At 37.4% G+C, this 68,061-nt stretch overlaps 3 protein-coding genes and 4 pseudogenes across 3 annotated transcripts; all 7 read left to right on the top strand.

The window, feature by feature from the left end:
* Positions 1-6,879: 6,879 nt before the first annotated feature.
* Positions 6,880-8,237, top strand: LOC120586526 (elongation factor 1-alpha 1-like; annotated as a pseudogene).
* Positions 8,238-12,332: 4,095 nt separating this feature from the next.
* On the top strand, positions 12,333-13,301 carry LOC120586527 (olfactory receptor 7D4-like). The gene has a single exon (XM_039842905.1). The coding sequence runs from the start codon at positions 12,363-12,365 to the stop codon at positions 13,299-13,301; it is 939 nt and encodes a 312-aa protein (XP_039698839.1). The 5' UTR covers positions 12,333-12,362.
* A 17,335-nt stretch (positions 13,302-30,636) lies between these two features.
* LOC120586537 (olfactory receptor 7D2-like) lies at positions 30,637-31,802 on the top strand (annotated as a pseudogene).
* A 2,720-nt stretch (positions 31,803-34,522) lies between these two features.
* On the top strand, positions 34,523-40,050 carry LOC120586536 (elongation factor 1-alpha 1-like; annotated as a pseudogene).
* Positions 40,051-44,196: 4,146 nt separating this feature from the next.
* Positions 44,197-45,135, top strand: LOC120586538 (olfactory receptor 7D4-like). Its single transcript, XM_039842913.1, has one exon. The coding sequence runs from the start codon at positions 44,197-44,199 to the stop codon at positions 45,133-45,135; it is 939 nt and encodes a 312-aa protein (XP_039698847.1).
* Positions 45,136-54,908: 9,773 nt separating this feature from the next.
* On the top strand, positions 54,909-55,983 carry LOC120586528 (olfactory receptor 7D2-like). The gene is given in 2 exon segments (XM_039842907.1): positions 54,909-55,337; positions 55,340-55,983. Coding segments are annotated over 2 exon segments (1,035 nt in total). The 5' UTR covers positions 54,909-54,946.
* A 6,730-nt stretch (positions 55,984-62,713) lies between these two features.
* Positions 62,714-63,949, top strand: LOC120586539 (elongation factor 1-alpha 1-like; annotated as a pseudogene).
* The last annotated feature ends 4,112 nt before the right edge of the window (positions 63,950-68,061 follow it).

The raw sequence follows: 68,061 nt of genomic DNA on the forward strand, positions 1-68,061 counted from the left end.
AATTTTGTGGGTGCCAGTGGTAAACCCTTTTGTTCTGAAGTTTTTACTCTTGAACCTCTCAAACTATCTTGTTCTTTCAGCCAGTCCTAAAGGATCTATCACTTTGCTCTCTCCTGTTTCATAACACACATTTAAACAACTAATGTCCCAGTAATTTCTTTGATGATCTTTCTACCCTATCTGCTGTCCAAAAATTTTGTCATTGGTCTTCTTTCTTACCTCTACACTAATGAGTTCTAAATTTAGATTTGAAGTATTTACTATATCTTTGTTATCATGAGTGCTGGCCTAGAATGTGTAAATTATTGATTGTTCACCTTAATTTAATTCTATATGTTTGATTGTGGATTCGTATTGTTTGTGTGTGTGTGTGTGTGTGTGTGACCAACAGTGTTTTTTTTTTACTGTATAAAGTATGATTTAAATATATCAAAACATAATTGATGTTTTAGTGCACATTATATGGTAAGCATATGCTAACTGTTCTCTATTATCTTATGTAATCTTCCCAATAGGAAAGATTCCTGTCCCCATTTTAGAGGTGAGGAAATTGAGACTCCAGGAGAGCTAAAACAAAACAAAGCAAAACAAAACAAAAGCCTTCCTCAATGTTACAGAAAGAAGCAGAACCAAGTGGTAAAAGCAGGATTCAAACTCAGAACTCTGACACTGAGTTTATATTTTTATCTAACAGTCTGCACAGTTTTTCCCATGGATTCCGATATTGTTTACATTTCTATGGTAGATTTTCCTGCTGACTGACAATATTTCTGGTTATCCTTTCCTATTGCATACCCCAGAGAATTCCATTTCCTTTCTCTCTTGAAGGTAAATGTGGTAATACATTCTTATCTGTCCAATAAAATATGAGTGGCAGTGATGTTTCCCTTCTAAGCTAAAACAACTTAAGAGCTGGTACATTATTCTTTATACTCACTCTTCCCTTAATATGACCATTTCGAATAAAGCTATTAGAAGATTGAAATAGTGTAGAAAGCTGACCAGTACATGGAAGACCCCCATGAATATTTGCCCAAGTCTGTATATAAATGATTTTTCAAATGTAAAATCTCATAAATTCTGTTAGGGCCATAATTAATAATCTCCTTCCAGTGTGACATGTGATATCTGTGATGTAACGTGATAATCATGATCGGAATGAGAGGAGAGGAGTATTTTCGGTACAAGCAATTGCTACTTTATGTACCCAGAATAATGTTAGGTTTTTCTTGGAAGGTCTTCTCCTATCTTTTCTTTGTAGTTTTCAGCGTCTATACATCTTTGTCCCTCTTCCATGTTCAACTTTAAAATTCAAATAGCCAAGTGGTAAGGTTTTACAGAAATGGTGATATATTCAGTGTTTGAGATCAGATAATCCCCAGGTCACATTTTTAAAGAAAAAATTAATATTCAAGAAAGAATTTTCAAATGGCTTAGTGCTAGTACATCTAGCTTATGTATATATTTCTGTCTGGATATCTATCATCTATCTATCTATCTATCTATCTATCTATCTATCTATCTATCTATCTATCATCTATCTATCTATTTATCTATCTATCTATCTATCATCATCTATCTATCATCTATCTATCTATCATCTATCTACATGTTTCATAAAATTTCCCATGGCCAAGAGACCAGAGAAAAAGGCTGACAACTCTATCATTACATTGTTTATTATGAGAACTTGCATATGAAACTCACCTTGGGCAAGAGCTATATGACGTGGATATCCTCCATGCCTTGTGATAGTTGCTGAGCCATTATATAGGGCAGGGCGAGATGGATGGAGATACTGGGGTGTGACCTGCCTCAGATATGGGGGGAAAAACTTACATACTTGACTTGGGAAGGGCAATGGCCTATTCTGGAGACAACACACCTGGGTCTGAGGGGATTTATGGGGAGCAATCTCTGCTCTAGCCTGAATCTCACTGGATTTAGATTGAGGGTCTGGCTGTAGTCATGTTATTGAATAGTTTGCTACCCTGTATAAGTCATCTATCTATCCATTCATCCATCCGTACTAGATTTTAGCCTAAGGCACCAATGTGTCTCTAGGCTCTTTTCTCTCAGAGTCTTAGTGAATGAGGAGATTTCAGTGGAGTTTTGTGGAGAAATGGAGATGAAGACAGGTATTTCTGAATATGGGTGAGCCAGTGGACACAATGGAACATTTTCAGGGACTAAAATTGGCTCAATGATAAGAGAAGAATTACAAGGACATATATGGGTGAGAGAAGTGGAAATGTTAGAAGAGTAGAAAGTCTTCTGTTGGCACGTGTATTTAATATCATTTACTATAATAACAACTACCATAACTATATTGACTTTGTAACTACCTATAGTTAATAATATAATCTCTATGAATATTTTTTATTTTTAAAATTTACTTGATTTATACTTTCATTTTTAATATTAACTAGCTGAATTTTTCATTAGATTAATTTTCTTAATATTTTGCAGAATTTTTAAGCGTTTGATGATAAAAAAGTAATATATAGTGATGTTAGAACAATTGGAAAATGCAAATAAGGGATATGGTAAGAAAGCCAAAGGATAATCACAACTTACATTTCGATGCATTTACTTGTGGCCACATATCCATCCATGTGCACTTACATGTTTACGTACATAACGTTATTTCCTGATTTGACTCTTCCAGGCTGTAACCGGTTTAACAAGTGTTCTATCAAAAATGAGTTCTAACCGAACTCAGTTTCAGCTGCTTGCTGCTTGGGAGCCAATAATTGAGAGAAAAGGGTTGGTGTCGGGAAAGTAGGTTTATTCAAAAGCCAGAATCCTGAAAAGATGGTAGATGGCTGGCATAAAGACCATCTTCCTTTTTCAGTGCCCACAGGGGTTATTATAGGAAGGGGGCTGAGTAAAGGACAAGGGAGAAATTCTAAGCCTCATCCTGGAGGGGAGCGAGAATGTCTCTGGGCCAGCTCTCTTGTCTTCTTAGCCTTGGCTTGTTTCTCAAGCCACCTGGAGAGGAGGTAAATGGAACAAAGGAATTAGCAAGGAGTGGGTGAGGAGTTCCTCTTTCAGGTGTGAGCCTGTTAAACTATCCTTCACTGCTTGCTCCAATAAGCAATGTGGAGCTGGTTCAGCAGAGGTCTGGTTTGTTTTATTTATTAGTAGGGCCTTTTGCAGTCCGTCTTCTGGCCCAGAAATGTCTGGGAATCGTCAGCTTCCTTTGAAGTCTGTTCCTGGGGTTCTCAAGCAAGCGAGCTCTTTACCTACAAGTTACACATTAGTTAAAAGGCATTTTTATGTACATTAAAATGAGAATAAAATTGTAAGGACAAAAAGGGGGGAAATGGTTACAATCATAAAACTACAATAAAACTACAACAATCATAGATACAATTTAAAGGAGAAAATGGTTACAATGTTACATTATGAGATTATAATCATAAAGCTACAATAATCACAGTTACAGTTTGACAAATTTGCTTATTATTATATTTAAAATACTTGTACTTTTAGAGATGACAAAGGGATCTTTGATTTTGTGTCCTTTCCCTGTTATTTTTAATGAAATTACACAATGTTTAATACTAGTTGAAGTATGGAAAGTCTACTTAAAGTAGGCACAAGCCACAATGCTGGGGATTAAATCTCCACTTTGCATCTTACTGGTTATGTGACTTTAGGGAAGGCATCTCACCTCCCTGGACCTCAAAACCCTCAGAGATGAAGGTCACGATCACCCCAACAGTTAATCCATCTGGACTAGCTGATATATTATTCAAAGGTGAGGGGAATTGAGAATGGATAGTAGAGGAAAAAGCCACTGAGTATCCGTTCTGACCGTGAGACCACCTACAGCGGCAGAAGCTCTAGTTCTTCCCACAGACCCTCCTCTTTTTAGTGCCTCTCACTCATCCTCTCCTCTGAAAAAGACCCATTGAAACCACAGAAAAGCTTTGCCCCAAAATTAGGCAAAATAGTTGATCCAAGTAAAGGCAAACCATATAATATAAAATAAACAAGCGAGATCATATTCTACTAAGAAACTTCTGCACAGCAAAGGAAATCATCAACAAAATAAAAAGACAATCTACCAAATGGGAGAAAATATTCGTAAATCATATATCTGCCAAGGGGTTAATATCTAAAATATATAAAGAACATATGTAATTCAATAGCAAAAAGATAACCGATCCATTTAAAAAATAGGCAGAGAATCTGAATAGACATTTTTGCAAACAAGACATACAGATGGCCGCCAAGCACATGAGTAAGTGTCAACACCATTAATCTTCAAAGAAATGGAAATCAAAAGCACAGTGAGATATCAACTTACACCTGTTAGAATAGTTACAATCAAAAGACAAGAAATAGCAAATGTTGGCCAGGATGTGGAGATCAAGGAACCCTAATGCACCATTAATGGGAATGTAAATTCGTAGAGCCACTATGGAAAACAGTGTGGATGGTCCTCAAAAACTTGAATAGAGAACTACCATATGATCTAATAATTTCACTTCTGGATATTTATCCAGAGGAAATGGAAACATTAACTTGAGAATATATCTGCAGTCCCTTGTTCATTGCAGCTTTATTTACAATAGCGAAGCATATATGGAATGGAAAGAAGGTAAGTGTTACCTATGAATAAATGGATAAAGAGTATGTGATAGATAGAGGATAGATAGATAGATAGATTGATGATAGATAGAGATACAAATAATGGAATATTATTCATCCATAAGAAATTCTGTCATTCATCACAACGTAGATAAAACTTGAGGACATTCTACTAATGTGTAGTAAGTCTGAAATAAGAACCAATACCGTATAATCTCACTTATATGGGAATTCTCATAAACAACAAAAACAACAACAACAACAACAACTGAACTCATAGATACAGAGAACAAAATGAGAGTTTCCAGAAGTGAGAGGGTAGATGAAATGGCTGATGGTGGTCAAAAGGCACAAGCTTTCAGTTACAAAATGCTCAAGTCCTGGGTATTTAATGTACAGCATGGTGACTATAGTTTTAAGACTGTATTGTATATTTGAAAGTTGCTAAGGAAGTAAATCTTTTTTTCTGTAATTTAAATGGAGACATTGGTTAACAAAATCTAATAAGTTTCAGCTGTACACTTTAACAGTAAGATATATATATATATATGTATATATATATATATATGTATGTATATATACATATAATTTTTTAAACTGTATGTTCACCTCCCATAGTTAGATTTCTTTCTGTCACCACATAGTTGACCCTCTTTACCCTGTCAACTTTCCCCCTTTCCCCTCCCCTCTGGTAACCACTAGTTTATTGTCCATGTCCATGAGTCTCTGTTTGTTTGTCCTGTTCATTTGTTGCTTTTAGGTTGATATCCCACATATAAGTGGCATTATGTGATTTTCAACTATTTCTGTCTGACTTATTTCGCTTAGCATGGTTATCTCTAGGTCCATCCAAGTTGTTGCAAATGGCAGTAGTTCATCTCTTCTTATGGATGAGTAATATTCTATTGTATATATGTACCGCAGCTTATTTAGCCCATCATCTATGGTAGGACACTTCGGTTGCCTCCACGTCCTGGGCATTGTGAATAATGCTGCTATGAACATCGATGTGCAAATATCTTTTTGGATATGAGTTTTCAAGTCTTTGGGGGTAAATATCCTGTAGAAGAATTGCTAGATCATAGGCTAGATCAATTCTTAGCCTTTTGAGGAACCTCCATGTAAGAGAGTAAATCTCAAAAGTTCTTATCACAAGAAAAACAAGTTGTAACTATAGGTGATGATGGATGTTAACTTATTGAGGTGATCACTTCACACAATTATACAAATATCAAACCATTATGCTGTGTAGCTGAAACTATGTAAGGTCATATGTCAATTATATCTCCAAATTTAAAAGTTCATCCAAATGTCCCAAGAGATGGACTACAGTGAATGCTGTGCTGGATTGCAGGATTAGGGGCCATTTTTCCAGGTGCAGAGAGTGCAGCCATCTGACAGCCCTCAGCCCTCTTTGAGAATAACCCTCAGCTAAAGGAAGTTGGCTCCCCCAGGGTCCCACCACTTAGATCTTTTGCAGTGGGGAGCATAACTAGCCCAAATCCATCTGCATCTACCACTGTGTTTGTATTAAGCTGCTCCCAGTGAGTTACTGAAAATAGTGATGTGCCAGTCCATGCCCATTGCCATAGTCACACAATGACACTGATGACCAGGATCAGTTACTCCTGCTGGGATGGTGACTTCTCTATTGGGTACGAGGGACCTGAAGTATCAGGCAGCAGCACAGCAGGAAGTTTAATAGGGCCTTGCCATGTCTCTGGAAGTATATCCTGCAAAGGCCTGTGGAGACATGAAGTATAAACTTACCAAGTGACCATTTCTGCTTCCAACCCTTGATTTATGGACCCATGTATTCTACTAAAGATACAGTATACTATGATTGTTATTGATTTAGAATGTATATTGCATCCTGTCGATTATGTAGTCAACACTTCCTGTGTGTCAAATTCCTTTGTCAACATGATCATTCTTTTTTAAACTAATTTTTTCCTCTATTTTCTCTTACATTTTTAAAATTTCTCCCATGTTTCATACTCCCTTTACACCATGCTTTGCTCTCTCCTCCCCTTCCCTGACAAACGTTATAAGTGGTTTATATTTGTCACCTATATTTCCCAATACTCACTCTTCAGCTACTCTACATGGATTATTTCTTCCCTATACTTAGATGTAATAATAAATAGAGCCCTCACTAATGTCAATAAAGTGTCCATGTCAACAGCAAATGTCAAGAATATTTTTGTCTTTTTTTATTTCACATTGGGTTTGTCTCCAGAACATGGGGGTTGTGAAAATTACCAGTAAATCTAAGCCAAAATGCAAGAGGAGAAGACACATATCAACATCGCTGTCATTGGACATGTAGATTCCGGCAAGTCTACCACAACTTTTCATCTGACCTACAACTGCATTGAGATTGACAAAAAAATAAATAAATAAAATAAAATTAAAAAAATATGAGAAGAAGGCTGCTGAGATGGGGAAGGGCTCCTTCAAGTATGCCTGGATATTGGATAAACTTAGGGCTGAACATGAAAATGGCATCACCTTTGATATCAAGGCCAGCAAGTATCATGTAACCATCATTGATGCCCCAGGACACACTTTACCAAAAGCATGATTACAGGCACATCTCGGGCTAACCGATTACTGTTGCTGGTGTTGGTGAATTTGAAGCAGGTATCTCCAAGGGTTTGCAGGCCGAAGAGCATGCCCTTCTGGCTTACACACTGATATCAAACAACTAATTATGGGCATTGTCAAGATGGATTCCACTGAACCAGCTACCGTCAGAAGACACATGAGGAAATCAATAAGGAAGTCAGCACCTACACTGAGAAAACTGGCGACAACCCTGACAGGGTAGCATTTGTGCCAATTTCTGGTTGGAATGGTGACAACATACTGAAGTCAAGGGCTAACATCCCTCGGTTCAGGGGATGGAATGTCACCCATAAAGATGGCAATGCTACTGGCACTGCACTTCTTGAAGCTCTGGATTACATCCTGCCACCGACTCGTCCAACTGACAAGTCTTTGCATCTGCTCCTCCAGGTCATCTACAAAATTGGTGGTATTCGTACTATCCCTATGTGCCAAGGAGAGACTGGTGTTCTCAAACCTGGCATGGTGGTCAGCTTTGCTTCACTCACCATAACAACTCAAGTAAAGTCTGTTGAAATGCACCATGAAGCTTTGAGTGAAGCTCTTCCTGGAAATAATGTGGGCTTCAATGTCAAGAAGGTGTCTGTCAAAGATATTCTATGTGGCAATGTGGCTGGTGATGGCAAAAATGATCCGCCAATAATAGCAGTTGTCCGTATGACTCAGGTGATTATCTGGAACCATCCAAGCCAAATCAGTGCCAGATACACACCTGTGATGGATTGTCACACAGTTCACATTGCTTGCAAATTTGCTGAGCTGAAGAACATTAATCATTGTTCTGGGAAAAAACTATAAGATGGCCTGAAGTTTTGAAACCTGGTGATGCCTCCATCATTGATATGGTATGTGGCAAGCCCACGTGTGTTGAGAGCTTCTCCCATGGGCACTTTTGCTGTTTGTGCCATGAGACAGTTGCTGTGGGTGTCATCGAAGCAGTGGACAAGAAGGGAGCTGGAGCTGGCAAAGTCACCACGTCTGTTCAGAAAACTCAGAAGCTAAATAAATAGAATCCCCAATATCTGTCATCCAGTCTTAATCAGTGGTGGAAGAATGGTCACAGAATTGTTTGCTCGGTCATTTAACTGTGAAAGACTTGTTAATGATTATAATGCATCGTAAAAGATTCAGAAGGCAAGGAGAATGATTGTGAACCATTTAGTTTTTTATATGTGTAGTAGTTTTTAAGTTATTAGTTTTAAAATCAGTAATTTTTAATGGAAACAGCTTGACCAAAAATCATCACAGAATTTCAGACCCACTAAAAGAATTTAATGAGAAACTTTGTTCTTTTAGTAAACACTGCAACTTCCTCCAGTACTACCTAGGTAAAAGACTGCTGAAACTTTAGAATTTTCTAATTCTGGGTTAACATTTATTTTCTGGATGGGAACTTAGGATTTTTTCACCTTGTCTTAAAGGGAGGAATCATGTTTACATAGTGAAAAGCTATGGGAGGAATCTGTTGGTTCAACACTTCATAGGTCAGGACAGATAAGCAAAGAGTAACTTTGTTTATGTATAAGCTAGTGTACACAGGCCAAATTCTGTAATAGTAAAGTCCATGTGTTGCATATAAAAGTTTGCATAGTCACATCAATTTTAAGTAAATTTGCTGGTATGTCACATTTTAGTTTTCCAGTTACTGAAATGTGAATTCTCAAATTTACAAATTGTGAGATACTTTATAAAGAACCTAAAATGAGGTTTAAATAGTTTTGCGCACAGTTAATTGTATTCAGATTTTCAGAAAAAAAAAATGATCCTGAAAGTTGAAAAACATTTTTTCAGTCTTCATTTTGTCAGTCTTTTCAACAGAACCCAAACTCTTAATTGATGTGTTTGTTTTAGAAAAAACATCTTTGCCTCCTTGACACTGTGGACCTGAAGAGATACATAAAATCTCTGAAGATTAATCAAGGGAAGAACATCACAGAAAGTTGGTTCCTGAGTTTGACTCCTGTAGAAATTAAACTTACTTTAGGGACACTTTGTAATTTTAAGTTAAACCAAAGAAAGAAGAGTTTCTCCTTGGAGGAAATTAATATATCTCCCTCACTTCACAGACACAACATCGATGAAAACTTTTCATTTTTAATTTTTTACTCCAAGGGAGCTGAATTGTTTGGACAGTGGAAAGACAATAGAACAATTACATAATGAGGAGCTCTGAGAATTCAACCCATGAGATGCTGGAAACTTTAAGCGTGTTCTTGTTGCCTTTTGCCAATATTCATCTGCTCCCAGTCAAATAAAAATGCAATTGGGCTTTAAAGGTCAGACCTTGGAGAACAGAAAGCTTCAGTGATAACCTTCAGAGAGGGTCACGGTGTCCCAGTGAGGGCTGGTGGAATAAAAAGGAAGAGAGAGAAAGCAGGTACTGGGCTTTATCTCTACAATAGTGAGATTAAGACAATCTCATGCTTGTTTAGTCCAACGATGAAGTCTCCCTATTTTCAAGGTACATTAGTGTCCCCTGAACCAGTCTTTTCTGGCCTTTGATCTGTTTTCTTTTGTCTCTTCTTGGAATCTAGAGCCTCTCTCCAATAAGAGTTATTTTCTAGAGAGCCTCCTTCTCTTATCTACTCTTTTCCATAATTGTAGGGTCCTCTCAATTTCCTGTGTTCAGTTATTTGTTCATTAACCACTAACTGGAGATCCACTATGCATGAGGAATTATGTATTTTGTTTCTCGTGTGATTGGGTTTTTCTATTACATTTCCTAACTCTTTTTGAAGTAGATTTGACTCACCAATAGCACTTAATAGTTCCATATTGTTATTGTTGTTTCACCTTACTGTCCACAAAGTTATCTACAAATAATATAATTATTTCAGACATTTGGTACTCAGGTTAATTTTCTTTCATCATCTTAGTAATCTCTTTAAGTGTTCAGGAGAATATCAAATGACTAATTTGAGTGGTCTGCCTTGGTCTGTTTGTGAATTTAACACAAACATTTTAGTGAGTGTTGTAATGTCAATATCCTGTTGTCTGCAGCTTTAAGTAACGATTCTTTATTGGGTTAAGAAATTGACATTGGTTTCCTCATTTAGTGAGAAAAAAACAGTTTCATGATGAGCTTGAAGATTTCCTTTTTGTGTCATAGTTGATGTTTTTAGTCTCAATTTTTAATATACATCTAAGATTTGTATATGTTGAGTGCCTACTCTGTGCCAGACACCAGATAAATACCTTGAATGACGATGGTGAGACAAAACACTCATGACCACTAGTCCACAAATAGACATAAAATTACCAGTATGAGAGGCACAACAAGAAATAGTACAGGAAACTCATATTGTGCGTTTCATACACTCTGTCTCCTCCTGACCTTAACGATATGTTCTCTATGTCACTGACCTCCAATTTATTCTATTTCCAATCTCAGCTACACACAGGACAACTGGCAACTCTGTTCCCTGAGCCCTGATTCTTACCTTTTTTAACTGTCTCCTGATTAATCTTTACCCATCCTTCTCACAGCTTAAATATTCATATTCTGAAAAGCCATTTCTAACCACTTCCCCAGACTAAATTGATCCTCAGTGATTTTTTTCTCCTCTCAACTAATTAGCATTGTATAAACATTTAAACTTTATCATGGGGAATGTAAAATTTTATTTTTAGATCTTAAATTTGACACTGATTTATTAAACGAGATGGTTTATCGAAGCTTTGAATTTTGTTTATCAAATTTAACAATCTATTTTTGCAATTAACTCCACCGATTTTAATACAACACATCCCCACTCGAGAGCATGTACGCATGAGCACATGCTTTCATACATGCTTTGTCTTTTACTTTAATGATTCTGTGCTTTTGTTCCCCCCTCTTAGCTATGTTGCCCACATGCTTTTCCTTCTCCTTGGAAGAATTCACTTGGCAGGCTGTCTCTGAAAGAGGAGCCACAGGGATCTTCATTAATTACAAGTGCTGCATGGTAGTCAAAGAGGTAACAGACATGTTGTGTTTATAATGACCAGAAGTGCTTCATAATTGATGGCTTCCCCAGTTAAAGGGGAGTATTGATCAATGATGGCCATGCAAGACTGATTCATTTTCACATTAAGCACAGAAGCTCACTTTTATCGAGTGTCCCCTGCATTTCACAGCAACCACACCAGAATAATTATATGCATCATTTCATTTAATTCACTCATCAGTCTTACAATGTAAAAAATATTTACTGCTCCCATTGCAGAGGGGAGGTATCTGTAGCTGAGATAGATTAAAGAACTTCGTCAAGGTTACACAGATAGGAAGTTGGTGGACCAAAATTCTATTCCAGGAGCTCTAACTCAGGATCCAATTTTCTAAATCACATCTATATACTACACTTTAGAAGAGTTATACCAAAAATAAATGTCATTTAAAAATATTAATAATGATAGCTATCATTTGTTGAGGTCCTACTGTGCATAGACATTTTTAAATCTCACAAAGAAGATAATAACAATAACCACATTCTTTGAAGGAAAAAAAATAAGACACATTACGGCTAATTGTCACATCAGTAGGAAGCATGGGATCACAAATTCAGGTGGTTTGAGTTAAAAACCCATGTCTTTATTACTATTATGGAGCTATTAGAATGAAAGAAGTATAGAGATTATCAGAAAATAGACCTTAAATGTCTTCAATTATTTTTGAAGTGTCATATCAAAAAATAATCGGCTTATGTCCATAGATTTGAATAGAGAATTAGAACCAGTGAGTGGGAGATAAAAAGAGAGGAAAGTTTCTTTTAAATTAACAAAAATCTGAATAATCACACACATTTAAATAAAAATGGGCTACCATCCAAATGATAATCTCTATACTACTTTCATTCCAATAGCTCCATAATAGTAATAAAGACATGGGTTTTTAACTCAAACCACCTTAATTTGTGATCCCATGCTTCCTAAGGAATCTAAATCTAATGTGTCTAAATCTAATGTGCTTTATTATTTTCCTAAGACTGTGGTTACTGCTATTATTTTCTTTGTGAAGTTTAAAAATCATGGGCATCAGTATGATGGCTAGAGCATAAAAGATGTAAAGGTAGAATCAAAAGGTGATGATTAGCGAGGTGCCATTTGGCTGTTCATTGAATGTTGCTTTTGACTCCTTTAGCACACACACCAGCTACATGGAAGCCGGAAACCACACTGAAGTATCAGAATTCCTCCTCCTGGGTCTCTCAGATGATCCTGCATTGCAGCCCCTCCTCTTTGGAGTGTTTCTGTCCATATACCTGGTCACCATGCTTGGAAACCTGCTCATCATCCTGGCCATTAGCTCAGACTCCAACCTCCACACCACCATGTACTTCTTCCTCTCCAACCTATCCTTCGTTGACATCTGTTTCATCTCCACCACTATCCCAAAGATGCTGGTGAACATCCAGGCAGAGAGCAAAAACATCTCCTACATCGGATGCCTTGTTCAGACATGTTTTTTTACAATTTTTGCTGGAATGGATGATTTCCTTCTGACCGTGATGGCCTATGATCGGTATGTGGCCATCTGCCAGCCCCTACACTATGCGGTCACCATGAACCCTCGCTTCTGTGGTTTTCTGGTTCTGATATCTTGGTTCATCATTTTCTGGGTCGCCCTGCTTCATATTCTACTGATAATGCGGCTGACCTTCTGTATGGGCACTGAAATTCCACACTTCTTCTGTGAACTGGCTCAGATTTTCGAGGTAGCCTGCTCTGACACCCTCGCTAATAAAATCTTCTTGTATGTAGCCACTGTCCTCCTTGGAGTTTTTCCTCTCAGTGGAATTCTGTTTTCTTACTATCGGATTATCTCCTCACTAAGGAGGATGGCCTCCACTAAGGGCAGGTATAAAGCATTTTCTACCTGTGTGTCGCACCTCTCTGTGGTCTCCTTGTTCTATGGGACAGGCCTGGGGTTCTATGTCAATTCTGCTCTAACTCGTTCTTCCCAGAGAAGTTTGATTGCCTCAGTAATATACACCGTGGTCACCCCCATGCTGAACCCCTTCATCTACAGTCTGAGGAACAGGGATGTAAAGGGGGCCCTGAGAAGTCTCTTTGGCCGAGCAGCCTCTTGTCCGTGATGGGTCATTGGCCTGAGAGCTAAGTGGACATTGTGGTCCCCAGAGGCAATAGCTGCACATTCAAATATCCTGGTTCTGTTTTTCTATTAAAAGACATGCTTGATTTCTTCTATTCCCAAAGCACTTGTGACCTTATTTTTATTTTTTTGTGTTAGTTTCTTCTCAACAATTCTATCCAAGTTTTCAAAAATTATTCTTCCCTACATGCTGTCCATAGTTCTGCATGTTTGGTCAGCTTTCTTAAAGACATTCTTAAGATTGCCAACATTAGATTTAAAATACTTTTTACATCAAGTGCTTCCTTGGTTTCTACAAAACTGATACTCTCAAATATTGTTGTTCTTCACCTTAATTTGACTGTGCTTGTCCTTTGAAAATCATACAGTAGTCATAACAAAGTGCTTAAAGCCATATCAGAATGGTGTTGTTTCTTCTCATGTATGACTTTTGATCATTTTGAAAATATTTCTTTGAGATATTTTCTCTAATTCACTCCATTTTTTCAAAAGAAGAGACTAAGACTGAGTTGGACTATAAGCTGCCAAGCTAACACTTATTTTCCTATCTTACTTTCGATAGGAACTGTGATGAGATTTTCAGCTTCAAAGTAAAAATCTAGACTTGAAAGTTGGTTTGTTCTGATGATTCATAGTAATATGTTGTCTAGAATAATTTTGAAAAATGAATTATTGTTTATGATCTTTCTTTTCTTTAATCTTTCTTTACTTCCTTTCTTTCCTTTTTTTATTTGACTTTTATTTCCCATTATTGCAGCTTTAAAATACACCCTCTAAAATTCTAAAATGGATAGTAATTAATACAATAGAAGAAGAGTTGTTTTCTTACAGGGTTTACTTTATTTCTGAGATTCTCTCATGGTGCCATTAAGAATGAGTTACACACTTGTACAAATTTTCAGAACGTTGTTCACTTTTGAGAAGAGTGTGAGAGAATTGAATCAAGTAGGGATGAGGTAGTACATGCCCTCAACACTCCTGCCACGTTCTCTGGGATCCTCTCACCATCTCCATTGCACGACTGTCAACATCCAGCACCAGCTCAAACCTACTTTGCCGCATATGCGGTGGCGGAAGTGACAGGGAATTATGCTTCATCAGAGACAGCTCTTGATGGAGAGATGTGAGGCGTATCATGCCTCTCACCTGTTAGCTGGGATAATGCTGAAGTTTGGATTTTGTACCAGTTACTAGAATTTCCCCACAGGATAAAACTGCTTATTCACTGTTGTAGTTGATTTAGTGCAAGCTTTATTGGATGTGTGTTCTTCCCTTATTTGCTCTCCTCTCTCCAACTTCTGTTCCTTGCTCCTTTCAATAAAGTGTTTGCACATGAATACTGGCTGAACAACTTCTGCAGGAACCAAAATAACACAGGTGATAAAGATTGAAGAGGTATTAAGACAATACCTAAAAGGAAGTGGGAACTTTTGAGAAGAAAAGGAATCAATTGCTGGGGACATAGTAAAAACTGCAAAGTTACTAAAAAAATTGTTAGAGGAAAGTCTTACTTCATGTCACTTTAATTCACTTTGATTTTATTAAGTTGAATCCAATGGGCATTTCTTGCGTACTGCATACATTGGGGAGTGTATCTTGCAGATAAAATTATTGCATTGTAGAGTAATAAGCATAACAATATTTGTGTGTAGTAAATCCTGTTGAAAACTAAAGGAAAAGTCTTTAACTTATCTCAAATAATATCAGAAAAATCTTCAAATTTTTATTTTTTAAACATTTTTATTGGGGTATAATTTACATACACTGATTAATTCATGCACTGATATTGAAAATTCTCTGATTTTAGTAAATTTATAGTTATGGAATTATTACCAACATGCAGTTATATAATATTTCTGTAACCTCAAAAATTACCCTAGTGCCCATTTGCAGTTAATTCCCATTCCCACCTCAGTCTTAGAAACCCACTTAGCATTTTCTTTCTTTAGAAATTTGCCTTTTCTAGTTTTTTTTAATAAATGGAATCTTGCAATATGTTGTCTCTTGTGTCTAGCTTCTTTCACTTAACATATGTTTTGAGTGTCACCTGAAGTATGTATCAACATTTTGTTCTTTTTAATTGCTAAAAAGTGTTATGTTGTCTTTATATACCACAACTTGCCTACTCATTTACCATTTAATGGGTACTTGGATATTTCTAGTTCAGGATTATTATAAATAATGCTGCTATGAACATCTGTGTACTTGTTTTTGTATTGATGTGTTTTCATTTCTCTTTACTGCCTTGAAGTAGTATTACTGAGCTGTATAATAAATTTATTTTTGATTCTTTGAAAAACTGCTAAACTTTCATCATTATGTATTTGACTTTGATTGGTGAACATACAATGCAATATAAAGATAATGTATTATTAAATCGTACACTTATATAAATTTATTAATCAATATGACACCCAATAAATTTAATAATAAATAAAAATAAAAAAACCTGCTGAATTATTTTTTCAAAGTGGCTGCACCACTTTATATTTCCACAAGAAAAGCATGAAGTTTCCAGTTTTTTTCACATCACTACCAACACTTGGTATCAAGGAAAACCTTCGAATAGGAGAATATGTCTGAGTGTTGAATAACAGATAATGACTAGAAATTTAATGGAGAATGGATTCAGGTGATATTCAAGAGACATTAAAGAGTGAGGCTTATCAGAAAAATATATAGAACATATGACTGAGTTATTAAAATAAGATTGGATACCTAGGTGGAAACAAACCATTGAGAATCTAATTTGACCTATTAAAGATTTTATAAGCAAATGAGCACTGGGGACCTGCATTCATCATAGGGATAATATGAGGACTTTAGGATTTCCCTGAGTGAGAGAAATTTGAAGCACAGAGAATAGTTAGGAAGCTGTCACAGTGCTCCTAGAAATATCTGATGGGGACCTGATATAAGTCCATGGCAATGAGATGAATATATTTTGAGAGAGATGTAGTAGCTTCCTATTGCTGCTGTGACAAATTACCATAAGTCTTGTGGCTTTAAATGACACACATTTATTATCTTACAACTCTGGAGGTCAGAAGCCTACCATGTATCAGGAAGGCTGCTTTCTTTCTCAAAGATCTAGAGGAGAGTCTGTGTCTTTGCCTTTCCAAATTCTAGGGGCTCCTGCATTTATTAGATTTTGTGGTGCCTTCCTCCATCCTCAGTGTCAGCAGTATAGCATCTTCAAATTTCTCTCTAGCTCTCCTGACTTTGTCTTATAAGAGAACTTGTTTTTACATTGAGCCCACACAGATAAGTCAGGATAATCTCCTCATCTGATCCTTAACTTAATTATACCTTCAAAGTGCCTTTTACCATCTAAAGTACACATTCAGAGATTCTGGAAAACTTTGCAGAGATGTCTTTGGGCGGTTATTATTCATCTCACCATGGGAGATGTGTGTGAGTTAGAATTTGCCAACAATCAATTAATAAGGCCTTGAGCTGAGCAGGTAGTGGATCTCTCATGGCACTCCTTGCTGATTTTCATTGATCATGATCATCTCATGGTACTGATTTACATAAAGGTGAGGCTGCACTAGACAGTTGTGCTTTGGTGGCAAGTGGCATAAAAGAGAATGTCCTTATCCGTCTGAATGTAGCTGAGCAGAGGCTCAGCTGTACATGGGTACAACTGTACATAGGGGCTCAAACACCGTGAGGGTTTCCTTTAAGATAATTGGCTTTACATTCTCATACCCTTTATCTACATAAAGAGACATGGGAAACAGCAGCTGTCACTACACACACCTGGTAGTTTTACTATGTAATAGGAACTAGATAATTTAAGCTCCTATGTGCAAAATGAAATCTCAGAAAGAATTCTGATTGGCATAACCATGTCCTCTTTCCACATTGGCCAATCAACTATGATCAGCAGACAATGATCCTGGCAGCCCCTTCAGAGCCACATTTGTTTATTCTATTTATTAAATCCATTTTACTGATTATTTGCTATGTGTCAGTCATTATTTTAGGCTCAGCTCCCACAGGATTTAGAGGACCAGGGGCATGAGAAGGAGCAGGTTGTCATATTACAAATGATGGTCTTAATAAACCTCTTTGAGAAAGTTACACTTGTAAAGATGGCGAATGACTTAGGTGAGTGCACGTCTGGGGAAGAGTGCCCCAGGCAGAGGGTAAGGTTAATACAAAGTCCCTGAGGTGGGAAGTTGCCTAGGGGCAAGGTGGCTGGAGCAGAGTGAGTGAAGGGGAGCAGAGAGTGTCAGGTATCAGGGGCTGATCATGTGAGGCTTTTTCTGCCTCTGAAGGACTTTTGCATTCATTTAGTCTGAGTGACTGGGGAGTCACTGCAGGGTTTTGAGCAGACACCTGAGAGATTCTGATCTCAGATTTTAAAACATCATTCTGGCTGCTGGTTTGAATATGGATTGTAATGTGTAAGGCAGCCTGCTTGGAGCTGACTTAAGCAAGCAGGGTATGAGCTAGGTGTTAGGACCAGGGCGGGGATAGTAGTGAGTGGTTGACAAGTGGCCAGGTGGGCTATATTTTGAAGGTAGAGCCACCAGAAGTTGTTGCCAGGCAGGATATGCGTGAGAGATAAAGAGAGGGGTCAGAAATGACTCTAGGGTTTGAAGCCTGAACAACTGGAAAAATGGAATTGCCTCCGCTGAGACAGGTAGAATTTTGAGTGGAGCCTAATTGTGGGGGGTAGGAGGTGGGGGAGGAATATCAGAAGTTTACTTTTTCAAATGTCCAAATTTAAGATTCTAAATAGAGAAATATTATGTTATTCTACTTATATCAGGTACCAAGAGCAGTCAATTTAACAGAAAGAGAAAGAATGGAGTTTGCTGGGGGCTGGGAGAATAGAGGAATAGGGACTTAGTGTTTAACATGTGCAGAGTTCCAGTTGGGGCAGATGGAAAAGTTCCTGAGACAGATGGTGATGGTTACCCAGCCACATAAATGTACTTAATGCCAAGTGTACAAAATTGTACATTTAAAAATTGTTTAAATGGTACATTTTATGATATATAAATTTAACCACAAGAAAATATATTACGTAGCATGCAATAATGGAGAAATTTGAGATTTATTTCAGATAATGTTTTTAATATCATTGTAAGATAATAGAGAATGATTGAGATTTTTTAGATAAAACATTTAATATTATTCCTCAACAGCCTAGAGCAGGTTTCTCAACCTTCACATTATTGACATTTTTTGGTCCGTATAATTTGTCGCAGGGAACTGTGCTATGTACTGTAAGATGTTTAACAGATCCCTGTCCTCTGCCCACTGGAAGCCAACACCGAGTTGTGATAACCAGAAATTTCTTCAGACATTGCTAATTTCACTACGAGTGGGTAAAATCAACCTGATTGAGAACTCCTGGAGTAAAACAATTCCAGAGTTGGTGGTGTTAGCTTCAAGGAGTTGGAACAGTAGGAGAAACAGCACTCAAGGAGGATAAAACATCAGTTTAATCTTGGAAAGGTTGAGTTGAAGGGCCTATAGAACACCCTGATGGTGCTATTATCTCAGAAGACAAAGATATTGGTGTGGCATTCATTGGTCTGCACTGGTGGTAGTATAAATAAAGGAATTGTACAGAAAGAGGGAGAAGTTCCTGTTGAGAGAGTTGGGAGTTAGAAAGACAGGGTGATGCTTGGCTGAATCCTACCCATGATCCTTCAGTTTTCAGTTATAGGGCCCCCGCAGCCTGTATGGACATGATACCATCCATCATGTTAAGCACCTATAAAGGAAAAGGGCTGTGTGATAAATCAGTGACCAAGGGTATCCTTAGAGACTAATTGGATCATAAATTCCTAACTAGGCAGTTCCTGGCAGTTTGTCACACCCTAGGCCTATAACTTCTTTAGGAAGTGGATTGTCTTTGCTTTAAGTGAGCCCTGTTCATTTTTCTGGCTCCATCCTCTCATTATTACATTTTTTTTTGTGGCGAGAACACTGAAGGTACAGTTTCTTAATAACTTTCAAGTATACAGTACAGTACGGAATTATTAACTATTGTCTCCATGCTGTACAATAGATCCCCAGAACTTATCCGTCTTAATAAGTTTGTGCCCTTCAGCAATATTCCCTAAGTTCCCTGCCCCCCAGCCCCTGGTAACCACCATTCTACTGTCTGTTTCTATGAGTATTTTAAGGTTCCATACATAAAGGAGATCAGACAATACTTGTCTTTCTCTGACTTGTTTCATTTACCATAATGCCCTCAAGGTTCGTCTGTGTTGCTGCAAATGGCAGGATTTCCTTTTTTCTTATGGTTGAATAATATAGAAAAGTTGAAATTATAGAACTGTCTCACTACAGAAATTTATTTAAGCATGCTTTTTAAAGCAATGTTGTACTTTCTTCCTATATTATTAATTCATTCCTAACTCCTTGCTCATTTACAAAAATTTACAATTTCTAAGAGGAAAGAACGTCAGATTTCCTGGATATTTTCACATTTTAACTTAGATATTATTATTTATGTAAGAAGGCTTTGATGATTAAATGAGATTGTTATACGCATCTTTTTAAAATTCATCTATTTGTATTTTCTTTCTATTTTTTTCTAAATTAAAATGTGCTAGGCCTTTATGTTTCACTAGCTGTTAGTTTTTAAATGGGCATATAATTCAATTGAATAATATATTGACTGTGGTTTTTAATTAATTGATTTCTATTTTACCTTGATTATTTTTCTTGTGTTTCTTAATATTAGACTTATAACTTTTTACAAATTAAATATTTTTCTGGTGATTAAAATTATTCATTGGTGAAAGTTAGAAAGGAAAAAAAACCTGTTTAGAATAAAAGTAAAAATCAGTTAGTCTTAATCATTCTATTAAAAAATAACCATCATTATTAATTTATGTGTTTTCTTCTAACTTTTTTCCTGTATATATATAGTTAATAAATACTTTATATCCCAAAGTTTTATTCTAGTCATATTCCAAACAGTAGAGTAAGAGTGTGTATTTATTCTTTTATGGCCAGAAAGGGAGATATTATGTTTCAATATTCTTACTGATTTCATATATGGAAATTGCATCTTTTTATATTCTGTTTTAAACCTCTTTGATTATTAGTCAGTCTGAACACTTTCCCTATGTCTTTTATGAACTAGATGTTCATAAACTTTGCCCAGTTTAATATCGATATTTTCAACATTAGTTATTAGAGACCTTAACACCTTAACTTATAGAAAAATGTAAACAATTATCAAATCTCAAACTTGCCTTTTTATTATGATACTTTGACACATGAGCATTTTGTACTTTTTACAGTTCAATCTATCAATCTTTTTGGAAATTAATTTCATTAATTTTTAAATAATTAATTTTTCAATTTATTGAAAACATTCAATTGATTTGATTTTTCAATTGTAGTTGGCAGACAAAATTATATTAGTTTTGGGTGTACAACATAGTGATTAGACACAAAGTGATCACCCCAATAATTCTAGTGCCCTTCTGACACTATACATAGTTATTGCAATATTATTGACTATATTCCTTATACTCTACTTCATATCTCCATGACTATTTTGTAACTACCAATTTGTACTTTTTAATCCCTTCCTCCTTTTTCACCAGGCTCCCTCCATCTCCCTCCCAACTGATAACCCTCAAAATATTCTCTGTGTCTGTAAGTTTGTTTTTCTTTTGTTGTTTTGTTGTTGTTTATTTTGTTCTTTAGATTTCACATGAACATAAAGTCATATAGCATTTGTCTTTATCTTAGTCCACTCAGCATAATACTTTCTAGGTCCACTATGAGATATTTTTCCATCCCTTTACTTTCCATCTGTGTATGACTTTTATTCTAAAATAAGTCCCTCTTAGTCAGCATATGTAAGGATGGTCTTGTTTTCTTATCTATTCAGCCACCGTATCTTTTGATTGGAGCATTTCATTCTTTTTCATTTGAAGTACTTGTTGATAGATACATAGTTACTGCCATTGTTTATTCATAGTTTCGATATATTTTTCTTTTTTTAAATTAAAAAATTTTTTCATTTAGTTTCAAGTATACAGTACATTGGTTAGACATCTACATAGTTCATAGAACAGTTCCTCCAATTGCACCTTCCCTCCCCTGACCCTCCACCTAGCCACTGTATTACTGCTAACTGCATTCCCTATGCCGTGCTCCCCATCCCCGTGACCAACTATCAGCTAATAATTTGTATTTCTTTAGCCCTTTACCCCATTTTCCCAGATCCCAAAACCCCTACCCTCTGTCTGACACCAAATGGTCCACTATATTTGTGAGTCTGTTTTTGATTAGTTTGTTCTTTTTATTCCTTAGATTCCTCATATAAGTGAAATCATATAGTCTTTATCTCTCTCTGTCTGACTTAAACACTTTCTAGGTCTCTCAAAACAATATCTTTTTACATCCCCTTCCTTTTCATATGTAGGAGTCTTGTTTTCTTTTCCTTTCAGCCACTCTATCTTTTGGTTGGTGCACTTAATTCTTTTCCATTTAAGATACTTATGTGTAGGAATGTAGTTGTTATTATTCTTTATTCCTGTTTTTGATACATGTTTTTTCTTCTTAAAGAAGTCTCTCCAACATTTCCTGTAATACTAGCTTTGTGGTGATAAACTCTTTTAGCTTATTTTTGTCTGAGAAGTTCTTTCTTTATCTGTCCTTCAACTCTAAATGACAGCTTTGCAGGATAAATTATTCTTGGTTGTAGATCCTTGGTCTTTATCATGTCGCATATTTTGTGCCCATCCCCTCTGTCTTGGATAGTTTCTTTTGAGAAACCAGCTGCCAGTCTTATGGATATTCCCTTGTAGGTTACTATCTGTTTTTTCTCTTGCTGCTTTTAACATTCTTTCTTTGTATTTAATCTTTGGCATTTTAATTAGACTGTGTCTTGCTGTGGGCCTCTTTGGATCCCAGAGTTTGGGAATTCTCTGAGCTTCCTGGGATTTTATGTCCATTTCCTTCAGCAGATTAGGGAAGTTTTCCATCATTATTTCTTCAAACAGCTGTTCAACATTTTGATTTTCTTCAGATATGCCGATCAGACAGATATTTGGACCCTTAATAATGTCTCATATGCTCCTTAAATTATTTTTATAGTCTTGGTATCTTATCTCTAGCCATTCCGATTGAGTGTCCTTGACTTTCTTGTCCTCCAGAGAGTTCATTTTATCCTTTTCTTTATTCAAGTTTTAAAATTCCGTTTAATATATTTCTCATCTAAAATAATGTGTTCTTTATTTCAGCCTGGTTCCCTTTGATAATTTCCACTTCCATTTGTATGTTTTTTTAATCTCTGTGTTGAAGTTCTCACTGAATTTATCTACACTTACCAAAAGTTCATTGAGCATCTTTATAACCAGTGCTTTGAACTCTGCATCTGTTAGATTACTTTGATCTCTGTTCTGTTCTCTCATTTGGTTTCTGCTTCTTTGTCTTCCCTTTTGGCTGCCTTTCAATGACTGTTTCTATGAACTAAATAAAATTCCTAAGTCTCCCGGTCTTATTAGTGTGGATTTGTGAGGTAGGTGTCCAGTGGCACAGTCCTGAGAGGGGTTCAGCTGCAAGCCAAATTTAGTCCCAGACTCTGCCACTCCGGAGCCACCTGTTAAGATTCAGGAAGCAATCCACAGATGCTGTGCTTATAGTTGCCTCAAAAGGCCACACCGGGAAACGAGGCCAGCTGGCTCTAGCGTGAGTCTAGGTGCGCTCAGCAAGGAGCACCTGATTCGCTGAGGATATACCTGGATGTGGCTTCGGTGGCACGAGTAGTATGGGTAGGTGGGGTTTCAGGGAATGTTCTGGGTGGAGCGACCTCTGTTATCCAGGTTGTTGAGGTCTTCGCTATGGCGGTGCTGTATTCACCCACTGGGAGAGGGGAGGACTCAACAAGGAACACTGAATACCGCTGGCACTTCTGTACAGAGCAGTCTGGCCTTGCCCCTCCGATAATGTCTCCTTGTAAGTTTCTGGTGCCCCCTGCATGCATCCAAATTGGCACTGGTGCTCAGAGCGAGCAGGTCTGTCACCGTGAAAATCTGCTTCCGGATATAGCTCCTTTAAGCGGTGTCTATCGCTGCCACTCCCTTGGTCTCACTCAGCTGTCCTACCTTCTGCCGTTGCAGGGTGCTTTCTTGGATTTTTCCCTAGTTGTTTGGCTTCTTCTTCTAGATCTCAGGGGAGTTTTCCTCGCTGCTTGCTCCTTGATTCTGTCACAACTTTGATTTGGTCACCAGAGGGAAGAACCAGAGCTTCTATCATCTACGCCATTTTTTTTTCCTCCTCCAAAAGATTAGTGTTCTTGATTATAGACTCTTCCAAATGAAAATGACTGCATTTTTGACTTTTTGGAATAAAATTTTAAAAATTTATGAAGTTGATATCTAGAGTGGAGAACCAATACTTTCATTACTAATATTACTTGTGACTTCTGATTAAGACAGAAGCTGTTTGCTCTAGGATTTTATTTTTCTAATGGCTGAGTAATATTCCATTATATACATGAACCATAACTTCTTTATCAATCATATGTTGATGGACATTTAGGTTGCTTCCATTTCTTGGCTATGTTAATTGTGCTGCCATGAACATAAGGGTACACGTATCTTTACGAATTATTGTTTTGGTTTTCTTTGGATAAATACCCAGAAGTGCAATTGCTGGGTCAACAGGTCTACTCAGTTTTAATTTTTTGAGAAACCTCCAGACTGTTTTCCATAGTGGCTGTACCAACATGCAATCCCACCAACAGTATATGAGGGTTCCCTTTTCTCCATGTCCTTGCCAACATTTGTTGTTTTTTGATGTATTGATGATAGCTATTCTGACAGGTGTGAGGTGATAGCTCATTGTGGTTTTAATTTGCATTTGTCTGATGGTTAGTGACCTTGAGGATCTTTTTGTATGTCTATTTTTGAATCTTGCCATAAGAGAGTTGTTGCTTCCTAAGTCTATCTACTAAAAGGGATGAAGAAATTGCCTATGTAATATTCAAAGTCTTGTATTTATAGTTGCAATGACTGTTGAATTATACCTCAATGTTGGATTATCACTGAGGGTTTAAGTGATATACATGTGGTAGAAAGCTGTTCAATTAATGATATTATAATTGGTGATGAGAAACTGCTTTTACTTACTCACCTTGTATGAATACATCCAACTTTGATTTTACTGCTCTAATGCTAATTTACTCAGCCAATGAAAGAATGATACATTTCACTTAGAATTAAGAATAAATATTTTATAAAATAAATAATTCATTGATTTAAAAATGTATCGCAGAACCCAATTTTTGTGGTAAATCATAGACTTTATCTTTAATTTCCTACCATCTACTAGAGCATTTCTTTTAGCCATTTAAATATTTTCTCATGAGCGAAATGAAAAAAAAATCTTATAGTACTTCCTCTCGTTTTTCTCTTCACAAGCAAAGTTCTTGATAGTGTTCGACACTTATGAGGTCAATTTCCTCATGGTTAAGTCACTCCCAAGCCCCCTATAAATAGACTGCTTCTATCTCTCTACCATAATTCATCTACTGTCTTCTATGTCTCTAAATCCAAGACTTATTATTCAGCCTGTATTATATTTGACCCACGTACTATCATTTTACGTGGTTGACTCTCCCTATCTTGAAACATGACTTTATCTTCACAGCGTGTTCAGCACCACATTGCCTATCCACTTCTGACACAGTCACAAGGGATTCACTGAGACAGATGCATTTCTATTTTCTTCTGTGTTACTTTGAGAATCTAAGTACTATGGCTATAGGGAAATGGGTTTTTGGAGCACAGACACATTCCTGAGGAGGAACTTCTTTTTCTCAAAGCCAAATCGATAGTGATGAAAACTCTTCCAAGAAGGAAGTGTCCATGGGGAGCAGAGAGATCCGTCTGGCTCCAAAGCTGCCTTCCTGGAAACAGAATTAGCAAACACGTTCAGTTCTGCCATTCGCTCCTTTCCTCAAAGGAGCTGAATGACTTCAAGAGTAGAACAGCAGAGGAACAATTTATTTAATGAGAAATGATGATAAATTATTCCACTGGGGCTTGAGAAACCATAATACTTCTCTAGCATCCCTGCCCATAGTTCAGCGACACCTGACCAAGAGGAGACTACACCTATGCCTCTCACAGACATGGCTTTGTGACAGGTTTTATCTCCCCACCATTCTCTGGGAAAGTCTGTCTTCAGCATCCGACACTCAGAGGAGAAAGAGTTTGTGCAAACATTCCTTTAAGCAAAGCCAGTGGAGTGACTCGCAGTTCTACTGAGTATTGTTTATGAAACAAAAGATTAAAAAGGTGGCGAGGGAAGGAGGTAATGCAGTTGATAATGTTTCATAACAATTTATTTTTTTAATCTCTAGAATTTATTTCTCTGGTTATTTATGTCTTCTTAGATTCCATTACAGTGGTTTTCTGTCGCCGCCAGCTCTGATAGAATCTAGTATCATGCTAGAACCAGTATTTTGCTCAATGTCAGTAGGAATTGGTCCTCCCTCCTGGGTGAAGAGTTTCCAACACATCTGCTAATAGCTTCCTTATCCTTCCTGAGTATAGAAGTTCTCAAAGTGTCGTTCCTGGAGCAGCAGCATCAGTACCCCTGAGAAGCTTGATAGAAATGCAGATTCTCAGTCCCCACTCAAGACTTGCTGATAGAAACTCTAGCAATAGGACTCAACAAGGGTATTATGAAGCCCTCCAGGTGATTCTGATGCATGCTATAGCAGAGAACCTCTGCTCCAGCAAAGTACCTACTTCTCCACCCAGCCTGATCATCAGTTGGTTTCTATGAGGTTATACATACTCTTCAATTTAAGAAATATGTACTAACGCTCACTATGTGCCAGGTGTTATCTGTGATGTCATTGCAATTGCGAATAGACCTTTTTCCCTTTTGCCTTTCGGAATGATTCTTTGCAAAGTCATAAAAAAACTGATTAGTTCTAATTGCGTTTAAACGGACTTTTTTTTAGTGTTGCAAGGAGGTAATCATATTGTTAGCTGATAGTGACCAATTTTGTTCTTGGCTTTTGAGTATTATTACCTTATTTACTTTACTTGTCTTACAGCATTTATTAGGAATTATTAGAAACAATGTTAAATAATTATAACAGCAGGAATAATTTCCCCTTTCTACTTTTTGTGAGTTGATTTTGCTTTTTAGGGATTAATGATGGATCTTGCATCAAACACTAGGTTCAACCTAGCAATTCTTTATTACATGTGGGCAGTACCCTATGTGACTGAAAATTTACTCAGTTCCCTTCCCATCAATGACTGTTAAATTTTATTACATGTGTTTATATTAAAACTATTATTATTTTCTGCATTGCAATTACGTTGTTATCTGACTTTCTAATATTCAATATTTTTATACCTTTCAGATGAACATTTATTCATAAAGAAGTATGTTATTTATCATCTTCTCCTTTTTCCGGTTGCTGCATCTATAGTTAATGTAGGATTAACTTGTACATTTCTTGTTTGTGTTATATATGATTATTTTTTGTTTCATTCAATTCAATTTTCCATGCATTTTGAGAACAAAACGCTGAGAATATCAGGACAACTAAATTTTATAACATGTGGTCGGAACTTGTGTAATTTATTATTCAGTCATGAAAGGGACAGATTTTAATCAAATAATTTCATAAGTAAATGCAGAAATAGAGCTATACAAGCACAGGCTACGGGTACTGAACTAAGTGGGCAGGGAGAGTTCAGGAAGGCTTCTTTGAGGAAGTGATGTTCTATCTGAGATATAATAACAGGAGTTATCACAGGAGAAAAGGGCATGGAGGAGTAGCCCAGCAGGGAATGAGGGCAGTACTTGTTGCACAGGCATGGCTTGGGGAAGACATAGCATTTCTAGGATTCCTAAGAAGGCAAAAGTTTTGGAACTTAGAGAGTAAAAAGCTGGTGTTGTTCTTAATAAGACTGGGAGGTGGAAGAAATGAACATGTCTGGAAAACGTGGAAAGAGTGTTAAAAGAAAGAAATATCACAGACCAGTTTCTGTAATGGACACTGAGGCAAAAATCCTCAGAGCATATATGTGGTTGCTTCTGCCTGGGCCTTATGGTATAATTTATATAGGACCACTTTAGACTAAATTCCTCTTGCTGAGGTTTCTAGGCCAATGTGGGCTCTAAATCTGTGAGTTGTCACCTCAGCTGCAGTGCTTTTTAATGTCTGACTCTCTGACAACATTTTGTAGATGGATTTTCTTCTTTTTTCTTCCTTGTACTAGTGGGCATTGTGTGAAACTGCTTTTTAACTTTTAATTTTGACATCACATCAGATTTAAAGAAAAATTGATTACTGGATGCCCAGATGTTAACATTTTACCATGTTTACTTTTTTCTTTATGTGGTTATCTCTCCTTTCCTCTGTGTGGTTTTAGAACCATTTGAGAGTAAGTTGCATTGTAGATATGGTACCTCTTTACCTCTAAATCATCAGTATTCACTAAAAACAAGGACATTTTCCTCATATACCAAAGTACAATAATCAGAATCAGGAAACTACCATTGATATAATAATATTATCAAATGTATAGAACTCATCCCTATTTTTTAAAGTAATAATAACTTTTTTTTTCAGTTATAGTTGGCATACCATACTGTATTAGTTTCATGTGTACACTGCAGTGATCAGACATTTATGTGACTCCTAGAGTGATCACTCCAACAACTCTAGGGACCCTCTAACACGAATGTTATCGAATGTATTCCTTCTATCTCCACGAGTATTTTTAACTACCAACTTATACTTCTTGATTCCTTCCCCCTTTTCACCAGTCCCCCAAACTCCCCTTTTGTTTGGTAACCCTCAAAATGTTCTCTGTACCTATGAGTTTGTTTCTGTTTGTTTGTTTGTTTGTTCTTTAGATTCCACACATACGTGCAATCATATGGCATTTGTCTTCTTCCATCTGACTTACTACATTCCGCACAATACCATCTAGGTCGATCATGAAATATCTTTTTCCATTTCCTTCCTTTTAGTTAGTGTGTGTCTTTTAATGTGAAGTGAGCCTCTCGTAGGCAGCCTATGTAAGGGTCTTGTTTTCTTATCCTTTCAGCCACCCTATCTTTCGATTATTTCTCATTTGAAGTACTCATTGATAGATATGTAGTTATTGCCATTCGTTCTTTATATATATATTTTATAGGGGAGGCAGCCCTTGGTTGACCTCACAGATTGCAAGGATCTTGTCAGCTTACAATTCCCCTTATTTTTGAATTTTTTAATGTTTTTATGCCCATAGCATCTGGTCTTCCTAGGTGTTCTCCTATCCAAGTACTAACCAGGCCCGACCCTGCTTAGCTTCTGAGATCAGACAGGACAAGGCTTGTTCATGGCAGCATGGCCATGGAATCTTTATTTATATTTTTGATACATGCTTTTTTCTTTTTCTTAAAGAAGTTCCTCTAACATTTTCTATAATGGTGGTGATGAACACCTTCAACTTATTTTTGTCTGGGAAGCTCTTAATCTGTCTTTCTATTCTAAATGATAACTTTGGTGGATAAAGTAATCTTGGTTGTGTATCCCGGGTTTTCATGACTTTAAATATTTTGTGCCAAGCCCATGTGGCCTGAAAAGATTCTGTTGAGAAAAATTGGCTGATATTCTTATGGGAGCTCCCATGTAGGTAACTAATTGCCTTTCTCTTGCTGCTTTTAAGATTCTCTCTTAGTCTTTAAGCTTTTCCATTTTAATTATGGTGTGTCTTGGTGTGGGCCTCTTTGGGTTCATTTTGTTTGGGACTCTGAACTTCCTGGGTTTGTACATCTATTTCCTTCAGCAGGTTAGGGAAGTTTTCTGTCATCATTTCTTCAAATAGGTTTTCAATTTCTTGCTCTCTCTCTCCTCCTTCCAGTAGCCCTATGATGCGAATATTGTTATGCTTGATGTTGTCCCATAGGCTTCTTAAACTATCCTCATTTGTTTGGATGTTTTTCCTTCTTGTGACTATTCTGATTGGATTTACTCTGCTACTCGTGTCCTCTATGTTGCTGATTCGATTATCCATTTCATCCAATCTGTTGATTCCCGCTAATGTACTCTTCCTTACAGATATTGTATTCTTTGTTTCTACGTGGCTCTCTATATGTTTTTGATCTCCATTTCATATTTTTTATGTCTTTATTAAAGATTTTAGGAGAGTTTACAGCAGGAGCCAAGAGCCATTCGTATGGAATAAATCACTGAAAGCAGCTTGTGTGGGACCACAAGTTGAGAAAGCTGGAATCTCAGGAAATTCCCTAGGGAGAGAAACCTGTGTTATTGAGGTCGATGGCAAGTACGTGTGCAGGCTGGGAGCAGGAAGGGCCCAGTAAAGGAACAACGGCTTCTGCCTGCACCTCTGTCCTGTAGCCTGCCACCCCTCCAGTCGTCACCCTGTAGCCCAACAGTTTAGTCCCTCCCTGGTGCTCATCAAGCAGCTCACCCAGCACTGGAGCTCAGAGAAAGTGACTCCATCAGTGTGTAAGGCCAGATGTGGGCTTCTTAAGAGAAAGGTCTCCACAGCCCACAGTCCTCTGTATCACTCAGTCTCCACTTTTTCACAGCCAGAGGTTGTAGAAACTTCTCTTCTTGGCACTGGATCCATGAGCTGGGCAGCCCAGTGTGTGGCTGGGATCCCTTTCTCCTAAGGTGGGGTTGGTGGCTCTTCAGCCAAGATAGCCCTCCCAATTCTTGATTGCCACACATGGTTGTGAGATCAGGCCATTTTGTGTCTCTGCTCCTCCTATCATTTTGAGAGGACCTGTCATTTGAGGTGACCTAGTTGTAGAGCTTTGTTCAGTCAATCCTCTGGTGATTCCATGTACTGGCGGCTCTAGTTTTGCTATAATTTTGGTGTGGTCACTAGAGGAGGTGCGTACAGCCTTTATCTTCTACACCACCTTAAATCGAGTTACCTCATTCCTATTTTGACAATCAACCTAACAATATTATCTATATGCATAGCAAAAGAAAATTTAAGATCATGCATTGTGTTTGGTTGACATATGTCTTCAGGCTCCTTTAATCCAGAATAGTTCTTAGACTTTCTTTGAATTTGATGACATTGACGTTTTTGAAGGGCACATGTAATATATTGTGTAGAATGTTCCTTGGTTTTGGTTTGTCTGATGTTCCACAGTCTTTAGACAGTAGTCCTGTATTTTTGGCAGGAATTCCATGGAGGTGACATTGTACCAGTAACTATATATTATTAGTCTTATTTTGATGCACCACGACCATCCAAATGGTTGTTATTAAATGGATGCTTAAGGTACGTGATCAGGAATTCTAGGATCCATTCTGTGGGGTCCATTTTGGTGTTATCATCACAAAATGGATACTTAATATAGGTGTTTGGTTGAAGAGACTCCATTTTGTAGGATTCTATATATGAGTGAATGGAGACTCAACTCAGACAAAATGGCTAACTTTATAAATAACTTGCATGAATGTCATAGATGACATTTATAATATGTGGAGGGTGCTACTTTGTGCTAATTTATGTTTTTCTTATCTCTTCCTTCATAGATATATCAACTACATGGAAGCAGGAAACAAAACAGGAATTTTAGAGTTTCTCCTCCTTGGGTTCTCTGAGGATCCAGAACTACAGCCCTTCATATTTGGGCTGTTCCTGTCCATGTACCTGATCACTGTGCTTGGAAACCTGCTCATCATGCTGGTCATCAGCTCTGACTCCCACCTCCACACACCCATGTACTTCTTCCTCTCCAACCTGTCCTTTGTTGACATCAGTTTCAGCACCACTATAGTCCCTAAGATGCTTGTGAGCATCCATACAGAGAACAAAGCCATCTCCTACATGAACTGCCTCACTCAGGTATATTTTTCCATGTTTTTATCCTATTCTGGACACTCTACTTCTGATCGCGATGGCCTATGACCGGTTTGTGGCCATCTGTCAACCCCCGCACTACGTGGTCATCATGAACCCAGGCCTCTTGGCTCAGTAGTTTTTATTACTTGATTCATTGGTATTATGACATCCCTCCTCCATGTCTCTCTGATGATGCACTTGAACTTCTGTAAAGATCTTGAAATTCCATATTTCTTCTGTGAACTGACACAGATGCTCAAGTTATCCTGCTCTGATACCTTTCTAAACAGCACATTGATATATTTTATGACTGGTGTGCTGATTGTTTTCCTCCTCTGGGGGATCCTTTTCTCCAATTCAAGAATTGTTTCATCCATAAAGAAGATGTCCTCATCAGAGGGGAAGCCAAAAGCTTTTTCCACCTGTGGTCTCATCTCACAGTTATTCCTTTATTGTATGTGACAGATGTTGGGGTCTACTTCACTTCTGCAGTGACTCACTCTTCTGAGAATGTCTCAGAGGCCTCAGTGATGTACACTGTGGTTACCCCCATGCTGAACCCTTTCATCTACAGTCTGAGGAACAAGGATATGAAGAGGGCCCTGAGAAGGCTTTTCAGCAGAGCTGCATCTTGTCTGTGATGGATCCATTGGCTCTGGGACTGAGAAATATTTTGCGTGCCAGTGGCAAAACCTGTTCTGAAGTTCTTACTCTTGAATCTCTCAAACTATCTTGTTCTTCAGCCACTCCTAAAGGATCTATGACTTTACTCTCTCTTGATTCATAACACATATTTAAACAACTAATGTCCCAGTAATTTCTTTGATGACCTTTCTACCCTATCTGCTGTCCAAAAATTTTGTCCTTTGACTTCTTTCTTACCTCTACACTAATGAGTTCTAAATTTAGATTTGAAGTATTTACTATGTGTTTGTTATTGGTAGTCTTGGCCCAGAATGTGTAAATTATTGATTGTTACCTTGATTTATTTCTATGTGTTCGATTGTGGATTCGTATTGTTTGTATGAGTGTCTGTGTGTGTGTGTGTGTGTGTGTGTGTGACCAACAATGTTTATTTCTTTTTAGTGAATAAAGTACGATTGAAAAATATCAAAATATAATTGATGTTGTAGTGCATATTATATGGTAAGCATATGCTAACTGCTCTCTATTATCTTATGTAATCTTGCAATAGGAAAGATTACTGTCCCCATTTTAGAGGTGAGGAAATTGAGACTCTAAGAGAGCTAAAACAAAACAAAAGAAAACAAAAACCTTCCTCAAAGTTACAGAAGGAAGAGAACCAAGTGGTAAAAGCAGATTTCAAATTCAGAACTCTGACACTGAGTTTATATTTTTATCTAACAGTGTGCCCAGTTTTTCACATGGATTCCCATGTTGTTTACATTTCTATGGTAGATTTTCCTACTGACTGACAATATTTCTGGTTATCCTTTCCTATTGCATACCCCAGAGAATTCCATTTCCTTTCTCTCTTGAAGGTAAATGTGGTAATACATTCTTATCTGTCCAATAAAATATGAGTGGCAGTGATGTTTCCCTTCTAAGCTAAAACAACTTAAGAGCTGGTACATTATTCTTCATACTCACTCTTCCCTTAATATGACCATTGTCGAATAAAGCTATTAGAAGATCAAAATAGTGTAGAAAGCTGACTAGTACATGAAAGAACCCCCTTAATATTCACCGAAGTCTGTATATAAATGATTTTTCAAATATAAGATCTCATAAATTCTGTTAGGGCCATAATTCATAATCTCCTTCCAGTGTGACATGTGATATCTGTGATGTAATGTGATAATCATGATCTGGATGAGAGGAGAGGAGTATTGTCAGCACAAACAAATGCTACTTTATTTACTCAGAATATTGTTAGGTTTTTCTTGGAAGGTCTTCTCCTATCTTTTCTTTGCAGTCCTCAGCATCTCTACATCTTTGTCCCTCTTCCATGTTCAACATTAAGAGTTCAAATAGCCAATTTTAAGGTTTTACATATCGGCCAGCAATCGTGATATATTCAGTGATATATTAGAGATCAGATGATCCCCAGGTCACATTTTTACAGAAAAAATTAATATTCAAGTAAGAATTTTCAAATGGCTTAGTGCTAGTACATCTAGCATATCTGTATATTTCTGTCTGCATATCTATCTATCTATCTATTTATCTATGTATCTATGTATCTATCTATCTATCTATCTATCTATCTATCTATCTATCTATCTATCATCTATCTATCTATCATCTATCTACATGTTTCATAAAATTTCCCAGGTCCAAGAGACCAGAGAAAGAGGCTGACAACTCTATCATTACATTAAGAGTTTATTAAGAGAACTTGCATATGATGCTCATCTTGGGCAACAGCTATATGACGTGGATATCCTCCATGCTTAATGACAGGTGCTGAGGCATTATATAGGGTAGATCGAGATGGATGGACATCCTGGGGTGTGACCTGCCCCAGATAAGGGGGGAAAAACTTACATACTTGCCTTGGGAAGGGCAATGGCCTATTCTGGAGCCAACACTCCTGGGTCTGAGGGGATTTATGGGGAGCAATCTCTGTTCTGGCCTGAATCTCATTGGATCTAGATTGAGGTTCTGACTGCAGTCATGTTATTGAATAGTTCTCTACCTTGTATAAATCATCTATCTATCCATTCATCCATCCGTACTAGATTTTAGCCTAAGGCACCAATGTGTCTCTGAGCTCTTTTCTCTCAGTGTCTTAGTGAATGAGGAGATTTCAGTGGAGTTTTGTGGAGGAATGGAGATAAAGAGAGGTATTTCTGAATACGGTTGAGCCAGTGGACACAATGGAACATTTTTAGGGACTAAAGATGGCTCAATGATAGGAGAAGAATTACAGGGACATATATGGGTGAGAGAAGTGGAAATGTTAGAAGAGTAGAAAGTCTTCTGTTGGCACGTGTATTTAATATCATTTACTATAATAACAACTACCATAACTATATTGACTTTGTAAATACCTATAGTTAATAATATAATCAATGTGAATATATTTTATTTTTAAAAGTTCCTTGATTTTTACTTTCATTTTTAATATTTACTAGCTGAATTTTTCATTAGATTAATTTTCTTAATATTTTGCAGTATTTTTAAGCGTTAGATGATAAAAAAGTAATATATAGTGATGTTAGAATAATTGGAAAATGCAAATAAGAGATATGGTAGGAAAGCCAAAGGATAATCACAACTTACATTTTGATGCATTTACTAGTGGCCACATATCCATCCATGTTTACATACAAAACATTATTTCCTGATTTGACCCTTCCAGGCTGTAACTGGTTTAACAAGTGTTCTCCCATCAAAGATGAGTTCCTACCGAACTCAGTTTCAGCTGCTTGCTGCTTGGGAGCCAATAATTGAGAGAAAAGGGTTGGTGTTGGGAAAGTAGGTTTATTCAAAAGCCAGAACCCTGAGAAGATGGTAGACTGCTGGTATAAATATCATCTTCCTGTTTCAGTTTCTGCAGGGGTTATTATAGGAAGGGGGCTGAGTAAAGGACAAGGGAGAAATTCTAAGCCTCATCCTGGAGGGGAGCGAGAATGTCCCTGGGCCAGCTCTCTTGTCTTCTTAGCCTTGGCTTGTTTCTCAAGCCACCTGGCAAGGAGGTAAGTGGAACAAAGGAATTAGCAAGGAGTGGGTGAGGAGTTCCTCTTTTCAGGTGTGAGCCTGTAAACTATCCTTCACTGCCTGCTCCAATAAGCAATGTGGAGCTGGTTCAGCAGAGGTCTGATTTGTTTTATTTATTAGTAGGGCCTTTTGCAGTCCGTCTTCTGGCCCAAAAAATTCTGGGAATCAAGTCAGCTTCCTTTGAAGTCTGTTCCTGGGGTTCTCAAGCAAGCAAGCTCTTTATCTAAAGTTACACATTAGTTAAAAGGCATTTTTATGTACATTAAAATGAGAATAAAATTGTAAGGACAAAAAAGGGAAAATGCTTACAATCATAAACTACAATAAAACTACAATAGTCATAGAATTTTAAGGACAAAAATGGTTACAATGTTACATTATGAGATTATAATCATAAAGCTACAATAATCACAGTTACAGTTTGACAAATTTGATTATTGTTATATTTTTAAATACTTGTACTTTCAGAGATGACAAAGGGAACTTTGATTTTGTGTCCATTCACTGTTATTTTTAATGAAATTACACAATGTTTAATACTAGTTGAAGTATGGAAAGTCTACTTAAAGTAGGCACAAGCCACAGTGCTGGGGATTAAATCCCCACTTTGTATCTTACTGGCTATGTGACTTTAGGCCAGGCATCGCACCTCCCTGGACCTCAAAACCCTCATTGATGAAGGTCAGGATCACCCCAACAGTTAATCCATCTGGACTAGCTGATATATTATTCAAAGGTGAGGGGAATTGAGAGTGGATAGTAGAGGAAAGACACTAAGTATCCTTTCTGAACACGAGACCACCGACAGTGGCAGAAGCTCTAGTTCTTCCCACAGACCCTCCTCTTTTTAATGTATCTTACTCATCCTCTCCTCTGAAAAAGTTCCATTGAAACCACAGAAAAGCTTTGCCCCAAAATCATGCAAAGTAGTTGATCCAAGTAAAGGCAAAACATATAATATGAAATAAACAAGCGAGATCATATCCTACTAAGAAGCTTCTGTATAGCAAAGGAAACCATCAACAAAATAAAAAGACAATCTACCAAATGGGAGAAAATATTTGTAAATCATATATCTGCCAAGGAGTTAACATCTAAAATATATAAAGAATTTATGTAATTCCATAGCGAAACGATAAACAGTCTGATTACAAAATAGGCAGAGGATCTGAATAGACATTTTTGCAAACAAGACATACAAATGGCAGACAGGCACATGAATAGGTGTCAACACCACTAATCTTCAAAGAAATGGAAATCAAAAGCACAGTGAGATATCAACTCACACCTGTTAGAATAGCTACAATCAAAAGACAAGAAATAACAAATGTTGGCCAGGATGTGGAGATCAGGGAACCATAATGCACCATTAATAGAAAGTAAATTGGTACAGCCACTATGGAAAACAATGTGGATGTTCCTCAAAAACTTGCATAAAGAACTACCATATGATCTAGTAATTTCAGTTCTGGCTATTTATCCAGAGGAAATGGAAACATTAACTTGAAAAAATATCTGTAGTCCCTTGATCATTGCAGCATTATTTACAATAGCGAAGCATATATGGAATGGGAAGAACCTAAGTGTTACCTATGAATGAATGGATAAAGAATATGTGATAGATAGATGATAGATAGATAGATAAATCGATAATAGATGATAGAGAGAGATATAAATAATGGAATATATTCAACCATAGGAAATTCTGTCATTCATGACAGCTTAGATAAAACTTGAGGACGTTCTACTAATTTGTAGTAAGTCTGAAAGAGAAAAACACATACCGTACAATCTCACTTATATGGGAATTCTCAAAAACAAAACAACAACAACAACAACAACAACTGAACTCATAGATACAGAGAACAAAATGAGAGTTTCCAGAAGTGAGAGGGTAGATGACATGGCTGATGGTGGTCAAAAGGCACAAGCTTTCAGTTACAAAATGCTCAAGTCCTGGATATTTAATGTACAGCATGGTGATTATTGTTTTAAGATTGTATTGTATATTTGAAAGTTGCTAAGGAAGTAAATCTTTTTTTCCACTTTTCAAATGGTGACATTGGTTAACAAAATCTAATAAGTTTCAGCTGTACACTTTAACAGTAAGGCATGTATATATTTACACTGTGTGTTCACCTCCCACAGTTAGATTTCTTTCTGTCACCACATTTGACCCCATTTACCCTTTCAACTTTCCCCCTTTCCCATCCTCTCTGGTTACCACTAGACTATTGTCCATGTCCATGAGTCTCTATTTGTTTGTCCTGTTCATTTGTTGCCTTTAGGTTGATATCCCACATATAAGTGGCATTATGTGATTTTCAACTTTTTCTGTCTGGCTTATTTCGCTTAGCATGATTATCTCTAGGTCCATCCAAGTTGTTGCAAATGGCAATAGTTCATCTCTTCTTATGGATGAGTAATATCCTATTGTATATATGTACCACAGCTTATTTAGCCCATCATCTATGTTAGGATGCTTCGGTTGCCTCCATATCCTGGCCACTGTGAATAATGCTGCTACGTATATCAATGTGCAAATATCTTTTTCGATATGAGTTTCCAAGTCTTTGGGGGTAAATATCTTGTAGAAGAATTGCTTGATCATACGCTAGATTAATTCTTAGTCTTTTGAGGAACCTCCATATAAGAGAGTAAATCTCAAAAGTTCTCATCAGAAGAAAAAACAAGTTGTAACTATAGGTAGTGATGGATGTTAACTTGTTGAGGCGATCACTTCACACAATTATACAAATATCAAACCATTATGTTGTGTACCTCAAACTATGTAAGGTTATATGTCAATTATATTTCCAATTTTAAAAGTTCATCCAAATGTCCCAAGGGATGGACTACAGTGAATGCTGTGTTGTATTGCAGGGTTAGGGACTTATTTTTCCAAGAGCAGGGAGTGCAGCCATCTGACAGCCCTCAGCCCTCTTTGAGAATAACCCTCAGCTAAAGGAAGTTGGCTCCCCCAGGGTCCCACCACTTAGATCTTTTGCTGTGGAGAGCATAACTATCCAAAATCCATCTGCATCTACCACTGTGTTTGTATTAAGCTGCTCCCAGTGACTTACTGAAAATAGTGGTGTGCCAGTCCATGCCCATTGCCATAGTCACACAATGACACTGATGACCAGGATCAGTTACTCCTGCTGGGATGGTGACTTCTCTATCTGACACGAGGGTCCTGAAGTATCAGGCAGCAGCACAGCAGGAAGTTTAATAGGGCCTTGCCATGTTTCTGGAAGTGTATCCTGCAAAGGCATGTGGAGACCGGAAGCATAAACATCCAAAGTGGCTGAGTGGAAGTGTCATAAGAAGGGGCCACTTCTGTTTCCAACCCTTGATTTATGGACCCATGTATTCTATTAAAGATACAGCATACTATGATTGTCATTGATTTAGGGTGTATATTGCATCCTGTCGATTATGTCGTCAGCACTTCCTGCATGTCAAATTCCTTGGTAAACATGATCATTCTTTTTTAAACTAATATTTTCTTCTATTTTCTATTAAATTTTAAAAATTTCTCCCATGTTCCATACTCCCTTTACAAGATGCTTTACTCTCTCCTCCCCTTCCCCTACAAACGTTATAAGTGGTTTATATATGTCACCTATATTTGTCGAATACTCACTCTTCAGCTCACTCAACATGGATTATTTCGTCCCTCTAGTTAGATGTATTAGTAAATAGAGCCCTCTCATAAGTCAATAAAGTGTCCGTGTCAACAGCAAATGTCAAGAACAATTTTCCCTTTTTTTTTTTCACATTGGGTTTGTCGCCAGAACATGGGGGTTGTGAAAACTACCACTAAATCTAAGCCAAAATGAAGAGGAGAAGACTCATAACAACATCGCTGTCATTGGACACGTAGATTCCGGCAAGTTACCACAACTTGTCATCTGATCTATAAATGCATTGAGATTGACAAAAAATAAAATAAAATAAAATAAAAAAAGAAAATCAAAAAATGTTTGAAGAAGGCTGATTAGATTCGGAAGGGCTCCTTCAAGTATGCCTGGATCTTCGATAAACTGAAAGCTGAACATGAACCAGCGTCACCTTTGATATCAAGGCAGCAAGTATCATGTAACCATCACTGATGCCCCAGGACACACTTTATCAAAAGCATGAATACAGGCACATCTCAGGCTAGCCGATTGTTGCTGCTGGTGTTGGTGGATTTGAAACAGGTATCTCCAAGGATGGGCAGGCCCATGATCATGCCCTTCTGGCTTACACACTGGGTGTGAAACAATTAATTATGGGTGTTAACAAGATGGATTCCACTGAACCACGCTACCACCAGAAGACACATGAGGAAATCAATAAGGAAGTCAGCACCTACACTGAGAAAAGTGGCGACAACACTGACATGGTAGCATTTGTGCCAATTTCTGGTTGGAATGGTGACAACATACTGAAGTCAAGTGCTAACATCCCTCAGTTCAAGGGATTGAAAGTCACCTATAAAGGTGGCAATGCTACTGGCACCACATTTCTTGAAGCTCTGGATTACATCCTGCCACCAACTCGTCCAACTGACAAGTCTTTGCATCTGCTCCTCCAGGTCGTCTACAAAATTGGTGGTATTTGTACTGTCCCTATGGGCCAAGTAGAGACTGGTGCTCTCAAACCTGGCATGGTGGTCAGCTTTGCTTTAGTCAACATAACAACTGAAGTAAAGTCTGTTGAAATGCACCATGAAGCTTTGAGTGAAGCTCTTCCTGGAAATAATGTTGGCTTCAATGTCAAGAAGGTGTCTGTCAAAGATATTCTATGTGGCAATGTGTCTGGTGACGGCAAAAATGACCTGCCAATAAATGCAGTTGGTCTTTTGACTCAGATGATTATCCTGAACCATCCAAGCCAAATCAGTGCCAGATACACACCTGTACTTCATTGTCACACAGTTCACATTGCTTGCAAATTTGCTGATCAGAAGAAGAATATTAATCATCGTTCTGGAAAAAAAATTGTAAGATGGCCAGAAGTTTTGAAATCTGGTGATGCCTCCATCATTGATATGGTCCCTGGCAGCCCACGTGTGCTGAGAGCTTCTCCCATGGGCCATTTTGCTGTTTGTTACATGAGACAGTTGCTATGGGTTTCATCGAAGCAGTGGAGAAGAAGAGAGCTGGAGCTGGCAAAGTCACCATGTCTGTTCAGAAAACTCAGAAGCTAAATAAATAGTATCCCCAATACCTGTCATCCAGTCTTAATCAGTGGTGGATGAACGGTCGCAGAACTGTTTGTCTCAGTCATTTAACTGTAAAAGACAGGTTAGTGATTACAATGCATCGGAAAACTTTCAGAAGGCAAGGAGAATGTTTGTGAACCATTTGGTTTTTTGTATGTGTAGCAGTTTTTAAGTTATTAGTTTTCAAAATCAGTAATTATTAATGGAAACAATTTGACCAAAAATCTTTCACAGAATTTGAGACCCACTAAAACAATTTAATTAGAAACTTTGTTCTTTTGGTCAACATTGCATCTTCCTCCAGTACTACTTAGGTAAAAGACAGCTGAAACTTTAGAATTTGATAATTCTGGGTTAACTTATATTTTCTGGATGGGAATTTAGGATTTTTTCACCTTATCTTAAAGGGAGGAATCATGTTTACCTAGTGAAAAGCTATGGGAGGAATCTGTTGGTACAATACTTCATAGGTCAGGAGAGATAAGTAAAGAGTAATTGTTTATGTATAAGCCAGTTTATACAGGCCGAATTCTGTAATAGTAAAGTCCATGTGTTGCATATGAAATTTTGCATACTCACATCAATTTTAAGTAAATTTGTTGATATGTCGAATTTTAGTTTTCCAGTTACTGAAATGTGAATTCTCAAATTTACAAATTGTGAGATACTTTATAAAGAACCTAAAATAATGCTTAAATAGTATTGAGCACAGTTAATTGTATTCAGATTTTCAGAAAAAAATAAATGATCCTGAAAGTTGAAAAACATTTTTGCAGTCTTCATTTTGTCAGTCTTTTCAACAGAACCCAAACTCTTAATTGATGTGCTTGATTTAGAAAGAATATCTTTGCCTCTGTGACACTGTGGACATAAAGAGATACATAAAATCTCCGAAGATTAATCAAGGGAAGAACATCACAGAAAGTTGGTTCCTGAGTTTGACTCCTGTAGAAATTAAACTTACTTTAGGGACACTTTGTAATTTTAAGTTAAACCAAAGAAAGAAGAGTTTCTCCTTGGAGGAAATTAATATATCTCCCTCACTTCACTTCTTGCACAGACACAACATCGATGAAAACTTTTCATTTTTATTTTTTTACTCCAAGGGAGCTGAATTGTTTGGACAGTGGAAAGACAATAGAACAATTACTTAATGAGGAGCTCTGAGAATTCAACCCTTGAGATGCTGGAAACTTTAAGCGTGTTCTTGTTGCCTTTTGCCAATATTCATCTGCTCCCAGTCAAATAAAAATGCAATTGGGCTTTCCAGGGTCAGACCTTGGAGAACAGAAAGCTTCAGTGATAACCTTCAGAGAGGGTCACGGTGTCCCAGTGAGGGCTGGTGGAATAAAAAGGAAGAGAGAGAAAGCAGGTACTGGGCTTCATCTCTACAATAGTGAGATTAAGACAATCTCATGCTTGTTTAGTCCAACGATGAAGTCTCCCTATTTTCAAGGTACATTTGTGTCCCCTGAACCTGTCTTTTCTGGCCTTTGATCTGTTTCCTTTTCTCTCTTCTTGGAATCTAGAGCCTCTCTCCAATAAGTGTTATTTTCTAGAGAGCCTCCTTCTCTTATCTACTCTTTTCCATAATTGTAGGGTCCTCTCAATTTCCTGTGTTCAGTTATTTGTTCATTAACCACTAACTGGAGATCCACTATGCATGAGGAATTATGTATTTTGTTTCTCGTGTGATTGGGTTTTTCTATTACATTTCCTAACTCTTTTTGAAGTAGATTTGACTCACCAATAGCACTTAATAGTTCCATATTGTTATTGTTGTTTCACCTTACTGTCCACAAAGTTATCTACAAATAATATAATTATTTCAGACATTTGGTACTCAGGTTAATTTTCTTTCATCATCTTAGTAATCTCTTTAAGTGTTCAGGAGAATATCAAATGACTAATTTGAGTGGTCTGCCTTGGTCTGTTTGTGAATTTAACACAAACATTTTAGTGTTGTAATGTCAATATCCTGTTGTCTGCAGCTTTAAGTAACGATTCTTTATTGGGTTAAGAAATTGACATTGGTTTCCTCATTTAGTGAGAAAAAAACAGTTTCATGATGAGCTTGAAGATTTCCTTTTTGTGTCATAGTTGATGTTTTTAGTCTCGATTTTTAATATACATCTAAGATTTGTATATGTTGAGTGCCTACTCTGTGCCAGACACCAGATAAATACCTTGAATGACGATGGTGAGACAAAACACTCATGACCACTAGTCCACAAATAGACATAAAATTACCAGTATGAGAGGCACAACAAGAAATAGTACAGGAAACTCATATTGTGCGTTTCATACACTCTGTCTCCTCCTGACCTTAATGATAAGTTTTCTATGTCACTGACCTCTCCAATTTGTTCTATTACCAATCTCAGCAACCCACAGGACAACTGGCAATTCTGTTCCCTCAGCCCAGATGCTTACCTTTTTTAACTGTCTCTTGAATAACCTTTACCCATCTTTCTCGCAGCTTAAATATTCATATTCTGGAAAAGCCATTTCTACCCACTTCCCCAGACTAAATTGATCTTCAGTGATTTTTTTCTCTCCTCAACTAATTAGCATTCTATTATCATTTAAACTTTATCATGGGGAATGTGAAAATTTATTTTTAGATCTTAAATTTGACACTGATTTATTAAACGAGATGATTTATCGAAGATTTGAATGTCGTTTATCAAATTTATCTATCTATTTTTGCAATTAACTCCATCGATTTTAATACAACACATCCCCACTCGAGAGCATGTACGCATGAGCACATGCTTTCATACATGCTTTGTCTTTTACTTTAATGGTTCTGTGATTTTGTTCCCCCTCTCTTAGCTTTGTTGCCCACATGCTTTTCCTTCTCTTTGGAAGAATTCACTTGGCAGGCTGTCTCTGAAAGAGGAGCCATAGGGATCTTCATTAATTACAAGCGCTGCATGGCAGTCAAAGAGGTAACAGACATGTTGTGTTTATAATGACCAGAAGTGCTTCATAATTGATGGCTTCCCCAGTTTAAGGGGAGTATTGATCAATGATGGCCATGAAAGACTGATTCGTTTTCACATTAAGAACAGAAGCTCAGTTCTATCGAGTGTCCTCTGAATTTCACAGCAACCACACCAGAATAATTATATGCATCATTTCATTTAATTCACTCATCAGTCTTAAAATGTAAAAAAATATTTACTAATCCCATTGCAGAGGGGAGATATCTGCAGCTGAGTGAGATTAAAGAATTTCTTCAAGGTTACACAGATAGGAATTGGTGAATCAAAATTCTATTTCAAGAGGTCTAACTCAGGATCCTATTTTCTAAATCACATCTATACACTACACTTTAGAAGAGTTATACCAAAAATAAATGTCATTTAAAAATATTAATAATAATAGCTCTCATTTGTTGAGGTCCTACTGTGCATAGATATTTTTAAATCTCACAAAGAAGATAATAACAATAACCACATTCTTTGAAGGAAAAAATATAAGACACATTAGAGATAACTGTTACATCAGTAGGAAGCATGGAGTCACAAATTCAGGTGGTTTGAGTTAAAAACCCATGTCTTTATTACTATTATGGAGCTATTAGAATGAAAGAAGTATAGAGATTATCAGAAAATAGATCTTAAATAACTTCAATTATTATTGAAGTGTCATATCAAAAAAAAATTGGTTTATGTCCATAGATTTCAAGAGAGAATTAGAACCAGTGAATGGGAGATAAAAAGAGAGGAAGGTTTCTTTTAAATTAAAGAAAATCTGAATAATTATGCACATTTAAAATAAAAATGGGCTACCACCCAAATGATAATCTCTACACTTCTTTCATTCCAATAGCTCCATAATTATGATGAAGTCATGGGTTTTGAACTCAAACCACCTTAATTTGTGATCCCATGCTTCCTAAGAAATCTAAATCTAACGTGTCTCAATCTAATGTGTCTTATTATTTTTATTTCTAAGAATATGATTACTGCTATTATTTTCTTTGTGAGGTTTAAAAATCATGGGCATCAGAATGATGGCTAGAGCATAAAAGCTGTAAAGTTAGAATCAAAAGGTGATGATTAGCTGAGATGCCATTTGGCTGTTCATTGAACGTTGCTTTTGACTCCTTCTTCAGCACACACATCAGCTAAATGGAAGCCAGAAACCGCACAGAAGTATCAGAATTCCTCCTCCTGGGTCTCTCAGATGATCCTGCATTGCAGCCCGTCCTCTGTGGAGTGTTTCTGTCCATATACCTGATCACCATGCTTGGAAACTTGCTCATCATCCTGGCCATTAGCTCTGACTCCCACCTCCACACCCCTATGTACTTCTTCCTCTCCAACCTGTCTTTCGTTGAGATCTGTTTCATCTCCACCACTATCCCAAAGATGCTGGTGAACATCCTGGCAGAGAGCAAAAACATCTCCTACATCGGATGCCTCGTTCAGAGGTGTTTTTTTACAATTTTTGCTGGAATGGATGATTTCCTTCTGACTGTGATGGCCTATGATCGGTACGTAGCCATCTGCCAGCCCCTACACTATGCGCTCATCATGAACCCTCGCTTCTGTGGTTTTCTGGTTCTGATGTCTTGGTTCATCATTTTCTGGGTCGCCCTGCTTCATATTCTACTGATAATGCGGCTGACCTTCTGTATGGGCACTGAAATTCCACACTTCTTCTGTGAACTGGCTCAGATTTTCGAGGTAGCCTGCTCTGACACCCTCACTAATAAAATCTTCTTGTATGTAGCCACTGTCCTCCTTGGAGTTTTTCCTCTCAGTGGAATTCTGTTTTCTTACTATCGGATTATCTCCTCACTAAGGAGGATGGCCTCCACTAAGGGCAGGTATAAAGCATTTTCTAGCTGTGGGTCTCACCTCTCTGTGGTCTCCTTGTTCTATGGGACAGGCCTGGGAGTCTATCTCAGTTCTGCTCTAACTCATTCTTCCCAGAGAAGTTTGATTGCCTCAGTAATGTACACCGTGGTCACCCCCATGCTGAACCCCTTCATCTACAGCCTGAGGAACAAAGATGTAAAGGGTGCCCTGAGAAGTCTCTTCGGCCGAGCAGCCTCTTGTCCATGATGGGTCATTGGCCTGAGAGCTAAGTGGACATTGTGGTCCCCAGAGGCAATAGCTGCCCATTGAAATATCCTGGTTCTGTTTTTCTCCTAAAAGACATGCTTGATTTTTTCTATTCTCAAAGAACCTGTGACCTTAATTTTATTTTTTTGTGTTAGTATCTTCTCAACAATTCTATCAAAGTTTTCAAAAATTATTCTTCCCTATATGTTGTCCATAGTTCTGCATGTTTGGTCAGCTTTCTTAAAGACATTCTTAAGATTTCTAGCTTTAGATTTAAAATACTTTTTATATCAAGTGCTTCCTCAGTTTCTACAAAACTGATACTCTCAAATATTGTTCTTCACCTTAATTTGACTGTGCTTGTCCTTTGAAAATCATACAGTAGTCATAACAAAGTGCTTAAAGCCATATCAGAATGGTGTTGTTTTTTCACATGTATGACTTTTGCTCATTATGAAAATATTTCTTTGAGATATTTTCTCTAATTCACTCCATTTTTTCCGAAGAAGAGACTAAGATTGAGTTGGACTATAAGCTGGCAAGCTAACACATATTTTCCTTTCTTACTTTTGATAAGAACTGTGATGAGATTTTCAGCTTCAAAGTAAAAATCTAGACTTAAAAGTTGGTTTGTTCTGATGATTCATAGTAATATGCTGTCTAGAATAATTCTGAAATATAAATTATTGTTTGTGATTTTTCCTTTCTTTACTCTTTCTTCACATCCTTTGTTTCCTCCTTTTATTTTCCATTTTTGCAGCTTTAAAATAACCTCTCTAAAATTCTAAAATGAATAATAATTAATACAATAGAAGAAGAGTTGTTTTCTTACAGGGTTTACTTTTCTTCTGTGATTCTCTCATGGTTCCATTAAGAATGAGTTACACACTTGTATAAATTTTCAGAACGTTGTTCACTTTTGAGAAGAGTGTGAGAGAATTGAGTCAAGGAGGGATGAGGTAGTACATGCCCTCAACACTCCTGCCACGTTCCCTGGGATCCTCTCACCATCTCCATTGCACGACTGTCAACATCCAGCACCAGCTCAAACCTACTTTGCCGCATATGCGGTGGCGGAAGTGACAGGGAATTATGCTTCATCAGAGACAGCTCTTGATGGAGAGATGTGAGGCGTATCATGCCTCTCACCTGTTAGCTGGGATAATGCTGAAGTTTGGATTTTGTACCAGTTACTAGAGTTTCTCCACAGGATAAAACTGCTTATTCACTGTTGTAGTTGATTTAGTGCAAGCTTTATTGGATGTGTGTTCTTCCCTTATTCACTCTCCTCTCTCCAATCTGTGTTCCTTGCTCCTTTCAATAAAGTGTTTGCACATGAATACTGGCTGAACAACTTCTGCAGGAACCAAAATAACACAGGTGATAAAGATTGAAGAGGTATTAAGACAATACCTAAAAGGAAGTGGGAACTTTTGAGAAGAAAAGGAATCAGTTGCTGAGGACATAGGAAAAACTGCAAAATAACTCAAAAAATTGTTAGAGGAAAGTCTTACTTCATGTCACTTTAATTCACTTTGATTTTATTAAGTTGAATCCAATGGGCATTTCTTGTCTAATGTATACATTGTGGAGGGTATCTTGGAGATAAAATTATTGCATTGTAGAGTGATAAGCATAACAATATTTGTGTGTAGTAAATCCTGTTGAAAACTAAAGGAAAATTCTTCAACTTATCTCAAATAATTCCAGAAAAATCTTCAAATTTTTATTTTTTAAACATTTTTATTGGGGTATAATTTACATACATTGATTAATTCATGAACTGATAATGAAAAACTCTGATTTTAGTAAATTTATAGTATTGGAATTTTTACCAACAACAGTTATATAATATTTCTGTAACCTCAAAAAGTACCCTTGTGCACATTTGCAGGTAATTCTCATTCTTACCTCAGTCTTAGAAAACCACTTACAATTTTCTGTTTTAGAAATTTGCCTTTTCTAGATTATTTTTATAAATGGAATTTTACAACATGTGTTTTTTTGTGTCTAGATTTTGACTTAACACGTTTTGGGCGTCATACATGCTGAAGTATGTTTCAACATTTTGTTCTTTTTAATTGCAGAAAAGTGTTATGTTGTCTTTATATACCACAACTTGCTTACTCATTTACCATTTAATGGGTACTTGGATATTTTTAGTTTGGGGTTATTATAAATAATGCTGAAATGAACATCTGTGTATTTGTCTTAGTATTGACGTGTTTTCATTTCTCTTTAGTACCTTGGAGTGCTATTACAGAGCCGTATAATAAATTTATATTTAACTTTTGAAAAACTGCCAAACTTCCATCACCATGTGTTTAACTTTGGTTGGTGAACATACAATGCAATATAGAGATAATGAATTATTGAATTGTACACTCAAACTTATATAATTTTATTAACCAATATCACATCCAATAAATTTAATAATAAATAAAAATAAAAAAAACTGCTGAGTTATTTTTTCGAAGTGGATACACCATTTTATATTTCCACAAGGAAAGCATGAATTTTCCAGTTTTTTTCACATCTCTACCAACACTTGGTATCGAGGAAAACCTTTGAATAGGAGAATATGTCTGAGTGTTGAATAACAGATAATGACTAGAAATTTAATGGAAAATGGGTTTGGGTGATATTCAAGAGACATTAAAGAGTGAGGCATATCAGAAAAATATATAGAACATATGACTGAGTCATTAAAAATAAGATTGGATACCTAGGTGGGAACTGACCATTGAGAATCTAATTTGACCTATTAAGGATTTTATAAGCAAACGAGCACTGGAGACCTGCCTTCATCATAGGCATAATGTGAGGACTTTAGGATTTCCCTGAGTGAGAGAAATTTGAGGCACAGGGAACAGTTAGGAAGCTGTCAGAGTGCTCCTGGAGATATCTGATGGAGACCTGATATAAGTCCATGGCAATGAGATGAATATATTTTGAAAGAGAGGTGTAGTGCTTTCTATTGCTGCTGTGACAAATTACCAGAAGTCTAGTGGCTTTAAATGACACACATTATCTTACAGCTCTGGAGCTCAGAAGTCTATCATGTATCAGCAGGGCTGCTTTCCTTCTCAAAGATCTAGAGGAGAGTCTGTGTCTTCGCCTTTTCCAAATTCTAGGTGTCTCCTGCATTCCTTAGATTTTGTGGTGCCTTACTCCATCCCCAGAGTCAACAGTATAACATCTTGAAATTTCTCACTAGCCCTCCTGACTTTCTCTTATAAGAAAACTTGTAATTACATTGAGCCCACCCACTTAAGTCAAGATAATCTCCTCATCTGATCCTTAACTTAACTACACTTTCAAAGTGCCTTTTACCATCAAAGTACACATCCCGAGATTCTGGAAAACTTTGCAGAGATGTCTTTGGGCGGCTATTATTCATCTCACCATGGGAGATGTGTGTGAGTTAGAATTTGCCAACGATCAACTAATAAGGCCTTGAGCTGTGCAGGTGATGGATCTCTCATGGCACTCCTTGCTGATTTTCCATTGATCATGATCACCTCATGATACTGATTTATATAAAGGTGAGGCTGCACTAGACAGTTGTGCTTCGGTGGCAAGTGGCATAAAAGAATGTCCTTATCCATCTGAATGTAGCTGAGCAGAGACTCAGCTGTACATGGGTACATCTCAACATAGGGGCTCAAACAGTGTGAGGATTTCCTTTCAGATAATTGGCTTTACATTCTCATACCCTTTATCTACATAAGGAGACATGGGAGACAGCAGCTGTCACTACACATGCCTGGTAGGTTTACTACTTAATAGGAACTAGATAATTTAAACTCCTATATGCAAAATGAAATCTCAGCAAGAATTCTGATTGGCATAACCATGTCCTCTTTCCACATTGGCCAATCAACTATGATCAGCAGGCAATGATCTTGGCAGCCCCTTCAGAGCCACATTTGTTTATTCTATTTATTAAATCCATTTTACTGATTATTTGCTATGTGTCAGTCATTATTTTAGGCTCAGCTCCCACAGGATTTAGAGGATCAGGGGCATGAGAAGGAGCTTGTTGTCATATTACAAATGATGGTCTTAATAAAACTCTTTGAGAAAGTTACACTTGTGAAGATGGCAAATGACTTAGGTGAGTGCATCTGGGGAAAGAATGCCCCAGGCAGAGGGTAAGGTTAATACAAAGACCCTGAGGTGGGAGGTTGCCTAGGGGCAAGGTGGCTGGAGCAGATTGAGTGAAGGGGAGCAGGGAGTGTTAGGTATCAGGGGCTGATCATGTGAGGCTTTCTCTGCCTCTGAAGGACTTTTGCTTTCATTTAGTCTGAGTGACTGGGGAGTCACTGCAGGGTTTTGAGCAGACACCTGAGAGATTCTGATCTCAGATTTTAAAACATCATTCTGGCTGCTGGGTTGAATATGGATTGTAATGTGTAAGGCAGCCTGCTTGGAGCTGACTTAAGCCATCAGGGTATGAGCTAGGTGTTAGGACCAGGGTGGGGATAGTAGTGAAGGGTTGAGAAGTTTTCAGGTGGGCTATATTTTGAAGGTAGAGTCACCAGAAGTTGTTGCCAGGCAGGATATGGCTCTAGGGTTGGGGCCTGAACAACTGGAAAAATGGAATTGCCTCCACTGAGACAGGTAGAATTCTGAGTGGAGCCCAATTGCGGGGGGTGAGGAGGTGGGGGAGGAACATCAGAAGTTTACTTTTTCAAATGTCCAAATTTAAGATTCTAAATAGAGAAATACTATGTCATTCTACTTATATCAGGTACCAAGAGCAGTCAAATTAATAGAAAGTGAAAGTAGAATGGAGTTTGCTGGGGGCTGGGTGAATAGAGGAATAGGGACTTAGTGTTTAACATGTGCAGAGTTCCAGTTGGGGCAGATGGAAAATTCCTGAGACAGATGGTGATGGTTACCCCGCCACATAAATGTACTTAATGCCAAGTGTACAAAATTGTACATTTAAAAATTGTTTAAATGGTACATTTTATGATATATAAATTTAACCACAATAAAAAAATATTACATAGCATGAAATAATGGAGAAATTTGAGATATATTTCAGATAATGTTTTTAATATCATTGTAAGATAATAGAGAATGATTGGGATATTTTAGATAAAACATTTAATATTATTCCTCAACGGTCTAGAGCAGGTTTCTCAACCTTCACAATATTGACATTTTTTGGTCCGTATAATTTGTCGCAGGGAACTGTGCTATGTACTGTAAGATGTTTAACAGATCCCTGTCCTCTGCCCACTGGAAGCCAACACCGAGTTGTGATAACCAGGAATTTCTTCAGACATTGCTAATTGTCCTACGAGTGGGTAAAATCAACCTGATTGAGCACTCCTGGAGTAAAGCAATTCTAGAGTTGGTGGTGTTAGCTTCAAAGAGTTGGAACAGTAGGAGAAACAACACTCAAGGAGGATAAAACATCAGTTTAATCTTGGAAAGGTTGAGTTGAAGGGCCTATAGAACACCGTGATGGTGCTATTATCTCAGAATTTAAAGATATTGGTGTGGCATTCATCGGTCTGCAGTGGTGGTAGCATAAATAAAGGAATTGTACAGAAAGAGGAGAAGTTCCTGTTGAGAGAGTTGGCCGAATCCTACCCATGATCCTTCAGTTCTTAGTTACATGCCCGCCCATCCTGTATGTCCTCTCATTGGACATGATACCATCCATCATGTTAAGTACCTATAAAGGAAAAGGGCTCTGTGATAAATCAGTGACCAAGTGTAACCTTACAGACTGATCGGATCATAAATTCCTAACTAGGCTGTTCGTGGCGGTTAGTCACACCCTAGGCCTCTAACTTCTTTAGGAAGAGGTTTATCTTTGCTTTACATGAGCCCTGTTCATTTTTCTTCTTCACTTAGGTTAACACATCATTGAATCGCCAGAAGTATCTTCATGGTTTCAAGCACCTCAGAGGCATAACCACCTCCAGGAGAGCATAGAATCTTGTTAACTGTCCTGTCATCGAATCATAGAGAATTCACCCACCCTGTTTTCTTCCACCTTCCTGAAATCTTCCTTACATTTCCTCCTGAACTGCAAGAGTAGAAAAGGAATTGCAAAACCGTCATTCCTCTGGAAAACTTTCGAGACCTCATTTCCCAGCAATTGTTGTCAGTTTGGCTCAAAGAGACTATGTGTTTAAGTATTATTTTTATTAGTTTCAAGTATGCAGTATCTTGATTGGACATTTATGTAGTTTATGAAATGATCCCCCTGATTGCTCTACCTTCCCTCTGGCTCTACACATAGCCATTACCTTACTGATGTCTGCTTTCCCTATGCCGTGTTCCGCATCCCCGTGAGCATCCATCAGCTAATAATTTGTACTTCTTTAGCCCTTCACCCCATTTTCCCAGACCCCAAAACCCTTACCCTTTGTCTGACATCAAATTGTCCACTATGTTTGTGATTCTGTTTTTGATTAGTTTGTCCTTTTCATTCCTTAGATTCCTCATATAAGTGAAGTCATATAGTGTTCATCTCTCTCTGTCTGACTTAAACACTTTCTAGGTCCCTCAAAGCAATATCTTTTTCCATCCCCTTCCTTTTCATATGTAGGAGTCTTGTTTCAGCGACTCTATTTTTTGGTTGGAGCACTTAATTCTTTTCCATTTAAAGTACATATGGACCGGAATGTAGTTGTTACCATTCTTTTTTCCTCTTTTTGATACAAGACTTTTTTTCTTAAAGAAATCCCTCCAACATTTCCTGTAATACTGGCTTTGTGGTGATAAACTCTATTAGCTTATTTTTGTCCAGGAAGCTCTTTATCTGTCCTTCAACTCTAAATGATAGCTTTGCTGGATAAATTATTCTTGGTCGTAGATCCTTGTCTTCATGAAGTCGCATATTTTGTGCCCAGCCCCTCTGTCTTGGATAGCTTCTTTTCAGAAACCAGCTGCGAGTCTCATGCATGTTCCCTTGTAGGTTACTATCTGTTTTTCTCTTGCTGCTTTTAATATTCTTTTTTTTGTATTTAACCTTTGGTATTTTAATTAAACTGTGTCTTGCTGTGGGCCTCTTTGGATCCCAGAGTTTGGGAATTCTCTGAGCTTCCTGGGGTTTTATGTCCATTTCCTTCACCAGATTAGGGAAGTTTTCCATCATTATCTTCAAACAGCTGTTCAACATTTGATTTTCTTCAGATATGCTGATCAGACAGATATGTAGGATACCCTTAATAATGTCTCATATGCTCTTTAAGTGATTTTTATAGTCTTGGCATCTTATCTCTAGCCATTCTGATTGAGTGTCCTTGACTTTCTCGTCCTCCAGAGAGGTCATTTCATCCTTTTCTTTATTCACTTTCTAAAATTCCGTTTAATATACTTCTCATCTCAAATAATGTGTTCTTCATTTCAGACTGGTTTCCTTTGATAATTTCCATTTCCATTTTTATGTTTTTATCTCTATGTTGAAGTTCTCACTGAATTTATCTACACTTCCCAAAAGTTCATTGAGCATCTTTATATCCAGTGTTTTGAACTCTGCATCCATTAGATTACTTGGATCTCCGTTCTGTTCTCTCATTTGGTTTCTGCTTCTTTGTCTTCCCTTTTGGCTGCCTTTCAATGTCTGTTTCTATGAACTAAATAAAATTCCTAAGTTGCTCGGTCTTATTAGTGTGGATTTGTGAAGTAGGTGTCCAGTGGCGCAGTCCTGAGATCAGACAGGACCGGTCTTGTTCAGTGTGGCATGGCCATAGAGTCTTTATTTATATTTTTGATAATTGCTTTTTTCTTTTTCTTAAAGAAGTTCTTCTAACATTTTCTATAATGGTGGTGATGAACTCCTTTAACTTATTTTTGTCTGGGAAGCACTTAATCTGTCCTTCTATTCTAAATGATAACTTTGCTGGATAAAGTAATCTTGGTTGTGGATCCCGGGTTTTCATCAGTTTAAATATTTTGTGCCAAGCCCATGTGGCCTGAAAAGTTTCTGTTGAGAAAAACTGGTTGATATTCTTTTGGGAGCTCCCATTTAGGTAACTAATTGCCTTTCTCTTACTGCTTTTAAGATTCTGTCTTCGTCTTTAAGCTTTGTCATTTTAATTATGATGTGTTTCAGTGTGGGCCTCTTTGGGTTCATCTTGTTTGGGACTCTCTGAACTTTCTGGGGTTGTACATCTATTTCCTTCAGCAGGTTAGGGAAGTTTTCTGTCATCATTTTTTCAAATAGGTTTTCATTTTCTTGCTCTCTCTCTTCTCCTTCTGGTACCCCTATGATGCGAATATTGTTATGCTTGATGTTGTCCCATAGGCTTCTTAAGCTATCCTCATTTGTTTGGATTTTCTTTTCTTGTTGCTGTTGGATTGGCTTTCCTCTGCTACTCGTGTCCTCTATGTTGCTGATTCGATCCTACATTTTATCCAATCTGTTGATTCCCTCTAATGTACTCTTCATCTCGGATATTGTATTCTTTGTTTCTACGTGGCTCTCTATACGTTTTTGATCTCCATTTCATAGTTTTTATGTCTCTATAAAGATTTTAGGCAAGTTCACAGCTGGAGCCAAGAGCCCATTTGTATGGAATAAATCACTGGAAGCAGCTTGTGTGAGCCCACAAGTTCAGAAAGCTGGAATCTCAGGAAATCCCCTGGGCAGAGTGACCTGTGTTATCCATGTTGATGGCAACTATATCTGTAGGCTGGGAGCAGGGAGGGCTCGGTAAAGGAACAATGGCTTCTGCCTGTACCTCTGTTCTGTAGCCAGCCACCCCTCCAGTTCTCGCCCTGAAGCCCAACAGTTCAGTCACTCCAAGTATGTGCCTGGTACCCATCAAGCAGCTACTCCAGCATTGGAGCTGAGAGAAAGTGACTCCATCAGTGAGTAAGGCCAGATGTGGGCTTTTAAAGAGGAACGTCTCCACAGTCCACAGTTCTCTGTATCACTCAGTCTCCACTTTTCACAGCCAGAGGTTGTAGAAACTTCTCTTCTTGGCACTGGAACCATGAGGTGGGAAGTCCAGTGTGTGGCTGGGATCCTTTGTTCCTAGGTGGGGTTGATGGCTCTTCAACCAAGATAGCCCTCCCAATTCCTGATTGCCACACATGGTTGTGAGATCAGGCCAATTCGTGTCTCTGCCCCTCTTATCATTTTGAGAGGACCTGTCATTTGAGGTGACCTAGTTGTAGAGCTTTGTTCAGCCAGTCCTCTGGTGACTCCACGTACTGGTGGCTCTGTAGTTTTGTTATAATTTTGGTGTGGTCACTAGAGGAGGCACTTACAGCATTTATCTTCTACACCATCTTAAATCGAGTTACCTCATTCCCATTTTGACAATCATCCTAACAATATTATCTATATGCATAGCAAAAGAAAATTTAAGATCATGCATTATGTTTAGTTGATATATCTCTTCAGGCTCATTTAATCCAGAACAGTTCTTAGACTTTCTTTGAATTTGATGACATTGACATTTTTGAAGGGCACATGTAATATATTGTGTAGAATGTTTCTTGGTTTTGGTTTGTCTGATGTTCCACAGTCTTTAGACAGCAGTCCTGTATTTTTGGCAGGAATTCCATGGAAGTGACATTGTACCAGCAAGTATATGATATTATTAGTCCCATTTTGAAGGAACACAACCATCCAAAGGGTTGTTATTAAATGGAGGCTTAAGATAGGTGGTCAGGTTTTCTAGGCTTTATTCTGTAGAGTTCCATTTTGGTTTTATCATCACAAAATGGATACTTAAGATAGGTGTTTGGGATAAGAGACTCCATTTTGTAGGATTCTATTTAAGAGTGAATGGACACCCAACTCAGAGAAAATGGCTAAGTATAAATAACTTGCATGAATGTCATAGATGACATTTATAATATGTGGAATTTACTACTTTTTGCTAATTTATGTTTTTCTTATCTCTTCCTTCATAGATATATCAACTACATGGAAGCAGGAAACAAAACAGAAATTTTAGAGTTTCTCCTCCTTGGGTTCTCTGAGGATCCAGAACTACAGCCCTTCATATTTGGGCTGTTCCTGTCCATGTACCTGATCACTGTGCTTGGAAACCTGCTCATCATGCTGGTCATCAGCTCTGACTCCCACTTCCACACACCCATGTACTTCTTCCTCTCCAACCTGTCCTTTGTTGACATCAGTTTCAGCACCACTATAGTCCCTAAGATGCTTGTGAGCATCCATACAGAGAACAAAGCCATCTCCTACATGAACTGCCTCATTAGGTATATTTTTCCATAATTTTTCCTATTCCGGACACTCTACTTCTGACTGCGATGGCCTATGACCGGTTTGTGGCCATCTGTCACCCCCTGCACTACATGGTCATCATGAACCCACGCCTCTGTGGCTCACTAGTTTTTATTATTTGGTTCATTGGTATTATGATATCCCTCCTCCATGTCTCTCTGATGATTCACCTGAGCTTCTGCAAAGATCTTGAAATTCCACATTTCTTCTTCTGTGAACTGACACAGATGTTCAAGTTGGCCTGCTCTGACACCTTTCTAAACAGCATATTGATATATTTTATGACTGGTGTCCTGGATGTTTCCCCCTTCTGGGGGATTCTTTTCTCCTATTCAAGGTTTGTTTTATCCATAAAGAAGATGTCCTCATCAGGGGGGAAGCAAAAAGCTTTTTCCACCTGTGGGTCTCATCTCACAGTTATTTCTTTATTTTATGGGACAGGTGTTGAGGTCTACTTCACTTGTGCAGTGACTCACTCTTCTGAGAAGGTCTCAGTGGCCTCAGTGATGTACACTGTGGTTTCCCCAATGCTGAACCCTTTCATCTACAGTCTAAGGAACAAGGATGTATCGGGGGCCTTGGGAAGGCTTTTCAGCAGAGTAGCGTCTTGTCTGTGATGGATCCATTGGCTCTGGGACTGAGAAATTTTTTTGGTGCCAGTGGCACAACCCGTTCTGAAGTTTTTACTCTTGAATCTCTCAAACTGTCTTCTTCTTTCAGCCAGTCCTAAAGGATCTATGACTGCTCTGTCTTGATTCATAACACATATTTAAACAACTAATGTCCAAGTAATTTCTATGATGACCATTCTACCCTATCTGCTGTCCAAAAATTTTGTCCTTTGTCTTCTTTCTTATCTCTACACTAATGAGTTCTAAATTTATATTTGAAGTATTTACTATATCTTTGTTATCACAAGTGTGGGCCTAGAATGTGTAAATTATTGATTGTTACCTTGATTTATTTCTATGTGTTTGATTGTGGATTTGTATTGTGTGTGTGTGTGTGTGTGTGTCCAACAGTGTTTTTTATTTACTGTATAAAGTATGATTAAAATATATCAAAATATAATTGAAGTTTAGTGCATATTATATGGTAAGCATATGTTAACTGCTCTCTATTATCTTATGTAATCTTCCCAATAGGAAAGATTATTGTCCCCATTTTAGAGGTGAGGAAATTGAGACTCTCAGAGAGCTAAAACAAAACAAAACCAAACAAAAACCTTCCTTAAAGTTACAGAAGGAAGAGAACCAAATGTTAAAAGCAGGGTTCAAACTCAGAACTCTGACACTGAGTTTATATTTTTATCTAACAGTCTGCACAGGTTTTCACATGGATTCTGATGTTGTTTACATTTCTATGGTATATTTTCCTGCTGACTGACAATATTTCTGGTTATCCTTTCCTATTGCATACCCCAGAGAATTCCATTTCCTTTCTCTCTTGAAGGTAAATGTGGTAATACATTCTTATCTGTCCAATAAAATATAAGTGGCTCTGAAGTTTCCCTTCTAAGCTAAAACAACTTAAGAGCTGGTATATTATTCTTTATACTCGCTCTTCCCTTAATAGCTATTAGAAGATCAAAATAGTCTATAAAGCTGACCAGTACATGGAAGACCCCCCTGGATGGTTGCCGAAGTCTGTATATAAATGATTTTTCAAATATAAAATCTCGTAAATTCTGTTAGGGTCATAATTTATCATCTCCTTCCAGTGTGACATGTGTTATCTGTGATATAATGTGATAATCATGATCGGAATGAGAGGAGAGGAGTATTTTCAGTACAAGCCATTGCTACTTTGTGTACCCAGAATAATGTTAGGTTTTTCTTGGAAGATCTTCTCCTATCTTTTCTTTGTAGTTTTCAGCATCTGTACATCTTTGTCCCTCTTCCATGTTCAACTTTAAGAATTCAAATAGCCAAGTGGTAAGGTTTTACAGTGATGGTGATATATTCAATGTTAGAGATCAGATGATCCCCAGGTCACATTTTTAAAGAAAAAATTAATATCCAAGAAAGAATTTTCAAATGGCTTAGTGCTAGTACATCTAGCTCATGTATATATTTCTGTCTGCATATCTATCTATCTATCTATCTATCTATCTATTTATCTATCATCTATCTATCTATCTATCATCTATCTACATGTTTCATAAAATTTCCCACGGCCAAGAGACCAGAGAAAGAGGCCGACAACTCTATCATTACATTAAGAATTTATTAAGAGAACTTGCATATGATGCTCATCTTGGGCAACAGCTATATGACCTGGATATCCTCCATGCTTCATGACAGGTGCTGAGGCGTTATATAGGGTAGATAGAGATGGATGGACATCCTGGAATGTGACCTGCCCCAGATAAGGGGGGAAAAACTTACATCCTTGCCTTGGGATGGGCAATGGCCTATTCTGGAGCCAACACTTCCGAGTCTGAGGGGATTTATGGGGAGCAATCTCTGTTCTGGCCTGAATCTCACTGGATGTAGATTGAGGGTCTGTCTGTAGTCATGTTATTGAATAGTTTTCTACCCTCTATAAGTCATCTATCTATCCATTCATCCATCCGTACTAAATTTTAGCCTAAGGCACCAATGTGTCTCTGAGCTCTTTTCTCTCAGTGTCTTAGTGAATGAGGAGATTTCAGTGGAGTTTTGTGGAGAAGATGGAGATGAAGACAGGTATTTCTGAATATGGGCAAACCAGTGGACACAATGGAACTTTTTCAGGGACTAAAGATGACTCAATGATAAGAGAAGAATTACATGGACTTATATGGGTGAGAGAAGTGGAAATGTTAGAAGAGTAGAAAGTCTTCTGTTGGCACGTGTATTTAATATCATTTAATATAATAACAACTACCATAACTATATTGACTTTGTAAATACCTATAGTTAATAATATAATCTCTATGAATGTTTTTTATTTTTAAAATTTCCTTGATTTATTCTTTCATTTTTAATATTTACTGGCTGAATTTTTCATTAGATTAATTTTCTTAATATTTTGCAGTATTTTTAAGCGTTTGATGATAAAAAGTAATATATAGTGATGTTAGAACAATTGGAAAATGCAAATAAGAGATATGGTAGGAAAGCCAAAGGATAACCACACCTTACATTTCGATGCATTTACTTGTGGCCACATGTCCATCCATGTGCACTTATATGTTTACGTAGAAAACATTATTTCCTGATTTGAACCTTCCAGGGTGTAACAAGTGTTCTCCCATCAAAAATGTGTTCTTACCGATGAGTTCTCCCATCAAAAATGAGTTCTTCAGCTGCTTGCTGCTTGGGAGCCAATAATTGAGAGAAAAGGGTTGTTGTCGGGAAAGTAGGTTTATTCAAAAGCCAGAATCCTGAGAAGATGGTAGACAGCTGGCATAAAGACCATCTTCCTTTGTGAGTGCCCGCAGGGGTTATTATAGGAAGGGGGCTGAGTAAAGGACAAGGGAGAAATTCTAAGCCTCATCCTGGAGGGGAGTGAGAATGTCTCTCGGCCCGCTATCTTGTCTTCTTAGCCTTGGCTTGTTTCTTAAGCCACCTGAAGAGGAGGTAAGTGGAACAAAGGAATTAGCAAGGAGTGGGTGAGGAGTTCCTCTTTCAGGTGTGAGTCTGTTAAATTATCCTTCATTGCTTGCTCCAATAAGGAATCTGGAGCTGGTCCAGCAGAAGTCTTGTTCGTTTTATTTATTAGTAGGGCCTTTTGCAGTCCGTCTTCTGGCCGAGAAATGTCTAGGAATCAATCAGCTTCCTTTGAAGTCTGTTCCTGGGGTTCTCAAGCAAGCAAGCTCTTTATCTACAAGTTACACATTAGTTAAAAGGCATTTTTATGTACATTAAAATGAGAATAAAATTTTAAGGACAAAAAGGGGGAAAATGGTTACAATCATAAAACTACAATAAAACTAGGACAATCGTAGATACAATTTTAAGGACAAAAATGGTTACAATGTTACATTATGAGATTATAATCATAAAGCTACAATAATCACAGTTACAATTTGACAAATTTGATTATCGTTATATTATAAAATACTTGTACTTTGAGAGATGACAAGGGGAACTTTGATTTTGTGTCTATTCACTGTTATTTTTAATGAAATTAAACAATGTTTAATACTAGTTGAAATATGGAAAGACCACTAAAGTCGGCACAAGCCACAGTGCTGGGGATTAAATCCCCACTTTGTATCTTACTGGGTATGTGACTTTAGGCCAGGCATCGCACCTCCCTGGACCTCAAAACCCTCAGAGATGAAGGTCAGGATCACCCCAACAGTTAATCCATCTGGACTAGCTGATATATTATTCAAAGGTGAGGGGAATTGAGAATGGATAGTAGAGGAAAAAGCCACTGAGTATCCGTTCTGACCGCGAGACCACCTACAGCGGCAGAAGCTCTAGTTCTTCCCACAGACCCTCCTCTTTTTAGTGCCTCTCACTCATCCTCTCCTCTGAAAAAGACCCATTGAAACCACAGAAAAGCTTTGCCCCAAAATTAGGCAAAATAGTTGATCCAAGTAAAGGCAAAACATATAATATAAAATAAACAAGCGAGATCATATTCTACTAAGAAACTTCTGCACAGCAAAGGAAATCATCAACAAAATAAAAAGACAATCTACCAAATGGGAGAAAATATTCGTAAATCATATATCTGCCAAGGGGTTAATATCTAAAATATATAAAGAACATATGTAATTCAATAGCAAAAAGATAACCGATCCATTTAAAAAATAGGCAGAGAATCTGAATAGACATTTTTGCAAACAAGACATACAGATGGCCGCCAAGCACATGAGTAAGTGTCAACACCATTAATCTTCAAAGAAATGGAAATCAAAAGCACAGTGAGATATCAACTTACACCTGTTAGAATAGTTACAATCAAAAGACAAGAAATAGCAAATGTTGGCCAGGATGTGGAGATCAAGGAACCCTAATGCACCATTAATGGGAATGTAAATTCGTAGAGCCACTATGGAAAACAGTGTGGATGGTCCTCAAAAACTTGAATAGAGAACTACCATATGATCTAATAATTTCACTTCTGGATATTTATCCAGAGGAAATGGAAACATTAACTTGAGAATATATCTGCAGTCCCTTGTTCATTGCAGCTTTATTTACAATAGCGAAGCATATATGGAATGGAAAGAAGGTAAGTGTTACCTATGAATAAATGGATAAAGAGTATGTGATAGATAGAGGATAGATAGATAGATAGATTGATGATAGATAGAGATACAAATAATGGAATATTATTCATCCATAAGAAATTCTGTCATTCATCACAATGTAGATAAAACTTGAGGACATTCTACTAATGTGTAGTAAGTCTGAAATAAGAACCAATACCGTATAATCTCACTTATATGGGAATTCTCATAAACAACAAAAACAACAACAACAACAACAACTGAACTCATAGATACAGAGAACAAAATGAGAGTTTCCAGAAGTGAGAGGGTAGATGAAATGGCTGATGGTGGTCAAAAGGCACAAGCTTTCAGTTACAAAATGCTCAAGTCCTGGGTATTTAATGTACAGCATGGTGACTATAGTTTTAAGACTGTATTGTATATTTGAAAGTTGCTAAGGAAGTAAATCTTTTTTTCTGTAATTTAAATGGAGACATTGGTTAACAAAATCTAATAAGTTTCAGCTGTACACTTTAACAGTAAGATATATATATATATATGTATATATATATATATATGTATGTATATATACATATAATTTTTTAAACTGTATGTTCACCTCCCATAGTTAGATTTCTTTCTGTCACCACATAGTTGACCCTCTTTACCCTGTCAACTTTCCCCCTTTCCCCTCCCCTCTGGTAACCACTAGTTTATTGTCCATGTCCATGAGTCTCTGTTTGTCCTGTTCATTTGTTGCTTTTAGGTTGATATCCCACATATAAGTGGCATTATGTGATTTTCAACTATTTCTGTCTGACTTATTTCGCTTAGCATGGTTATCTCTAGGTCCATCCAAGTTGTTGCAAATGGCAGTAGTTCATCTCTTCTTATGGATGAGTAATATTCTATTGTATATATGTACCACAGCTTATTTAGCCCATCATCTATAGTAGGACACTTCGGTTGCCTCCACATCCTGTCCACTGTGAATAATGCTGCTACAAACACCGATGTGCAAATATCTTTTTGGATATGAGTTTTCAAGTCTTTAGGGGTAAATATCTAGTAGAAGAATTGCTGGATCATAGGCTAGATCAATTCTTAGCCTTTTGAGGAAGCTCCATATAACAGAGTAAATCTCAAAAGTTCTCATCACAAGAGAAAACAAGTTGTAACTATAGGTGATGATGGATGTTAACTTATTGAGGTGATCACTTCACACAATTATACAAATATCAAACCATTATGCTGTGTAGCTGAAACTATGTAAGGTTATATGTCAATTATATCTCCAATTTTAAAAGTTCATCCAAATGTCCCAAGGGATGGACTACAGTGAATGCTGTGCTGGATTGCAGGATTAGGGACCTATTTTTCCAGGTGCAGAGAGTGCTTCTGACAGCCCTCAGCCCTCTTTGAGAATAAACCTCAGCTAAAGGAAGTTGGCTCCCCCAGGGTCTCACCACTTAGATCTTTTGCAGTGGGGAGCATAACTAGCCCAAATCCATCTGCATCTACCACTGTGTTTGTATTAAGCTGCTCCCAGCGAGTTACTGAAAATAGTGGTGTGCCAGTCCATACCCATTGCCATAGTCACACAATGACACTGATGACCAGAATCAGTTACTCCTGCTGGGATGGTGACTTCTCTACATGGCACGAGGGACCTGAAGTATCAGGCAGCAGCACAGCAGGAAGTTTAATAGGGCCTTGCCAAGTCTCTGGAAGTGTATCCTGCAAAGGCCTGTGGAGACATGAACATAAACTTACCAAATGGCCACTTCTGCTTCCACCCCTTGATTTATGCACCCATGTATTTTATTAAAGATACAGTATACTATGATTGTTATTGATTTAGAATGTATATTGCATCCTGTCAATTATGTAGTCAACACTTCCTGTGTGTCAAATTCCTTTGTCAACATGATCATTCTTTTTTAAACTAATTTTTTCCTCTATTTTCTCTTACATTTTAAAAATTTCTCCCATGTTTCATACTCCCTTTACACCATGCTTTGCTCTCTCCTCCCCTTCCCTGACAAACGTTATAAGTGGTTTATATTTGTCACCTATATTTCTCCAATACTCACTCTTCAGCTCACTCTACATGGAGTATTTTTTCCCTATACTTAGATGTAATAATAAACAGAGCCTTCACTAATGTCAATAAAGTGTCTGTGTCAACAGCAAATGTCAAGAATATTTTTCTCTTTTTTATTTCACATTGGGTTTGTCTCCAGAACATGGGGGTTGTGAAAACTACCACTAAATCTAAGCCAAAATGCAAGAGGAGAAGACACATATCAACATCGCTGTCATTGGACATGTAGATTCTGGCAAGTCTCCCACAACTTGTCCTCTAGCTAGAAATGCATTGAGATTGACAAAAAAATAAATAAATAAAATAAAAATTAAAAAAATGTGAGAAGAAGGCTGCTGAGATGGGGAAGGGCTCGTTCAAGTATGCCTGGATCTTCGATAAACTTAAGGCTGAACATGAAAATGGCATCACCTTTGATATCAAGGCCAGCAAGTATCATGTAACCATCATTGATGCCCCAGGACACACTTTACCAAAAGCATGATTACAGGCACATCTCGGGCTAACTGATTACTGTTGCTGGTGTTGGTGAATTTGAAGCAAGTATCTCCAAGGGTTTGCAGGCCGAAGAGCATGCCCTTCTGGCTTACACACTGATATCAAACAACTAATTATGGGTGTTATCAAGATGGATTCCACTGAACCACACTACCGCCAGAAGACACATGAGGAAATCAATAAGGAGGTCAGCACCTACACTGAAAAAACTGGCGAGAACCCTGACATGGTAGCATTTGTGCCAATTTCTGGTTGGAAAGGTGACAACATACTGAAGTCAAGTGCTAACATCCCTCGGTTCAGGGGATGGAATGTCACCCACAAAGATGGTAATGCTACTGGCACCACACTTCTTGAAGCTCTGGATTACATCCTGCCACCGACTCGTCCAACTGACAAGTCTTTGCATCTGCTCCTCCAGGTCATCTACAAAATTGGTGGTATTTGTACTGTCCCTATGTGCCAAGTAGAGACTGGTGTTCTCAAACCCGGCATGGTGGTCAGCTTTGCTTCACTCACCATAACAACTCAAGTAAAGTCTGTTGAAATGCACCATGAAGCTTTGAGTGAAGCTCTTCCTGGAAATAATGTGGGCTTCAATGTCAAGAAGGTGTCTGTCAAAGATATTCTATGTGGCAATGTGGCTGGTGATGGCAAAAATGATCCGCCAATAATAGCAGTTGTCCTTATGACTCAAGTGATTATCCGGAACCATCCAAGCCAAATCAGTGCCAGATACACACCTGTGATGGATTGTCACACAGTTCACATTGCTTGCAAATTTGCAGAGCTGAAGAACATTAATCATCGTTTTGGGAAAAAACTATAAGATGGCCTGAAGTTTTGAAACCTGGTGATGCCTCCATCATTGATATGGTATGTGGCAAGCCCACATGTGTTGAGAGCTTCTCCCATGGGCACTTTTGCTGTTTGTGCCATGAGACAGTTGCTGTGGGTGTCATCGAAGCAGTGGACAAGAAGGGAGCTGGAGCTGGCAAAGTCACCACGTCTGTTCAGAAAACTCAGAAGCTATCCCCAATACCTGTCATCCAGTCTTAATCAGTTGAGGAAGAATGGTCACAGAACTGTTTGCTCGGTCATTTAACTGTGAAAGACTTGTTAATGATTATAATGCATCGTAAAAGTTTCAGAAGACAAGGAGAATGTTTGTGAACCATTTGGTTTTTTGTATGTGTAGCAGTTTTTAAGTTATTAGTTTTAAAATCAGTAATTTTTAATGGAAACTACTTGACCAAAAATCGTCACAGAATTTCAGACCCACTAAAAGAATTTAATGAGAAACTTTGTTCTTTTGGTAAACACTGCAACTTCCTCCAGTACTACTTTGGTAAAAGACTGCTGAAACTTTAGAATTTTCTAATTCTGGGTTAACATTTATTTTCTGGATGGGAACTTAGGATTTTTTCACCTTGTCTTAAAGGGAGGAATCATGTTTACATAGTGAAAAGCTATGGGAGGAATCTGTTGGTACAACACTTCATAGGTCAGGACAGATAAGCAAAGAGTAACTTTGTTTATGTATAAGCTAGTGTACACAGGCCAAATTCTGTAATAGTAAAGTCCATGTGTTGCATATAAAAGTTTGCATAGTCACATCAATTTTAAGTAAATTTGCTGGTATGTCGCATTTTAGTTTTCCAGTTACTGAAATGTGAATTCTCAAATTTACAAATTGTGAGATACTTTATAAAGAACCTGAAATGAGGTTTAAATAGTATCAAGCACAGTTAATTGTATTCAGATTTTCAGAAAAAAATAAATGATCCTGAAAGTTGAAAAACATTTTTGCAGTCTTCATTTTGTCAGTCTTTTCAACAAAACCCAAACTCTTAATTGATGTGCTTGATTTAGAAAAAACATCTTTGCCTCCGTGACACTGTGGACATGAAGAGATGCATAAAATCTCCAAAGATTATTCAAGGGAAGAACATCACAGAAAGATGGTTCTTGGGTTTGATTCCTGTAGCAATTAAACTTACCTTAGGGACAATTTGTAATTATAAGTTAAACCAAAGAAAGAAGAGTTTCTCCTTGGAGGAAATTAATATATCTCCCTCACTTCACTTCTTGCACAGACACAACATCGATGAAAACTTTTCATTTTTATTTTTTTACTCCAAGGGAGCTGAATTATTTGGACAGTGGAAAGACAATAGTACAATTACTTAATGAGGAGCTCTGAGAATTCAACCCTTGAGATGCTGGAAACGTTAAGCGTGTTCTTGTTGCCTTTTGCCAATATTCATCTGCTCCCAGTCAAATAAAAATGCAGTTGGGCTTTCCAGGGTCAGACCTTGGAGAACAGAAAGCTTCAGTGATAACCTTCAGAGAGGGTCACGGTGTCCCAGTGAGGGCTGGTGGAATAAAAAGGAAGAGAGAGAAAGCAAGTACTGGGCTTTATCTCTACAATAGTGAGATTAAGACAATCTCATGCTTGTTTAGTCCAACAATGAAGTCTCCCTATTTTCAAGGTACATTTGTGTCCCCTGAACCTGTCTTTTCTGGCCTTTGATCTGTTTTCTTTTGTCTCTTCTTGGAATCTAGAGCCTCTCTCCAATAAGTGTTATTTTCTAGAGAGCCTCCGTCTCTTATCTACTGTTTTCCATACTTGTAGGGTTCTCTCAATTTCCTGTGTTCAGTTATTTGTTCATTAACTACTACCTGGAGATCCACTATGCATGAGGAATTATGTATTTTGTTTCTCGTGTGATTGGGTTTTTCTATTACATTTCCTAACTCTTTTTGAAGTAGATTTGACTCACCGATAGCACTTAATAGTTCCATATTGTTATTGTTGTTTCACCTTACTGTCCACAAAGTTATCTACAAATAATGTAATTATTTCAGACATTTGGTACTCAGGTTAATTTTCTTTCATCATCTTAGTAATCTCTTTAAGTGTTCAGGAGAATATCAAATGACTAATTTGAGTGGTCTGCCTTGGTCTGTTTGTGAATTTAACACAAACATTTTAGTGTTGTAATGTCAATATCCTGTTGTCTGCAGCTTTAAGTAATGATTCTTTATTGGGTTAAAAAACTGACATTGGTTTCCTCATTTAGTGAGAAAATAAGAATTGTATGATGAGCCTGAAGATTTCCTTTTTGTGGTATAGTTGATGCTTTCAGTCTCAATCTTTAATATACATCTAAGATTTGTATATGTTGAGTGCCTACCTGTGCCAGGCACCACATAAGTCCCTCGAATGACGATGGTGAGCCAAAACACTCATGACCGCTAGTCCAGAAATAGACATAAATTACTAGTATGAGAAGCACATCAAGAAATAGTACAGGAAACTCATATTGTGCGTTTCATACACTCTGTCTCCTCCTGACCTTAATGATAAGTAATCTATGTCACTGACCTCTCCAATTTGTTCTATTACCAATCTCAGCAACCCACAGGACAACTGGCAATTCTGTTCCCTCAGCCCAGATGCTTACCTTTCTTAACTGTCTCCTGATTAACCTGTATCCATCCTTCACACAGCTTAAATATTCATATTCTGGAAAAGCCATGTCTACACATTTCTCCAGACTAAATTGACCCTCAGTGATTTTTTTCTCCTCTCAACTAATTAGCATTCTATTAACATTTAAACTTTATCATTGGGAATGTAAAAATTCATTTTCAGATCTTAAATTTGACACTCATTTATTAAATGAGATGGTTTATCAAAGCTTTGAAAATTATCAAATTTATCAATCTATTTTTGCAATTAACTCCATCAATTTTAATACAACACATCCCCACTCGAGAGCATGTACGCATGAGCACATGCTTTCATACATGCTTTGTCTTTTACTTTAATGATTCTGTGCTTTTGTTCCCTCCTCTTAGCTATGTTGCCCACATGCCTTTCTTTCTCCTTGGAAGAATTCACTTGGCAGGCTGTCTCTGAAAGAGGAGCCATAAGGATCGTCAATAATTACAAGTGCTTCAGGGTGGTCAAAGAGGTAACAGATATGTTGTGTTTATAATGACCAGAAGTGCTTCATAATTGATGGCTTCCCCAGTTTAAGGGGAGTATTGATCAATGATGGCCATGCAAGACTGATACGTTTTCACATTAAGAACAGAAGCTCACTTCTATCAAGTGTCCCCTGCATTTCACAGCAACCACACCAGAATAATTATATGCATCATTTCATTTAATTCACTCATCAGTCTTAAAATGTAAAAAAATATTTACTACTCCCATTGCAGAGGGGAGGTATCTGTAGCTGAGATAGATTAAAGAACTTCGTCAAGGTTACACAGATAGGAATTGGTGAACCAAAATTCTATTTCAAGAGGTCTAACTCAGGATCCTATTTTCTAAATCACATCTATATACTACACTTTAGAAGAGTTATACCAAAAATAAATGTCATTTAAAAATATTAATAATAATAGCTCTCATTTGTTGAGGTCCTACTGTGTATAGTCATTTTTAAATCACACAAAGAAGATAATAACAATAACCACATTCTTTGAAGGAAAAAAAATAAGACACATTAGAGTTAACTGTCACATCATTAGGAAGCATGGAGTCACAAATTCAGGTGGTTTGAGTTAAAAACCCATGTCTTTATTACTATTATGGAGCTATTAGAATGAACGAAGTATAGAGATTATCAGAGAATAGACCTTAAATAACTTCAATTATTTTTGAAGTGTCATATCAAAAAATAATCGGCTTATGTCCATAGATTTGAATAGAGAATTAGAACCAGTGAGTGGGAGTTAAAAAGAGAGGCAGGTTTCTTTTACATTAAAGAAAATCTGAATAATTATGCATATTTAAAATAAAAATGGGCTACCACCCAAATGATAATCCCCACACTTCTTTCATTCCAATAGCTCCATAATAGTAATAAAGACATGGGTTTTTAACTCAAACCACCTTAATTTGTGATCCCATGCTTCCTAAGGAAT

Source organism: Pteropus medius, unplaced genomic scaffold, assembly GCF_902729225.1.
Source record: "Pteropus medius unplaced genomic scaffold, Ma_sr-lr_union100, whole genome shotgun sequence".
In the NCBI taxonomy this organism is placed as follows: Eukaryota; Metazoa; Chordata; class Mammalia; order Chiroptera; family Pteropodidae; genus Pteropus; species Pteropus medius.

What these genes read in the sequence shown, in the direction of transcription:
- LOC120586527 (XM_039842905.1), top strand. Translation starts at nt 12,363, where the DNA reads ATGGAAGCCGGAAACCACACTGAAGTATCAGAATTCCTCCTCCTGGGT.
- LOC120586538 (XM_039842913.1), top strand. Translation starts at nt 44,197, where the DNA reads ATGGAAGCCAGAAACCGCACAGAAGTATCAGAATTCCTCCTCCTGGGT.